This window comes from Pleurodeles waltl, chromosome 5 (genome assembly GCF_031143425.1).
Source record: "Pleurodeles waltl isolate 20211129_DDA chromosome 5, aPleWal1.hap1.20221129, whole genome shotgun sequence".
NCBI classification, from domain to species: Eukaryota; Metazoa; Chordata; class Amphibia; order Caudata; family Salamandridae; genus Pleurodeles; species Pleurodeles waltl.
This window is the reverse complement of record NC_090444.1, coordinates 1,373,290,370-1,373,362,458: the sequence shown is the minus strand read 5'-3', so window position 1 is coordinate 1,373,362,458 and position 72,089 is coordinate 1,373,290,370.

Here is a 72,089-nt window from a genome sequence, read left to right as displayed (position 1 = left end):
AACGAAGCACAGGACTCGTAGTGGGGACCCCAGATCTGAAATAGGGAGGGAAAAGCCAAAACTCAGTCATCATACACTGGGGCAAATAGACAGGCAGCAGAGATGCTGCAGAGTAGTTAACTTCTACTAAATTATCTTTGAAATGTTACCTGTGTCCTATTGGAAGTACTGTTCAATGATTCTGTCCCTGTTGTCTGTTTCAGCCCCGTCGTCTTCCTCCTCGTCACTCTCCTCAGGTTCCACCGCTGCCACAACACCACCGTCTCGACCATCCTCCTGCAGGAAAGGCACCTGGCGGCGCAAAGCCAGGTTGTGAAGCATGCAGCAGGCCACGATGATGTGACACACCTTCTTAGGTGAGTACATTAGGGATCCACCGGTCATATGCAGGCAGCGAAACCTGGCCTTTAGGAGGCCAAAGGTGCGTTCGATCACCCTCCTAGTACGCCCATGGGCCTCATTGTACCGTTCCTCTGCCCTGGTCCGGGGATTCCTTACTGGGGTCAGTAGCCACGACAGGTTGGGGTACCCAGAGTCCCCCACTAGCCATACACGGTGTCTCTGTAGCTGTTCCATCACGTAAGGGATGCTGCTATTCCTCAGGATGTAGGCGTCATGCACTGACCCTGGGAATTTGGCATTTACATGCGAGATGTACTGGTCAGCCAAACACACCACCTGGATGTTCATTGAATGGTAACTTTTTCTGTTCCTGTACACCTGCTCCCTGTCTCTTGGGGGAACCAAAGCCACATGGGTCCCATCAGTGGCACCAATTACGTTGGGAATATGTCCAAGGGCGTAGAAATCACCCTTCACTGTAGCCAGTTCGCCCACCTCAGGGAAAATGATGTAGTTCCTCACGGATTTCATCAGGGCAGACAACACTCTGGATAACACCTTCGAAAACATGGGCTGAGACATCCCAGAAGCAATTCCCACGGTTGTCTGAAATGACCCACTTGCCAAGAAATGGAGTACTGACATGACCTGCACCAGAGGGGGAATCCCTGTGGGTTGGCGGATGGGGGACATCAGGTCGGGCTCCAGCCGGGCACACAGTTCATGGATAGTGGCACGGTTAAGACGGTAGGTCAGGATAATGTGGCGTTCTTCCATTGTCGCCAGGTCCACCAGCGGTCGGTACACGGGAGGATTCATCCGTCTCCTCGCCCAACCCAGCGGACGGTGCCTAGGAAGGACAACATGGAGCACACAGTCAGGCAACCCACAGGTACGTACTCACAGCTAGCACAGTATACGATTCTCTATGCAGTGAATGGCGTGTATGAGTGGCTATGCAAGGCCTAGGCCTGTGTGACGCAGTTGAAATTGAGCCATGTGGGCCCTGGAAATGGCGGCTGCCTGACCTGTGAAGTGTGACAATGGGATGTGAGGTCAATGTGCTGGCGTGGCACACCGCGGCGGGCGGCGGGCCAAGACCGCGGCGCGAAGCCGCATTGGCTAACATTGAAGCCTATGGGTTTCAGGAGCCAATGGCGAAGGGCGCCGGCGGTGGCGGGACGCACCGCCGTGGTACGCACCGCCGCGGACGTGACCGCCATTTTCTATCTACTTATCCACTTGCGACTTGAACTTTCACAGGAGAGGACCTATACTGCAAGTGTTGCTGTGACCTCGGTCTGGAAGGGACAATGGCTGCTGCGACTGGGGAAAGGGCCCCTGCCTTCACTGGAGAGGAGTTGGAGAAACTTGTGGATGGGGTCCTCCCCCAGTATGCGCTACTCTACGGTCCTCCAGACCAACAAGTGAGTTTAATTCTATCTGGATTTGGGGCCACTGGCTGGCTTGGGGGCCTGGCGGGGATGGGGGGCATGTTGGGCATGGCGGGGGGCCTGGCGGGGGGCCTGGCGGGGATGGGGGCATGTTGGGGCTGGCGGGGGGCCTGGCGGGGATGGGGGGCATGTTGGGCATGGCGGGGGGCCTGGCGGGGGGCCTGGCGGGGATGGGGGGCATGTTGGGGCTGGCGGGGGGCCTGGCGGGGGGCCTGGCGGGGATGGGGGGCATGTTGGGCATGGCGGGGGGCCTGGCGGGGATGGGGGGCATGTTGGGGCTGGCGGGGGGCCTGGCGGGGGGCCTGGCGGGGATGGGGGGCATGTTGGGCCTGGCGGGGGGCCTGGCGGGGATGGGGGGCATGTTGGGGCTGGCGGGGGGCCTGGCGGGGGGCCTGGCGGGGATGGGGGGCATGTTGGGCCTGGCGGGGGGCCTGGCGGGGATGGGGGGCATGTTGGGGCTGGCGGGGGGCCTGGCGGGGGGCCTGGCGGGGATGGGGGGCATGTTGGGGCTGGCGGGGGGCCTGGCGGGGGGCCTGGCGGGGATGGGGGGCATGTTGGGCCTGGCGGGGGGCCTGGCGGGGATGGGGGGCATGTTGGGGCTGGCGGGGGGCCTGGCGGGGGGCCTGGCGGGGATGGGGGGCATGTTGGGCCTGGCGGGGGGCCTGGCGGGGATGGGGGGCATGTTGGGGCTGGCGGGGGGCCTGGCGGGGGGCCTGGCGGGGGGCCTGGCGGGGATGGGGGGCATGTTGGGGCTGGCGGGGGGCCTGGCGGGGATGGGGGGCGTTGGGCCACTGGAAAGGAAAATGCTGAGAAACTTGAACGTGGTATTTCTCCCTCCCTGTACGTGTCACATAGGTCCGCGCCCATGAGAAGATCGGGATTTGGCGTGCCATCGCCAAGGAAGTCCGGGCCCTGGGGGTCCACCATCGACGGGGCACCCACTGCCGCAAGAGGTGGGAGGACATCCGCCGCGGGACCAAGAAGACCGCCGAGTCTCTGCTGGGGATGGCCTCCCAACGTAGGCGGGGTGCCTGCCGTCAACTGAGCCCCCTGATGTTCCGGATCCTGGCGGTGGCCTACCCTGATTTGGATGGGCGCGTGAGGGCAGCACAGCAGACACAAGGGGGTGAGTACAAGCATTATCTACTCTGTTGTCGCGCAGTGGAGGTGTCTGGGTGGGGGAGGAGGGCTGGGGGTCCCCCTAGGCCAGGGCGATATCTGTAGGCTGGGCACCCCCGTAAGCCCCTGTGTCCCCAGCCACCACCCTCAGTAGTTTGTCAGTACAGCCATCCCTGGGCCGTGTCATCCATGGGTGCAGTTGTCAACTCTAGGCGTGTAGGCCATGTTCCACGGAATGCGTAGCGTACCCCAAGTGCGCAACTTAGTGCAGGGGCCATCTGTGTCTGTCATGTCCGCTAACTGTACCGGAGATCCATGTACTCAATATCCCTTTATTTCTCTCTCCCCCCCCCCTTTTTGTTTGTCTTTCTGTGCTTGTGTGCATCAGCATCATCAGGCGGAGGAGAAGTGGCATCGGGGCAGGAGGGAGCTGCATCTCACATGGCCCAGGAGGGCCATGCCACAGAGTCAGACTGGACCAGTGAGACGGAGGGCGAGGGGAGCTCCACGACGGGGACGACTGGAGCCTGCAGCGACACGGACACGTCCTCGGAAGGGGGCTCCCTTGCGGGGGTGGCACCATCCGTGCCCCCCGCCATTACAGGTACAGCCGCCACCCAGCGCACCATCTCCGCCCTCCCAGCAGCCCCTCCGCGTTCGCCCCGTGCCCGCTCTGCCAGGAAGCCGGGCATCTCCTTCGCCCCAGGCACCTCAGGCCCTGCCCCTGTTACCCCCGCTGCCCTCAGTGAGGAGGTCATTGACCTCCTCCGAACGCTCATTGTTGGGCAGACTACCCTTTTGAATGCCATCCAGGGGGTGGAGAGGGAGGTTCATCGCAGCAATGCGTACCTGGAGGGCATTCATTCGGGTCAGGCTGCCCATCAGCGATCGTTCCAGGCTCTGGCCTCAGCACTGACGGCAGCCATTGTCCCTGTCTCCTGCCTGCCTCTACTAACTCCCTCCTCCCAGTCTCCTGTTCCTCTGCCTGTCCCACCCACACCATCAGACCAGCCTGCACACACCTCAACACCCAAGAGAAGCTCATCCAAACATAAGCACCACAGATCACGCAGACATTCACACACGCAACATTCCGATGCAGACATGCCAACAGTCACTACCACCTCTGTGACCCCCACCTCCTCGTCTCCCTCCTCCCTCCCTGTGACGTCTACACTCACACCTCCATTCACCTCACCATCAGCCAGTGTTTCCATCACCAGCACACCCTCCACTCCAGTCCGCACACGTGCAGTCACCACCCCCACTGCCATTTACACGTCCCCTGTGTCCTCTCCCACTGTGTCTGTCACCCCCTCTTCCACACCACACAAACGCAGCCACCCACCCACCCAACAGCCATCCACCTCACGACAGCCTATCCCTCCTGCACCTGCACCCAAAGACAGCAAACGTGACTCACCTACAACCACATCCTCTCCCTCCACTCCCATTCCCACTGTACCTACCACTCTCCATTGTCCCAAGAAGCTCTTCCTCGCCACTACTAACTTCTTTCCTGACCCTGAGCCCCCCCCTCCTTCTCGTCGTGGTAAGAAGAGCACCTCAGCCACCACCAGCCCTGCAGCCCCCTTGACAAGGGTGCAGGGGTATTGGAGCCCGCCAGCCCGCATGTCTGGATCTTCGCCCAGCAGCAAGGGGACAGCCAGCCCACCCCCTGGGAAGAGGAGCAGAAGGCGGAAGGGGCGCCGCAGGAGCCCGCCTTCTACATCCCCCCCGGACACCACCCAGAGACAGTCACCAGCCACAGCTCCAAAGGGAGGAAAGGGCCACAGGCCGACGACTAAGGAGGGCAAGGGCAGCAAGTTGGAGAGGTCAGGCAGCAGGCCTGCTGCCCAGGAGGAGCCCACAACCCCCATAGCCGCTGCCCCGGGAGGAACCGGCACAGCTGCCCCGGGAGAGCCCACCACCCCCATAGCCGCTGCCCAGGGAGGACCCAGCCCAGCTGGCCAGGAGGGCCCCACCACCCACAGCCCAGGTGGGCAGTGAAGGAGCACCATCCCCGCTGCCCAGGAGGGCACCACCAGGCAATTAGCAGTTGGCCATAGACCGTCCGCCGTCTCAAGAACCGCTGAACTGGGCCCCGCCGTCTCAAGAACCGCTGAACTGGGCCCTTCAAGGCAAGAACCGCTGAACTGGGCCCTTCAAGGCAAGAACCGCTGAACTGGGCCCCGCCGTCTCCAGAACCGCTGAACTGGGCCCCGCCGTCTCAAGAACCGCTGAACTGGGCCCTTCAAGGCAAGAACCGCTGAACTGGGCCCTTCAAGGCAAGAACCGCTGAACTGGGCCCCGCCGTCTCCAGAACCGCTGAACTGGGCCCCGCCGTCTCAAGAACCGCTGAACTGGGCCCTTCAAGGCAAGAACCGCTGAACTGGGCCCTTCAAGGCAAGAACCGCTGAACTGGGCCCCGCCGTCTCAAGAACCGCTGAACTGGGCCCTTCAAGGCAAGAACCGCTGAACTGGGCCCTTCAAGGCAAGAACCGCTGAACTGGGCCCCGCCGTCTCCAGAACCGCTGAACTGGGCCCTTCAAGGCAAGAACCGCTGGCCCTTTGGCAGACGTGGCAGGGCAGGATCTATCTCGGGCAGGGCTGCAGGATGTCCTCTGGCCAACTTGCCTCCTCCAGTGGCAGTGGGGTCTGTTATGGACTGTTTGGACTGTGGCTTTGCTCTCCCCAGGATGGCCCAGTGGGCAGGCCACCCACTGTATGGACTGTTTGGACTGTGGCTTTGCTCTCCCCAGGATGGCCCAGTGGGCAGGCCACCCACTGTATGGACTGTGGCTTTGCTCTCCCCAGGATGGCCCAGTGGGCAGGCCACCCACTGTATGGACTGTATGGACTGTGGCTTTGCTCTCCCCAGGATGGCCCAGTGGGCAGGCCACCCACTGTATGGACTGTATGGACTGTGGCTTTGCTCTCCCCAGGATGGCCCAGTGGGCAGGCCACCCACTGTATGGACTGTTTGGACTGTGGCTTTGCTCTCCCCAGGATGGCCCAGTGGGCAGGCCACCCACTGTATGGACTGTGGCTTTGCTCTCCCCAGGATGGCCCAGTGGGCAGGCCACCCACTGTATGGACTGTGGCTTTGCTCTCCCCAGGATGGCCCAGTGGGCAGGCCACCCACTGTATGGACTGTTTGGACTGTGGCTTTGCTCTCCCCAGGATGGCCCAGTGGGCAGGCCACCCACTGTATGGACTGTGGCTTTGCTCTCCCCAGGATGGGCCAGTGGTGATGGTGTCCCCTCGTGGATCTGGCGTCGTGTACTCAAGTGGCTGAGGTGCCCCCCCTTCCCTTCCCCCTGAGGTGCCTGTCCTATTTTCTTTCTGATGCCCCTGCAGTGTTCTCTCCGTGGAGTTCTTGTCGTGGGACTGGGCCTTGCCCCTTTGCACAGGACCCCTGTGATCCACGGACAGTGGTTGGACTACATTTAGTAGCTGTATATATTTTGTACATAGTTTATTTCAATATATCTGCCCGTTTATGATCTCTTCTTTTGGTCTTTGCATTATTTCGGAGGGGGGTGGTTTGTGGGTTGTGACAGTGATCTGTGGGAATGCATTGATGTGTGTGTGGTAGTGGGTGTGGGTGGGTGGGTGTGTGCCGGTAATCTTTTCCCTCCCCTGTGTCGTAGGTGCAGTACTCACCGATGTCTTCCGCGCCGCCGGGCCTGCTCCTGGTATATGAGCAGGAATAGGAGTGCGGGGATGACCTGCAACTCTGGTTCCATGCTGCCGGAATCTCGCGTGGAGTGCGTAGAGGTGAGCGTTTTCCCGTTCGTAGTCTGTTTCCGCCGTGTTCTTATCGGCGGTGCTCCCGCCCCGGAAAAGGTGGCAGATTGGTGGGTCGTAATAGGGTGGGCGGTACTTTGTCTGCCGCCGGGCTGTTGGCGGGAACCGCCGCGCTGTTTGTTTGTACCGCTGTGGCGGTCGGAGTGTTAAGTTGGCGGGCTGTGTTGGCGGTTCCCGCCAGGGTCAGAATGCCATTTTTAATACCGCCGGTCTGTTCGCGGTCCGACCGCCGCCTCTCCGCCGACCGCCAAGGTCAGAATGAGGGCCTATGTTTTCATTATGGTTGTTATGTGTCACTGGGATCCTGCTGGTCAGGACCCCAGTGCTCATAGGTTTGTGGCCTATATGTATGTGTCACTGGGACCCTGTCACACAGGGCCCCAGTGCTCATAGGTGTGCATGTATATGTTCCCTGTGTGGTGCCTAACTGTCTCACTGAGGCTCTGCTAACCAGAACCTCAGTGGTTATGCTCTCTCATTACTTTCAAATTGTCACTAACAGGCTAGTGACCAATTTTACCAATTTACATTGGCTTACTGGAACACCCTTATAATTCCCTAGTATATGGTACTGAGGTACCCAGGGTATTGGGGCTCCAGGAGATCCCTATGGGCTGCAGCATTTCTTTTGCCACCCATAGGGAGCTCTGACAATTCTTACACAGGCCTGCCACTGCAGCCTGAGTGAAATAACGTCCACGTTATTTCACAGCCATTTTACACTGCACTTAAGTAACTTATAAGTCACCTATATGTCTAACCTTTACCTGGTAAAGGTTAGGTGCAAAGTTACTTAGTGTGAGGGCACCCTGGCACTAGCCAAGGTGCCCCCACATTGTTCAGAGCCAATTCACTGAACTTTGTGAGTGCGGGGACACCATTACACGCGTGCACTACATATAGGTCACTACCTATATGTAGCTTCACCATGGTAACTCCGAATATGGCCATGTAACATGTCTATGATCATGGAATTGCCCCCTCTATGCCATCCTGGCATTGTTGGTACAATTCCATGATCCCAGTGGTCTGTAGCACAGACCCTGGTACTGCCAGACTGCCCTTCCTGGGGTTTCACTGCAGCTGCTGCTGCTGCCAACCCCTCAGACAGGCAGCTGCCCTCCTGGGGTCCAGCCAGGCCTGGCCCAGGATGGCAGAACAAAGAACTTCCTCTGAGAGAGGGTATGACACCCTCTCCCTTTGGAAAATGGTGTGAAGGCAGGGGAGGAGTAGCCTCCCCCAGCCTCTGGAAATGCTTTGTTGGGCACAGATGTGCCCAATTCTGCATAAGCCAGTCTACACCGGTTCAGGGACCCCTTAGCCCCTGCTCTGGCGCGAAACTGGACAAAGGAAAGGGGAGTGACCACTCCCTTGACCTGCACCTCCCCTGGGAGGTGTCCAGAGCTCCTCCAGTGTGCTCCAGACCTCTGCCATCTTGGAAACAGAGGTGCTGCTGGCACACTGGACTGCTCTGAGTGGCCAGTGCCACCAGGTGACGTCAGAGACTCCTGCTGATAGGCTCCTTCAGGTGTTAGTAGCCTTTCCTCTCTCCTAGGTAGCCAAACCCTCTTTTCTGGCTATTTAGGGTCTCTGTCTCTGGGGAAACTTTAGATAACGAATGCATGAGCTCAGCCGAGTTCCTCTGCATCTCCCTCTTCACCTTCTGATAAGGAATCGACCGCTGACCGCGCTGGAAGCCTGCAAACCTGCAACATAGTAGCAAAGACGACTACTGCAACTCTGTAACGCTGATCCTGCCGCCTTCTCGACTGTTTTCCTGCTTGTGCATGCTGTGGGGGTAGTCTGCCTCCTCTCTGCACCAGAAGCTCCGAAGAAATCTCCCGTGGGTCGACGGAATCTTCCCCCTGCAACCGCAGGCACCAAAAAGCTGCATTACCGGTCCCTTGGGTCTCCTCTCAGCACGACGAGCGAGGTCCCTCGAATCCAGCGACATAGTCCAAGTGACCCCCACAGTCCAGTGACTCTTCAGCCCAAGTTTGGTGGAGGTAAGTCCTTGCCTCACCTCGCTGGGCTGCATTGCTGGGAACCGCGACTTTGCAAGCTTCTCCGGCCCCTGTGCACTTCCGGCGGAAATCCTTTGTGCACAGCCACGCCTGGGTCCACGGCACTCTAACCTGCATTGCACGACTTTCTAAGTTGGTCTCCGGCGACGTGGGACTCCTTTGTGCAACTTCGGCGAGCACTGTTTCACGCATCCTCGTAGTGCCTGTTTCTGGCACTTCTCCGGGTGCTACCTGCTTCAGTGAGGGCTCTTTGTCTTGCTCGATGTCCCCTCTCTCTGCAGGTCCAATTTGCGACCTCCTGGTCCCTCCTGGGCCCCAGCAGCGTCCAAAAACGCCAAACGCACGATTTGCGTGTAGCAAGGCTTGTTGGCGTCCATCCGGCGGGAAAACACTTCTGCACGACTCTCCAAGGCGTGGGGGATCCATCCTCCAAAGGGGAAGTCTCTAGCCCTTGTCGTTCCTGCAGTATTCACAGTTCTTCAGCCTAGTAAGAGCTTCTTTGCACCAACCGCTGGCATTTCTTGGGCATCTGCCCATCTCCGAGCTGCTTGTGACTTTTGGACTTGGTCCCCTTGTTCCACAGGTACCCTCAGTCAGGAATCCATCGTTGTTGCATTGCTGATTTGTGTTTTCCTTGCATTTTCCCTCTAACACGACTATTTTGTCCTTAGGGGAACTTTGGTGCACTTTGCACTCACTTTTCAGGGTCTTGGGGAGGGTTATTTTGCTAACTCTCACTATTTTCTAATAGTCCCAGCGACCCTCTACAAGGTCACATAGGTTTGGGGTCCATTCGTGGTTCGCATTCCACTTCTGGAGTATATGGTTTGTGTTGCCCCTATCCCTATGTTTCCCCATTGCATCCTATTGTAACTATACATTGTTTGCACTGTTTTCTAAGACTATACTGCATATTTTAGCTATTGTGTATATATATCTTGTGTATATTTCCTATCCTCTCACTGAGGGTACACTCTAAGATACTTTGGCATATTGTCATAAAAATAAAGTACCTTTATTTTTAGTATAACTGTGTATTGTGTTTTCTTATGATATTGTGCATATGACACTAAGTGGTACTGTAGTAGCTTCACACGTTTCCTAGTTCAGCCTAAGCTGCTCTGCTAAGCTACCATTATCTATCAGCCTAAGCTGCTAGACACACTATACACTAATAAGGGATAACTGGGCCTGGTGCAAGGTGCAAGTACCCCTTGGTACTCACTACAAGCCAGTCCAGCCTCCTACACTGATTACATCAACCACATCAATGTTTGCTTATTTTACAGGTCAGTGTCTGACACATCTCTTCCTTCCGTGGTTTGGGGGTCTGTACCTATCAATATGTTAATTTACTCAGTATGAGTCAATTGTTTGTAATTTCCAATAATGCAGACATTTTGACAGCCTATGTGCTGAACACTAATACAATTTTTTGTTTGACCAGACACTTGTATGTTTGTGTTTGTGTGGGAGGGTTGTAATCCTCAGCTGGACAGTGTATAAATGCAACATATCCCATCTTGAACAAGTACCTTGGATCATCACTGTATGGTTCGTATTCTCTGACGTAGATACAAGGCTAAATATGAAATCAAAATCGGCAGGCAACGATTCAGTGTGGGGTAATTTTATGTGCAACTATGACTAACAGAAAATGTAAGTAACACGAGTCAACAAAAATTCAAATGTGAGGGGTCAGTCATGGTGAATTAAATCATTGGAGTAGATATGAAAACATTGGAGTAGATGCCACACCATTGGGAGTCCAAACTCCAGAGTACTCCTCCCATTGGAAATGATAGGTGCTTCAGGATCCATCCAGAGTGAATGTGTAACATACAAAGGGGGTCATTAAGGAAGAGGGTTATTACTGGCAGTGGTGGGTGTCTTGCCATCTACACTTCCTGGATGCTTTGCTGGATGTCCCTACTTGCATGGGGAGAGGGTCTGCTTTTAAGGAGGCAGGGGTGTCTGGGGCTTTTTGTTCCTCAGGCAGGGCCTCCCTTCCAGTGTCTAGCATCGATGTTGATGACCCTATTGTTGATGATCCAAAGGAAGGGTTAGACTGGTTTTGAAAAGCCCTGTTCGGGGTGGTGTGTATGTCCCTCAACACTCCAATTAGGGAGGCCATGTTGGTATTGTGGGCCTCCACCTGTTTCTCCATGTCTCCATGCATGTACCTCAGTAGCTGCTTGATTTCCCAGAGTTTGGTCAACACCTGGCCCATCATGCATTGGGACTCCTGATAGACCCCCAAGATGTGGCTGATGGTGCCCTGGGCCAGAGCAGCCCCAGTGGCCTCAACCCGCTGGCCCACAGCATCCCTCCCACACACCCTACCTCTAAGGCCCTGTGCCCTTTCCACAGGGTGTCCTCTTCAACTTGTTCCTGGACCCTCACTGCCCGAAATGTTGTCCAAATCTCTCCCTCCTCCCTCCGATGACGCCAACACAGCAGTGCGCAATCTCATCCCATGGATCGCCGAATGCGCTGACACTTTAGCCCCCATCCGGCTGACATCGGGCAAATGCGTGCCTAAGAAAGCCAGCTTGTTCACCACCAAACTCCAAGAATCAAAGCGTACCCCCAGATGTTTAGAGAAAAAATTGAGGAACAGCCAAACCAGCAAAGACCTCGCCTCCTTCAGAGCCGAAACATCAAGAACGCAAGGAAGGATGCCCTCCGAGATCGCATTAACTCCTCCACACACAACTCTAAGGAACTCTTCTCAGTCATCAACTTGTTCACAAATCCCCCTAGAAGCGGCCAGCATCTCCTGTCATAGGACCTCTGCGACAAACTCGCCACCTTTTTCCACTACAAGATCCAGGACATCTACAACAGCTTCCTCCCGGAAAATCCTGGCACCGGAACTTGCGACTGACCCCACCCCGAGAACCCACCCAGACCATCCATAGCTGGTCCACGCTCACCACGGAGGAAACAATCAGCATCATGAACAGCACCCATTTCTGAGCCCCCACAAACCCCTGCTCACACCACATACACATCAGAGCCAGCACATCTATCGCCCCTGAGCTCCGAAACACAATGAACTGCTCCACCAACACTGGCACCTTCCCCAAAACTGGAAACATGCCGAAATACACCCTCTCCTGAAGAAACCTTTGGCTGACCCATCAGAAGGAAAGAATTTCTGGCCCATCTTGCTGCTACCCTACCCCGCCAAAGTACTGGAGAAAGCAATCAACGCACAATTATGTAATTTCATCCCTCACATTCATAAAACCACCGCCGGATGACGATCCTTCACCTACACCGCAGCAAAGAGCTGGAACAACCTCCCCCTACACCTTAGACAAAGCCCGTCGCTCACCATTTTCAGGAAGAACCACAATATGTAGCTCTTCAGATGAGGCTCCTCCCCCCCAGTGCCTTGCGCCCCTCATGGGTGATAAGATGCGCTTTACAAAAACTGATTGATTGATTGATTGACTGTATGAGACCCCGCTCAGCATATACTCATTACATATACATGATACATAGGATCTTGGTGGCTCGTAGATGGGTAGCAGATCAGGAGTTGGATATGACAACATGTGCAATATATTGTAGGCTATGTCAGTCGATTTCCAGCTGTTCTGGTTCAGGTAGCGTCATGTCTTCTCCTCCTCTGTGCTAATGTCTACCACTCAACCATCTGTATTATCTGCATAGGTCTTAAACTGCTCAAGTACAGAGACCCAAGTAGCAATATCATCCTGAGCATTTTCATCATACCTAGACATCCTGATATGTTGTTCTTTAGCCACCACCCATTCAAGGACATTATTTACCCACAGGCTACCTTACGTTGCCCTAGTACCCATCCAACGAATTCCCATCCACCTTTTTGCCAACAGAAGGATAGGCTGCATAAACTTGTATCACATTTTCCTGCCTCTTGGTTGGGCTACCGTGCCCAACAAACATGCCTGTGGTGTGAGTGGGATCTGTAGCCCCGAAGCCCCCTCAATCTGTGGAACCACCTCAGCCCAAAACGCTCCCACCACGTTGTAGGAGGCTTGCCTGGCATATAGTGGGTACCTGATGGTACTTACACCTTGTACCAGGTCCAGTTATCCCTTATTAGTAGATTAGTAGTGTTCTAGCAGCTTAGGCTGATAGGGGTAGCTACAGCAGAGCAGCTTAGGCTGAACTAGGAGACATGCAAAGCTCCTACTATACCACTTATATCATATAGCACTTTATCATAAGAATCACAATACTCAGTGTTACTAAAAATAAAGGTACTTTATTTTAGTGACAATGTGCCAAAAGTATCTCAGAGGATATACTCCCTTAGGAGGTAAGTAAAATACACAAAATATACACACAAACCAAAATCAGGTAACTAAACAATTAGAAAAGTAGTGCAGACACTGTAGAATACAATAGGATGCAGTAGGTCTGAGGGCAACACAAACAATATACTAAGAAAGTGGAATGCGAACCGCTTAGGGACCCCAGGCCTAGTGTAGTGTGTAGAGGGTCGCTAGGAGTGTAAAAAAACACTAAGGGTTCCAAGATACCTCACCTCAAGACCCTGAAAAGTAGGAGTAAAGTGATCCTGCTTCCCCAGAAACACACTAAAGTTGTGATAGGGGATTCTGCTAAGACCACGACGGACTGCAAAGCACTGAAGATGTATTCCTGGACCTGAGGACCTGTAAAAGAAGGGGACCAAGTCCAAGAGTCACGAAAGTGTCCAGGGGGGCAGGAGCCCACTAAACCCCGGATGAAGGTGCAAAATGGCTGCCTCTGGGTGGAAGAAGCTGAAGATTCTGCAACAACGGAAGGTGCCAGGGACTTCTCCTTTGCACAGAAGATGTCTCACGGAATGCTGGAGGATGCAGAGTTGTTTCTTTGGAGAAAGACCGCAACCAAGCCTTGCTAGCTGCAAAGGTCACGGTTGAAGAAAAAGGGTGCTGCCCAGGCCCAGGAAGGACCAGGAGGTTGCCACTTGGAAGAGGAGACAGATGGGGCCCTCAGCAACACAGAGAGCACACACACAAGAAGGCAGCACCCGCAGATCACTTGAATACAGGTTCAAGGAAACTGAGCACAGTGGTCATCTCAACACTACAAAAGAGGGTCCCACGAAGCCGGTGGTCAACTCAGCAAGTTGAGCAATGCAAGACTGATTGCTGCGGACCTGGGCTGTGCTGTGCACAAAGGATTCCTTGTAAAAGTGCACAGAAGCGCTAGCAGCTGCAGTTCACGCAGTACACAGGATTACTGTCTGGCGAGGGGAGGCAAGGACTTACCTCTGCCAAATTTGGACAGATGGACTACTGGACTGTTGGGGTCACTTGGATCCAGCACCTGTGTTCCAGGGACCACGCTCGTCACGATGAGAGGGGACCCAGAGGACCGGTGAAGCTGAAGTTTGGTGCCTGTGTTAGCAGGGGGAAGATTCTGTCAACCCACAGGAGATTTCTTCTTGGCTTCCAGTGCAGTGTGAAGGCAGACAGCCCCCAGAGCATGCACCACCAGAAAACAGTCGAGAAAGCTGGCAGGATTAGGCGCTACAATGTCGCTGGTAATCTTCTTACTACTTTGTTGCAGTTTTGCAGGCATCCTGGAGCAGTCAGCAGTCGATCCTTGGCAGAAGCGGAAGAGGGAGATGCAGACGAACTCTGGTGAATTCTTGCATTCGTTATCTGAGGACCACAGAAGAGACCCTAAATAGCCCTCAGAGGCCACGTAGAGAGGTAAGCACCTATCAGGAGGGGTCTCTGACGTCACCTGCTGGCACTGGCCACTCAGAGGCCTCCATTGTGCCCTCACACCTCTGGATTCAAGATGGCAGAGGTCTGGGACACACTGGAGGAGCTCTGGGCACCACCCATGGGGTGGTGATGGATGGGAGTGGTCACTCCCCTTTTCTTTGTCCAGTTTCACACCAGAGCAGGGGCTGGGGGTTCCCTGAACCGGTGTAGACTGGCTTATGCAAGGAGGGCACCATCTGTACCCTTCAAAGCATTTCCAGAGGCCTGGAGCGGCTACTCCTCTCAGGCCCCTAACAAATATTTCCAAAAGGAGACGGTGTAACACTCAGAGGAAATCCTTTGTTCTGCCTTCCTGAGACTTGGCTGGCGAGACCCCAGGAGGGCAGAAGCCCGTCTGTGGGGTGGCAGCAGCGGTAGCTGCAGTGAAAACCCCAGAGAGCTGGTTTTGCAGTACCAGGGGTCCATGCTCGAGCCCCAGGGATGCATGGGATTGGCACCTCAATACCAGATTTGGCATGGGGGTACAATTCCATGATCTTAGATGTTACATGTTACATGGCCATATTCGGAGTTACCATTGTGAAGCTACATATAGGTATTGACCTATATATAGCGCACGCGTGTAATGGTGTCCCTGCACTCACAAAGTCCGGGGAAATTGCCCTGAACTATGTGGGGGCACCTTGGCTAGTGCCAGGGTGCTCTCACACTTAGTAACTTTGCACCTAACCTTCACCAAGTGAGGGTTAAACATATAGGTGACTTATAAGTTACTTAAGTGCAGTGTAAAATGGCTGTGAAATTATGTAATATTGGTCTGAGCTCCCTATGGGTGGCAGAGGAAATTCTGCAGCCCATACGGAGCTCCTGGAACCCCAATCTCCTGGGTACCTAGGTACCATATACTAGGGAATTATAAGGGTGTTGCAGTGTGCCAATTAGAATCGGAGAAAATGGTCACTAGCCTGCAGTGACAATTTTAAAGGCAGAGAGAGCATGAGCACTGAGGTTCTAGTTAGCAGAGCCTTGGTGACACAGTTAGTCACTACAGAGGGACACACATTCAGGCCACAAACTATGAGCACTGGGGTCCTGGCTAGCAGGATCCCAGTGAGACAGGCAAAAGAAAACTGACATACAAGTAAAAATGGGGGTAACATGCCAGGCAAGATGGTACTTTCCTACACCTGTGACACTGCCAAGCTAAATGTAAGACGGTGGTCCTGTCTTCACTGCACCTGGGACACTTTTTTGTGGGTCAAAGAAATAAGAACAACATATAGAGCACAAATACTGACACCCACAAAAATAAATACAGAAAGGGAACAATGCACCCCTCTTCCCGCCACCCTGTCCCCAATCATCTTACAGCCAATACACTGCAATAAAGGAATGAAGGGGGAGAGCAGCAACATTCAATTCAAAGGTACTAAATTGACACCCTTTGTGTCTCCTGGCAATGGGCAGCCAATGTACTGGGCTGTGCTGAGATTCTTCCTGCATGGACCCTGGTGAATAGAACTTAAGCCAAATGCCTCATACCTTATAGAATATTTGGGGGCAACATCTGCTAGCATATGAAACTTTCTCTGCTGCCATGTAAATATCCATACCCCGACTCCACTCATGTACAGTCGGAGTGTCCCTCACCCCCCAAGACCGAGTTATATACCTCTTTGCCACTACCAGGCCTAGGCCACAGAACAGCAACTTGGCCTGCGAAAGGTCCACATTATTAGGCATCTCCAAATGAATGAACTTTGAGTGCAGTATAGTAGACTCCTCCTGGATCTTGCTACCCAATATTCAAGAATCGTCGGGCACCCCCAAAGTCTATGAATGAAAGACCCATCCTCATCCTTATCCCACGAGGAGTTAGAGAACATCCCTCTTCCAAAATTATGTAGCCTTTGTCTGTTGTAATATACTCTGTGGAAAATCTTGAATTGAATCACTTGTAGCTGTGACTTTATCTCCACCTCTCTTGGGTGCATCAAGCCTGCCTCCCAATCTGTGTAGTCCTGGTCTCCAACATCTCGCTCCCACTTCTCTCAGGCATATTGTTATTTAATGTCTTATATGTGAGGGAGAACACCCCTTTTCCCAGTTCTTCTGTTAGCAATTGCCTTTTCAGTGGTGTATACTCTAGTATGCCTTCCCCGGGTAGAGCCTCAGCACACCAAGGGGGTGATTCTGACCCTGGCGGTCGGTGATAAAGCGGCGGCCAACCCGCCAACAGGCTGGCGGTCCGAAAAATGGTATTCTGACCCTGGCGGGAACCGCCAACAGAGACCGCCACTTTAACACTCCGACCGCCACGGCGGGACAAACAAACAGCGCGGCGGTCACCGCCAACAGGCAGGCGGCAGACAATGTACCGCCCACCCTATCACAACTCACCAATCCGGCACCTTTTCCGGGGCGGGAGCACCGCCGATAAAAACACGGCGGAAACAGACTACGAACGGGAAAACGCTCACCTCTACGCACTCCACGAGGACGGAGGACAGCATGGAACCCGAATTGAACATCATACCTGCACTCGTCTACCTGCTCATCTACCACGAGTACGAACTCCGCCGCAGACGTCAACGGTGAGTACTGCACCTACGACACACGGAAGGGGGGAAGAAGGAAAGGTTACGGGCACACACATATGCGACCCCCACCACCCCCCCAAGATGTACACACCAATGCAGAGCAACAAGTCACAGTGACACCACCCAAACACCCGTAAAAAATACAATCACATAACCAAATTGAGAATAAATATTTATGAACAAAATAGTCTCAGAAAAGTATTTTTCAACCATCAAAACTTTCTTCTGATAAACAAATTATTTACACAGCAGTGGATAACTGAAGCAAGTAGTCCTGCACATCTTAGGAATCCATCATGTCCGTGGGCCAAAGTGTAGCGAAACAAGGGCAAAGCCCACACAGGAGACCTGAGTCCTTTGGAGAGACCACTGCAGGGGCATCTGGTGACAAAACCACAGGCACCTCAGGGGGAAGGGAAGGGGGGGGCACCACAGCCACATGAGTCCACGACGCCAGATCCACGAAGGGCCCACCATGCCCACTGTGCCATCCTGGGGAGTGCAAAGCCACAGTCTCTCAAGTCTCTCCAGTGGGTGTGTTGCCCACTGTGCCATCCTGGGGAGTGCAAAGCCACAGTCTCGCAAAGTCTCTACAGTGGGTGGATTGCCCACTGTGCCATCCTGGGGAGTGCAAAGCCACAGTCTCTCAAGTCTCTACAGTGGGTGGATTGCCCACTGTGCCATCCTGGGGAGTGCAAAGCCACAGTCTCGCAAAGTCTCTACAGTGGGTGGATTGCCCACTGTGCCATCCTGGGGTGTGCAAAGCCACAGTCCATCAGGTGGATAAATGTCCCCACTGGACAAGGAGGATGCATGGTGGGCACAGTGAACCCTGAACAGTGCCTGACAGGAAGGGCCAAGCGGAGCGGTGCTTGAGACGGCGGTGCCCAGCGGAGCGGTGCGTGACAGGAAGGGCCCAGCGGAGCGGTGCTTGAGACGGCGGTGCCCAGCGGAGCGGTGCTTGACAGGAAGGGCCCAGCGGAGCGGTGCTTGAGACGGCGGTGCCCAGCGGAGCGGTGCTTGACAGGAAGGGCCCAGCGGAGCGGTGCTTGAGACGGCGGTGCCCAGCAGAGCGGTGCTTGACAGGAAGGGCCCAGCGGAGCGGTGCTTGAGACGGCGGTGCCCAGCGGAGCGGTGCTTGACAGGAAGGGCCCAGCGGAGCGGTGCTTGACAGGAAGGGCCCAGCGGAGCGGTGCTTGAGACGGCGGTGCCCAGCGGAGCGGTGCTTGACAGGAAGGGCCCAGCGGAGCGGTGCTTGACAGGAAGGGCCCAGCGGAGCGGTGCTTGACAGGAAGGGCCCAGCGGAGCGGTGCTTGTGATGAAGGGCCCAGCGGAGCGGTGCTTGAGACGGCGGTGCCCAGCGGAGCGGTGCTTGAGACGGCGGGGCCCTGTTCAGCGGTGCTTGTCTTCACGGCGGGGCCCTGTTCAGCGGTGCTTGTCTTCACGGCGGGGCCCTCTTCAGCGGTGCTTGTCTTCACGGCGGGGCCCTCTTCAGCGGTGCTCTTCTGCACGGCAGGGCCCTCTTCAGCGGTGCTCTTCTGCACGGCGGGGCCCTGTTCAGCGGTGCTTGTCTTCACGGCGGGGCCCTCTTCAGCGGTGCTCTTCTGCACGGCGGGGCCCTCTTCAGCGGTGCTCTTCTGCACGGCGGGGCCCTGTTCAGCGGTGCTTGTCTTCACGGCGGGGCCCTGTTCAGCGGTGCACATCTGCACGGCGGGGCCCTCTTCAGCGGTGCTTGTCTTCACGGCGGGGCCCTGTTCAGCGGTGCTTGTCTTCACGGCGGGGCCCTCTTCAGCGGTGCTCTTCCAGTCAGTGTAGGGAGTCAGACCTGGCCTGGACAACCTGCTCACTCGCCCTCCGAACGTGCAGTGTCAGGCCCCTTCGGAGACGGAGTCCTGGGCCCTTTGGTGTCGTCCCTTGCAGCCGGGATGGGGCGTGTGGGGCCCTCCTGCTCCGCGCTCCTGCTGGCTGGCCTCTCCGCCCTGCTGCCCTTCCGCTCCTTAGATGGGGCTCTCGGGCCCTTGCCTCCCCTGGCTGTTGTGGCAGGTGAAGTGGCCGGAGTCACCTCCTTGGGGGCATCCGTCTCAGTCCGCTCACGGCGGCCCTTCACTTTCCGGGTCCTCTTGCCTGGGGGGGGGGCTGCCAGTCCCCTTGCTGCTCAGTGAAGTGTCACTGCCGCCAAAGGGTGGACTCCATATTCCATGCACCACTTGTACCTTGGAAGCTGGGCTGGTGGTGGCTGACGTACCTTTGGGACTTTTCCCAGATGGAGGGGGTGGGTCAGGGGAGGGAAAGAGGTCAACATTTGAGAGGTAATATTTCTTTGGACCAGGGTAAAGGGTAGGAGTAGTGGAGATAGAAGTGGAGGAAGAGGATGTGGTTGTAGGAGAGTCAGGTGTGCTGTCCTTGGGTGCAGGTGACTGAGACGTAGGCTGTCGTGAGGTGGTTGGCTGTTGTTTGGGTGTCTGCCTGCGTTTATGTGTCTTGGAAGAGGGGGTGACAGACACAGTGGGAGAGGACACAGGGGACGTGTACATGGCAGTGGGGGTGGTGACTGCACGTGTGAGGACTGTAGTGGAGGGTGTGCTGGTGATGGAAGAACTGGCTGATGTTGGTGTGCATGCAGGTGTGAGTGTAGACGTCACAGGGAGGGAGGAGGGAGACGAGGAGGAGGGGGACACAGAGGTGGTAGTGACTGTTGGTATGTCTGCAACTGGGTGTTGCTTGGGTGAATGCTTGTGTGTTCTGTGGTGCTTATGTTTGGATGAGCTGGCCTTGGGTGTTGAGGTGTGTGCAGGCTGGTCAGATGGTGTGGATGGGATAGGCTGAGGAACAGGAGACAGAGAAAGGCTGGAGGCAGTTAGAAGAGGGAGACTGGAGACAGGGACAATGGCTGCCGTCAGTGCTGAGGCCAGAGAAGTGAACGCTCGTTGATGGGCAGCCTGACCCGAATGAATGCCCTCCAGGTAGGCATTGCTCTGTTGCACCTCCCTTTGCACCCCCTGGATGGCATTCAAAAGGGTAGTCTGCCCAACAATGAGCGTCCTCACGAGGTCAATGAGCTCCGCACTGAGGGCAGCAGGGGTAACAGAGGCAGGGGCTGAGGTGCCTGGGGCGAAGGAGATGCGCGCCTTCCTGGGCGAACGGGCACGGAGCGAAGACTGAGGGGCTGCTGGGAGGGCGGTGCTGGTGCTCTGGGTGGCGGCTGTACCTGTTGTTGCGGGGGGCACAGATGTTGCCGCCCCCGCTAGGGAGCTCCCAAACGAGGACGTGTCCGTGTCGCTGGTGTCTCCACCGGCCCCCGTTGTGGTGCTCCCCTCGCCCTCCGGATCACTGGTGCCCTCGGTGTCTGTGTCAGTGCCCACCGGGGCCTGGTGACCTGCAGCTCCCTCGTGCTCCGACGCCAATTCTCCTCCGCCTGATGATGCTAATGCACAAGAAACAAAGAATAAGGGTGGGGGGAGAAATAAAACAAAGTTGAGTGCATGCCTTGTCAATAGCCTTGGCGGAGAGGACAGACACAGGTGCCTCATGCACTAAGCCGCGAACTTGGGGTACACTATTCTGTACTTCTGACTAGGCCAACAGGTCTAGGGACAACAGACGCGCTCATGGGTGATGTTGGACCATGGATAGCTGCACTTGGCACCCTACAGAGGTGGTGGGCGGGGGCACAGGGCCATGTCTAAGGGAGGGGACTACACTACAGAAAGCGCCCTGGCCTACTGTCATCCACAGCCCTCCTCCCCCACCCAGACGCCTCCACTGCGCGTATAGATAGGAGAATGTGCTGATACTCACCCCCTTGTGTCTGCTGTGATGTCCTCAAGCGCCCATCCAAATCAGGGTAGGCCACCACCAGGATCCGGGACATCAGGGGGGTCAGGGTACGACTGGCACCCCTCCTAGGTCGGGAGGCCATCCCCAGCAGTGACTCGGCGGTCTTTCGGGTTCCGCGGCGGATGTCCTCCCACCTCTTCCGACAGTGGGTGCCCCGTCTGGTGTAGACCCCCAGGGCCCGGACTTCCTTGGCGATGGCACGCCAAATATCGATTTTCTGATGGGCGCTCACCTGTTTGACATGTACAGGGTGGGTAAGAGAAAACGTCAAATTTCTGCATGTTTGGAGTACATGCCCCCCCTCCCCACCCTTGCCATGTGGCCCATACTCTCATCAGTCGTGCGTTGCATTCCTCATTTTCTCCCCACCCCACCAACTGACAGCCACCCCACTCCACACAGGCATTACCCATTCAATGTGCACTCAGTGTACTCACCTGTTGGTCTGGAGGACCGTAGAGTAGCGCATACTGGGGGAGGACCCCGTCCACAAGTTTCTCCAACTCTTCAGACGTGAAGGCAGGGGCCCTTTCCCCAGTCGCAGCAGCCATTGTCACTTCCAGACCGAGTTCACAGCAGCACTTGCAGTATAGGTCCTCTCCTGTGGATGATCAGGTCTCGAGTGATTAAGCAGATAGAAAATGGCGGTCACGCCCGCGGCGGTGCGTACCGCGGCGGTGCGTACCGCGACTGCCGGCGCACATCGTCATTGGCTCCTGAATCCCATAGGGTTCAATGTTAACCAATGCAACTTCGTACAGCGATCTTCGACCGCCTACCGCCACGGTGTGCCACGCCAGCGCATTGACCTCACATCCCATTGTCCCAGTTTAGAGGTCAGGCAGCCGCCATTTCAAGGGCCCACATGGCTTAAATTCTACTGCGTCACACAGGCCTAGGCCTTGCATTTGCACACATACAAACATAGCAGTCAATACATTTTCGTGTACTGTGCAAGCTGTGTTGTACGTACCTGTGAGTTGATTGACTCAGTGCTCCATGTTGTCCTTCCTAGGCACCGTCCGCAGGGACTTGCGAGGAGAAGGAGGAATCCTCCCGTGTACCGGCCGCTGGTTGACCTGTCGACAATGGAAGAACGCCATATAATACTCCGATACCGACTTGACCGAGCCACTATACATGAACTGTGTGCCCAGCTGGAGCCAGACCTGATGTCACCCATCCGCCAACCCACAGGAATTCCCCCTCTAGTGCAGGTTCTATCAGTCCTCCATTTTTTTGCAAGTGGCTCATTCCAGACAACAGTGGCCATGTCATCTGGAATGTCTCAGCCTATGTTTTCAAAGATTCTGTCCAGAGTGTTGTCTGCCCTGATGAAACTCATGAGGAGCTACATCATATTCCCAGAAGAGGCTGATTTGGCCACAGTGAAGGGTGATTTCTATGCCCTTGGACATATCCCCAACATCATTGGTGCCATTGATGGGACCCATGTGGCATTAGTACCCCCAAATGACGATGAACAGGTGTACAGAAATAGGAAAAATTACCATTCTATGAATGTGCAGGTTGTCTGTTTGGCAGACCAGTACATCTCCCATGTGAATGCCATGTTCCCTGGGTCAGTGCATGACGCGTATGTTATGCGTAATAGCAGCGTCCCCTATGTGATGGAACAGCTACAGAGACAGCGTGTGTGGCTAATAGGTGACTCTGGTTACCCCAACCTGCCGTGGCTATTGACCCCAGTGAGGAATCCCAGGACCAGGGCAGAGGAACGGTACAATGAGGCCCATGGGCGTACTAGGAGGGTCATAGAAAGGACCTTCGGCCTCCTGAAGGCCAGGTTTAGGTGCCTGCATATGACAGGTGGATCCCTAATGTACTCACCAAAGAAGGTGTGCCACATCATCGTGGCCTGCTGTATGCTTCACAACCTGGCTTTGCGACGCCAGGTGCCTTTCCTGCAGGAGGATGGTCCAGATGGTGGTGTCGTAGAAGCCGTGGAGCCTGTGAAGAGTGAAGAGGAGGAAGACGACGGTGAGGAAACAGACAACAGGGAAGCTGTCATACAACAGTATTTTCAGTAGCACACAGGTAAGGTTCAGCCACGCCATTTCCCATTTACTTAGAGCCTCATGCATCTCAACTTTATGTATTTCCCCCTAGCTCTTTTAAATAACATTTCTTTTTTCCTTCCCTTCTCAGTGCTTAATGACTCATAGCCCGACTTCTGCTTGGTTTGGCCATGTACTACAGCGTATTGACATTGGTATGTTGTCATCACTAACTGACATCACATATTGTGAACTGTTATGGGTTGTACGATTTTTTGAGAATACAGCATGACTCCAAACGGTTTTCTGTGCAATAATTGTTTTATTTTGTGTGCTTAGATAATGGTACATTATATGAAAACGGTGATGGGTGGGGGTGGAGTGATGTCCATGGCAGAGTCCAGTTCTCAGTCTGACAGGTCTATTGTCCATATGCCTGTGGAAGGATGGAGCAGGGGCTGTTTGAGTTTGGACAGGGTGGCAAGGTGGGACAGTGGGATGACTTCTGGGGGTATCTCATGCTGGCGGTGGTCTTGGCATGCTACTCTGTTTTTTTTTTGGGTCTTAGGCTCCTCTTGCGGGGTGGTTGTTCTTCAGCAGGAGGTGGGGTTCTTGTGGCCTGTCGTGTGTGGGCCTCCTGTCCACTAGCGCCGGCGGAGGTGGTAGGCTGTTCCTGGCTAGTGACAGGGGCCCTGTGTGGTGCCACATGGTCCCGCAACGTGTTTTCTATCCTGTTGAGGGCCTGGACCATGCTCCCCATGGCGGTAGCGATGGTGGTGAGTTGGTTGCTGAACCCCATGTAGCGTTCTTCCTGCTGTGCCTGTATCTCGGTGAACCTGGCCAGTACCGTCGCCATCGTCTCTTGGGAGTGGTGGTATGCTCCCATGATGGTAGTGAGGGCCTCTTGGAGAGTGGGTTCCCTGGGCCTCTCCTCCCCCCCCTGTCGCACGGCAGCCCTCCGAGTTGCCCTGTTTGCCTGGGCCTCTGTCCCCTGGACGGTGTGCCCACTCCCACTGCCCCCAGGTCCCTGTTGTTGTTGGGGTGTTGGGTTAGCCTGGGTGCCCTGTAGTGGCAGACACACCGCTGCTTGACCTGTCCTAGAGACAGAGGCATGGGCCCGCTGGGTGGGAGCTGTGCTGTTGTTCCCAGGGGGGTTTGGGTCTGCTGTGGCCTGTGTCTGTGTTTGGGGAACCCACTGCCCAGAGGTCCCCGATGGTCCGGGCTGGTCATCAGTTCCAGGTCGACCGAGCTGCTGTCCTCACTGGGGGCCTGTTCCGGGGGTGAGATGGACATTTGAGGACCCTCCTGACCGGTGTGTTGGCGTTCGGGTCCTGCATGGGGTGAGAGAGTATGGTTATTGTTTCTGTGTGTGAAATAGCGTGCGATTTATGGGTGCCCTTGTCCGCCAGTGCAGGCATTCCCTTGTGGGTGGTGTTGTGAGGGTGGTTTGTGGGGGGGATGGGTATGTGCAGTGGTCATGCTTAGGTAATGGGTGTCCAATGTTTGTGGTGGCATGCAAGGGTTGGTGAGGGGTTGGGTGGGTTGTGCTAGGGAAACATTCTCAGGGATGATGTGTGATGGTGGGTTGGGGGTGAGGGTGGGGGTGTGGGTTGGCATGCTGGTGGGGTGGGGGGGATGAAGTATATGAGATAGGACTTACCTGAGTCCATTCCTCCGGGTACTCCAGCGAGGCCTTCAGGATGCAGGATGTTTAATACTTCTTGCTCCCATGCTGTGAATTCTGGTGGGGTGGGTGGGGGTCCTCCGCCAGTCTTCTGCACCGCGATGTTGTGTTGCGACACCATCGAGCGCACCTTCCCCCGTAGGTCGTTCCATCATTTGCGGATGTCGTCCCTATTTCTGGGGTGCTGTCCCACCGCATTGACCCTGTCCACGATCCGCTGCCATAGCTCCGCCTTCCTTGCTATGGTGGTGTGCTGAACCTGTGAGCCGAAGAGCTGGGGTTCCACTCTTATGATTTCCTCCACCATCACCCTGAGTTCTTGGTCCGTAAAGCGTGGGTGTCTTTGTGGTGCCATGGGGTGGTGTGGATGAGGTGTGGGGTGGTGTATGTGGTGATGAGTGTGTTGGTGTGTGGTGCTTTGTGCTACTATGTGGTGTGTGTGATGTTGTAGTGTGCCTCTGTGTGTCTGACTCTCTATTCTCTGATGTGTCTCTCTCTCCTTCGTCTCTGATTTTTGGTTGTAGGGGTTTGTGGGTGATGTGGGTGTGTGTTTTATAGTTGATTGGATGTGTGGGAGTGTTGTTTGTATGTGTATCAGGTGTGTGTATCTCAAATTGTCCAATGTGGTAGTGTTTTGTAAAGGTGTGTGTATTTTGACCTCGGCGGTGTGTACCGCCAATAGACTACCGCGTTTGAAAGACCGCCGCGTGGATTTGTGGATCGTAATGGCATGGGCGTATTTCTGTTGGCGTGGAGGTGGAGGTTTAGTCATCTCCAGTTTATCGCTGGCCGCTGATGTGGCGGACTGCAATGGAGGTCGGATTTTTGGAGGTTTGGCAGTTGTGGGTCCGCGGCGGTATTGTGGCGGTCTTCTGACCGGCGGTAAGCGGCTTTTACCGCCGAGGTCAGAATGACCCCCCAAGTATGCTGTATCTGTGTATATTGCAGAAATTGGTTGGAATGCATTCTATACTCGTGTTGGAGCAAGGAAAATGGCATGAGGTCACCATTTTCTAACAAGTACCCCACCTTAGAGAGACCTATCAGGTCCCAAGGTCCAACCCCCTGTAGTTTTCCCATCTCCATGAGCCAGGTTCCTTCCCACAAGGGTGTTTCTCTTGTGATTTTACGTGTCCAATTCAAACAGTTTGGGGGCCTATTTCAGACTGCTATGGCCACTTGAGTGCAGGGAGTAGTCTCTGCAGTAATCTCTGCATCTCCCTTCCTCCATTAAGGTAATGCATGTATAACCACATCCTCCACGTGGCCTGTTCAAATCTAAAGGGTAGAATGATCATAAGGGGCAAATATTCAATCATTGATGTTGATTAAATGGCCCTCCCAATAATAAGCCTCTAAATACGGGAGCGCTATCCCTCTATTGTAGGGATTACACTGCAGTGTCTTCAGGCAATTCTGGAGAGACCCCCATTTCACAGACAATGCACATCCCCTTCTAGCCTAGGGAACACTTCTGGAAGGACTTGGTAATAGATGTTCTGTAGAACATATAACAACTTGGGGAGCAATATAATTTTAAAGATGGCTGCTCGCCCCACCATGGTAAGGGGCAGCCCTCTCCATCAATCTGTATCATCCTGAAAGTCCTTGATGACCATTCCTAAGTTCCTGCAGAAGCAAAGCTCCCTTCCTGGCATTCCAAAGATCCCTAAGTACTTAAAGCCGTCCTCTGCCAATGACACATTTTGAGGGAGTAGGGAAATATCCATCTGCCCCTGAGGAGAATAGACTACCAACTTACCCCAGTTAATTCTGTAACCAGCGTGAGACCCATATTCCTTGAATTATTTGAAAATCAGCAGGGGAGTCGTGATTGGACCAGTAATGTAGAGCAAGATGTCATCTGCATAAAGCGAAATCTTTTTCTTCAGCATTCTCTACTTCAGATATTTTGAATCCATGTATGGAGGAATGGCCCTTTAACACACATGCAATAATTCTATGGTGAGAGCAAATAATACGGGAGACACCGGGCACCCTTGCCTGGTTCCTTTGCCAATGGGGAAGTCCGAAGATATCGACCCATTTGCTTTTACTACTGCAGCTGGGGCCTGGTAAAGCACTGCTACGCATTAACGGCATTTGGGGCCAAACCCAAATTTCACTAACATCTGTTCAAATGCACTGCATCAAATACCGTCCAGTGCGAGAAAGATGTGCGTGGTCGACCTGTCCTGCACCTCTTTCAGCCAACTATGCTCCCACCTCAGGTTATATCACGTTGACCTGCCAGGCATAAAGCTTGACTGATCCCTTTGTACCTGGGCATAATAACCTGCGAAAGCCTGGAGGACAGTATAATAGCCAAAATCTTAACTTTAGTATTCAGTAATGAAATTGGGTGGTATGAATTACAACAATCCTTCGATTTGCTTCGTTTATGGATCACCACAATGGTAGCTCCCTATAGATCAGGCGGAAATGCTCCCTGAGCACAGACCTCCTGAAACATATTTAGCAGATTGGGCCCCAGTTACCCAGCATAACATTGATAAAAGTCTGCCGGGATCCCATTGGACCCGGGGGATTTACTGGTCTTCAGTTTTGCTATTGCGGACTAAACTTCAGGCAACATAATGTCAGCCTCCAGTGCATCCCTCGCCTCCACATCTAGTACCTGGGGGACAACCATCTCAAGATAGTGTGCTATCTGTAATGCAGCATGAAATGGTTGGGCCCTATAAATCAACCGGTAAGACTGGACAAAAGCCTCTGCAGTGCCCACATTAGAGATACATGTCTCCCCTTCCGGGACCACTACGTTCTGCACTCACCTAGACTTTAACTCCTTCCTTCCAAGCCAAAACTTTCTGCCTTTTCACTATAACTCATCCGATAATACTGGACAAAAGCTTCTGCAGTGCCCACATTAGAGTTACATGTCTCCCCTTCCGGGACCACTATCTTCTGCACTCGCCTAGACTCTAACTCCTTCCTTCCAATCCAAGACTTTCTGCCTTATCACCAGTTTCACGCAACCGATGCAGTGTGGAGATCATCTGCTTTTTAGCTCCCTCCTGCACTAAGCCCCGATATTCTTCTCTCAGGACTTCCAATCGCTGGAGCATGGGAAAGTGCTCTCTAACTTCCTAACTCCAGGAGCTGGCGTTTAAGGTTCTGCATATCAGCCACTGCTTTCCTTTCTTTTTAGGCTACCAAATCCTGGGCTCAATCATGGAGGACTGTCTTACACGCTTCCCACAACACCACCTTAAAAGCAACTGAGCCCTCATTTTCTTTAAAATACAGTTTGGGGTCAACATGGAGCCCCAAAGCAACATCCCACTACTACAAATGCCAGGCAGAGTTTCCAACCAGACCCCCAAGCCAGACCTCACTGTCCCAGTTTAACCTATAAAGAAAAATGATCTGAGAGCTCCAAGATAGGTATTCTGCTTCTCCAGCTGGGCCAGTCAGATAGCCCAACCTGGAAAAGAACCTGTGTGCCATGGAGAAATAGGAATATCTCCAATCAATGGGATGTCTATGGTGCCACAGGTCTGAAAAATCCATCATTGCAGCAAAGCGTGAGAGAGGGGAGTCCTATGGAACTGACCCTGATGCCCCCATCTGTCCAAATCCACTCCCATAATGTTATTGAATTCAGCCCCCACAATATGCAACGAAGAATTCACTTCCAGCTAAATCTCAGTAAGTGTAGTGAGCGTGGGAGTTTGCAAACTTGGGGGGGTGTAAACACTGAGCAGGGTGACAGCAGTCTGCTTCGTCACTCTGAAAGGGGGATTCTTCTTAATCAATATATGCCTGGGGGCCTGTGGTGTAATCGGCATGTGCCAGCGTAGTGTATGTCCTTCGCCCCAGGAAGCAGCAATGTGTCCCCTGGAGGTGAATTTCCTGTAGGAGGATAATATCTGGTTGTAGCCATTTAATATACGGGCCACTAGGCCCCTCTTCTCTTTATTACGCAACCCATTAACGTTCCAGGGCAAGATAAGTACTGTGTTGTGTAATGATTGATAGTGCACCATAGCCCTGTGTATGGTCTCAAATGTGTGTGCATTGCTGTCTATGATCATGTATCGCTGAACCCTCCCACCATAGACCACTAAAAGCCTTAACCACAAACTCAACCCCCAACACTCTTCCACACCCCCCACAGACCCCCACAAGTGTGAACCCACATAATGAAACTAGAAGTACTCATCCGGGGAGAATGAGAGTTATGTAGCCCACCTCTCAGGCCAAAAAACACAGTCCCACAAAATGGTCAAACACTACCCTGGCCCACCACCCCTATATGCAGGAGCCCACTGTTCAGTTCAGGAGAAATTCCTGCGCAGGCCCTGAACCAATTGTGGAAAGGATATGTAGGTGCATGTCCTACAGCACCCTGGCCCCAGTTCACAAAGCCATGCCAGTCATGGCGCTCCCATAGAAAAACCTGAAGCAGTGGCATCTAATAGATTAACCTCAGGATCACATTCCAAAATAGCCTTTGCTACAGGTAGAGGGTATGGGATGTCGGATCCAGTCTCCTGGTCCTCCCCCGAGGAACCACGGTGGGTTCCGTCCCCGGATCACTCCTCCTAATCTTCTTGGTTGTCTCAGTCAGGGCACCCTCTGAGTCTAGGAGACTGTCTGCTGCATCTGTGCTGGCTCACAGTGCTGTGGTGTCCTATCACCTCTCCACTACACCTTTCAGCCTCTCCTCCTGTTCTGTTGCTTCTCTTTTGGCCGTGCACCCTAGCCACTGTAGAAGCACAGGCTAGTCCTTTGGTCCCTCTGCCAGCTTGGGACGTTTCTTGCTCCATGCCCAAATGTCCTCCTGCATGTGGAAGAAGAACTACTTCGCCTGAAACCTAACCTTAAGCTTCCCTGGGGAGAGGAGCATATATTGCAGTGGGAGGGCCCGCAGTTTGACTTTCACAGAGTCAAAGGTGTGATGTTCCCGTTGGACCTCTCAAGTGTAGTCTGGGAAAACAAGGACTTTAGAATTCTCATGGCGTTCTTCCCCCAGACAGCGGACTTCATAAAGGATCGTGTCATGATCTTGATAGTTAAAAAAACATGCTATCACAGGTCTCGGGGGCCCTGTCGGGGTTCAATGAGCTTGCTCTATGACAAAGCATGAGGAAAACGTAGCATGGGTGAGAGACTGTTTTAGACAGATGTCTAACAAAAGGGTCATATTAGATCCCTCAACCCCTTTGAGGAACCCACAAATCTTAGGTTGTTTTTTCTGCATCCTCCAGCCTCCAGACCACATGCTTGGCAGTGGCACCAGCCTCGGTCCCTTCTTTCCAGAGCTCCTGTACCGTGTCTTCTAGCTCAGAGATTCTGGTTTCAGTTGCAGTAGCCCTTTCAGCCATGTTGCAGAGGTCCTGATGCAGGAGAGAGAACTCAGAGTGCACCTCCACCACCCTCCCTTCCAGGTCTTCCCAGGAGTACTGAATTGCTAGGAGCAAGGCGGCATTATCAGGCACTGCCTGCAACACTTCTTCTGCCTGAAGTGCCACCACCTTCATGTAATAGTCCATTTTTCCCTGCAAAGGGGTTTGGGGTTCTTGTCTTTGCCCATCGTTCAGGCCCAGGCGCGCCCTTCCAGCACTGTGTGAGTAAGTCCATTCAGATGGATCCTAACAACAGACTAGGGACAGAAGGACAACCCCCAGCAGCAATGTTCAATCCAATCAGTGACTTAAATGGGACAGCAACCCCTGCCGCCCTCCTCTAAGGCACCCATGGGGGCTGTAATTCTACCCCAAGAACTCTGGGAGGGAGCCTCGCACCAGACTGCTGGATCCAGCAGAATGGACAGCCACACCATGCACTCCAAAGCATTGTGCAGCACATGCCCCAATAAGGGCTCCACACAATACTGTCCTTGCCACAATGTCCACTTCAATTGACAACCTTATCAGTGGGAGGTGTGGGGATACAGCTCCTCTCAGCACTCCCAACAGCGTCAATAATGTACCTTCTGCTGCCACCGCCGGGCCCCTCAATGACAGCGGACCTGTGTAGCCATTTTATCCCTAATGCAGGTATTCTGGAGCTTGAACTGCAGCTCCCCCGGGTCAAAATGATCGTTTCTAAAAACAGACCTGGGTCTGATGGGTCCCCCCATTGCAACCCCATTGTGGGGAGAAGCTGCAGTCTGAAATGCAGGCTGCAGGGCAATGAAGTATTGGTCTTACCTGAAGGGACAAAAGTGAGGGGAGGGGGCACGGAGGGGTCACGTCACCGAGCTGCATAACCCCGTACCCCACTGCTGGCCAAACCTGGCAGAATAATTCTCCTGGGCCACCCAGTCCTCTCCCTGGAGTCTTGATCTCCGCTGGTGCGATGCCATTGGTGGATCCAGCCCCACCCGTTATCACTGCTGATTAAGCTGGTGGTCCACGGCAGATATGAGCCGCAGAAGTGGGGTGCAAACAGGACCAGCAGAGACACCCCAGCCCCGCGCACTGCCTCACCTGCACCCACGTCAGGTTCAGTTTGGTCTGCTGTTCTCTCCCACTAGGTGGGCAGAATCGCCAACACTTTTGTGGCTGCCATCTTGCCGGTGACTCGGCTGAATCGTCACTAGGGCGTCACTCAGGTCACTCTTGGAGGGCCAACTGCTTTGGCCCTTCTCTGCGGGACTCTCTCAGGATAGTGGAGCACCAATTTGGTGCTTCAAGCTCTACTGGAAAGACAGGATGCTGGATGGATATTAGCTGGGCCCCAGGAGCTCATGGGCAATACCGCTACTCAGCCATCTTGCTGGCCAGGCCTCAAACTGCACTTAGGACACTTTGACACTTTCGCACTTGGGACACTTTGGCACTTTTTGTGGATAGTTCTTACTGAGGGCATATGGGGTGATGTATGTGCGATGACGGTAATTGAAATAAATTAGTTTGAAACTGTTATTGCACGGTACCTTGCAGATCAGCATGCAGGCACTGCTTCAGTCTGCCTCAGCATAGCTAACTCCCTTTCCCACATGCCTCTGGGGTTGAGAAAGGTCCCCCCAATGGTCTTTTATAGAAGTGTGATCAAGTGTCCTCCCTCCCCCCCAATGGAGGATCCCACCAAATATCTATGATGGTGCTGGAGATGCTTGGAACATATGCCACACCTATAGTGCTGTGTTTTCCAGTTTCGCCTGATGCAAGAACTGACCTGCCCCCAATTGAAAAGTATCCCTTGCTTCCTGAAAGGAGATAAAAGTTTCAGCGGAGTAGAGGTCCCCAGCCAGTAGCCATTCACCTTCTCTCCACTGGTCCATAGACATGTCCTTGTCAATCATGTAAAACGGAGGGAGATCCCACAACTGTAGCTCTCTGTGAAAGGGCGCCGGACGGAGCACTTTGGTGACCATACCCTTTCCCATATTGCCGCCATCTGCCGTATCATCTAGGGAAGGGGAGGTAGCCTTACCCCTACTCATAAGCAGACGTGCCAGTGGCACACTGTTAGTAATACTCCGTAATAATCTCTTTTCCCATATTGCAGATGGGCTGCATAACGGTAATGCTGCATATCCGGTAGGACAGATTCCCCTCCGCTATATTTCTCTTTAGGACTGCCAAAGCCACTCTACTATGACGACCCACCCACACAAGGTACGTCAGCAAGCTATCCGGTCTTTAAAATATATTCTTGGCCCAATGGGTCACAAAGAGTTCTGCACTGTGTACAGACATCAGGAGAGGGAAACCATCTGAGTGATAGCCACCGTTCCCATAACCGAAAGGGGAAGTGTGTTCCAAAATGGCCCAGAACACTTTCAATATTATGATGGGTCTTCCTCTCCACAGGAATGGCCACCCAGACCCCCAAATACTGAAAGCGGTCTGTTTTCCACCTGAAACCTAGCTCTGGCAGATGTTCTTGTGATACTCCCACCAGTCCCCTGAGTAGAAACAGAAGGGTTTTATTGTGATTGACCCCCAAGCCAGAGACCTCTCTAAACTGGTCAAGCATTGCATCAGGTTCGGCACCTCCACACTGGGGTAGCAGATATACACTAGTGTGTCGTCCGCGTATAGTAAGATAAAATGAACCGTGTCCCTGACTGGTATTCCACAATTTATCATCCCCTGTCATAACAAAATAGTGAACAGCTCTAGAGCCAAAGCAAAGAAAAAGGGTGAAAGTAGGCTGCCCTTACCTATAGCCCAGGCATCAGATATCGTCCTTCCCACCCTGATGCGGGCCTTTGGTGCCGTATACAATATTCTCATCCGGTGACGAAACAAAGGCCCAAACCCCATACCTTCCAACATTGTCAGCAAATGAGGCCATTCCACTGTGTCGAAGGCATTCTCTAAGTCAATGGCTACTAATGCCATTTCCTGTTCCTTGTCAGCTACGTTGTGCAACTTGTGTGTCAGCCTGTGTATATTAAGGGCTGTGCTGCAGACCGGTATGAAGCGGCACTGAACATCATGTACTAGTTTCTAAATCACCCCACCCCCGGAGCTGGGTCACTAAAAGCTTACAGAGCACGTTGACATCTGAATTGATCATGGCGAGTGGTCAATATAAAGTGGGGTCAGCCACATCCCCCCACACGTTTAAGTAACAGGCAGATGATACCATCATGCATTGTGGGCAGGAAAGTCCCCATCATCCGTGCCTCCTGAAACACTTCCAGCAACCTCTCCATCCAGTGCACTGAGTAAGTCTGGTAAAATTCGACCTGGATACCATTGCATCCCAGTGCTTTGGCTTTGTTGAGATTTTGTAGGGCCTCTCTTAACTCTTTCAGCAATAACTCAGCTTCCAGCTCCTGCACACTCTCGATCGCAAATTTGGGAAGTGTCATCCAGTAAAGAAACTTGCCTACTTCCATCCCTTGCCTCGGCTGCCCTGGCTTTATATACCTTTTGGATATGAATCTGGAACGTTGCCAAGATGTCCCAACAGGCCATGACTAGGCCCCTGTTCCCAAATGTGCAATAAATATGGTATTTCCTGCGTCCTTCTTAGTAGCCACACCAATAGCTTCCCTGTAGGTGTTGTCTATATTGTGTTACTGTGTGCAAAAAAAAGGGAGCACACTGCTTCACACTCCAGCATAAAGTTGGCCCCAATGCATCTTGGTAAATGCAGTCAGATTCGTTCACATTAACAAAAGTAATCAAAGTCTTTCACCTTTGTAGGTGCAGCAAGTGCTTTGTATCTCTGGACACATGTTTCTGGGTTTCGCCCGTCATCAGCAGAGAGCAGCATATTTTGTGGGGTTGCTTGAAATGCCACCAAACGTCTTCTCAGGTTTATGTACCACTCTGGTGCGCAGGTGCCTCACCAAGGCTCGTCAGTCTGTTAGCTCAAGGGAGCCGTCATTCGACACAGTGCAAAAAAAAGGGAGCACACTGCCTCACACTCCAGCAAAAAGTTGGCCCCAATGCATCTTGGTAAATGCAGTCAGATTCGTTCACATTAACAAAAGTAATCAAAGTCTTTCACCTTTGTAGGTGCAGCAAGTGCTGTGCATCTCTGGACACATGTTTCTGGGTTTCGCCCGTCATCAGCAGAGAGCAGCATATTTTGTGGGGTTGCTTGAAATGCCACCAAACGTCTTCTCAGGTTTATGTACCACTCTGGTGCGCAGGTGCCTCACCAAGGCTCGTCAGCCCGTTAGCTCAAGGGAGCCGTCATTCGACACAGTGCAAAAAAAAGGGAGCACACTGCCTCACACTCCAGCAAAAAGTTGGCCCCAATGCATCTTGGTAAACGCAGTCAGATTCGTTTACATTAACAAAAGTAATCAAAGTCTTTCACCTTTGTAGATGCAGCAAGTGCTGTGTATCTCTGGACACATGTTTCTGGGTTTCGCCCGTCATCAGCAGAGAGCAGCATATTTTGTGGGGTTGCTGCTAACCAGGAACCCAGTGATTATGCTCTCGCTCCTCTAAATGTTGTCACTGCATACTGGTAATCCAGTATTTCACCCGAAATTGGCATACTGGTCACCCCTTATAAGTCCCTAGTATATGGTACCTAGGTACCCAGGGCATTGGAGTTCCAGGGGATCCCTATGGGCTGCAGCAACCCATAGGGAGCCCATGCAAAAGCTTCTACAGGACTGCCATTGCAGCCTGTGTGAAATGGTGCGTGCACCCTTTCACTGCAATTTACACTCCACCAGGTCACTTATAAGTCACCCATATGTCAGGCCTTCCGACCCTGAATGCTGGGTGCAGAGTACCTGTGTGTGAGGGCACCCCTATACTAGCAGAGGTGCCCCCACGACCTCCAGGACCACTTTTCCAGACTTCGTGAGTGTGGGGACGCCATTTTATGCCTACACTGGACATATGTCACTACCTATGTACAGCTTCACAATGGTAACTAAGAATATGGCCATGTTTGGTATCAAACATGTTTGAATCATACCCCAAGGCTTTTGCAAGCATTCGTTGTATGATTCCATGCACACTGGGGGCTCCTTAGAGGACCTCAGTACTGCCATTAGAGCCTTCTGAGGTTTTCCAGCAGCCCCAGCTGCTACCTCACAGACAGGTTTTTTCCCTCCTGCTGCTTGAGCAGCTCAAGCCCAGGAAGGCAGAACAAAGCATTTCCTTTGGCAGAGGGGTGTTACACCCTCTCCCTTTGGGCATAGTTGTTACAGGCATGGTACGGGTAGCCTCCCAGAGCCTCTGGACATGCTTTGAAGGGCACAGATGGTGCCCTCCTTGCATACTCCAGTCTACACCGGTTCAGGAAACCCCAATACCTGCTCTGCAACTGGACTAAGGAAAGGGGAGAGACCACTGCCCTGTCCATAGCCACCCCAGGGGTGGTGCTCAGAGCTCCTCCAGATTGTCCCTGGGTTTTGCCATCTTGGATTGCAAGTTGGCAGGGCACTCTGGGAGCACCAGAGTGGCCATTGGCAGCAGGTAATGTCAGAGCCCTCCCCTGATAGGTGCTTACCTGTTTAGCTGACCAATCCTCCTTTCAGGGCTATTTAGGGTCTCTCTCTTGGGTGGTTCTTCAGATTCAGATTGCAAGACTCGAGTAGGAATCCTCTGCATCCATTACTTCACTTTCTTTCCAAAGAAACTGCATCTGGACCCTCCAGGAACTCTACAAATTGCAACAAAGAAGCAAAGATGACTTCGGCAACATTGTGGCCCTCATTCTGACCTTGGCGGTCGGCGGAGAGGCGGCGGTCGGACCGCGAACAGACCGGCGGTAAAAAAAATGGCATTCTGACCGCGGCGGTCACCGCCGCGATCGACCGCCACTTCCCCACTCCGACCGCCACGGCGGTCATGACCGACGGGCTGGAGTCTGCGCACTCCGGCCCGGCGGTCGACCCAAGACCGCCAACGGTATCATGACCCTGCTTACCGCCGCGGTTTCTGGCGGTCGGGAACCGCCATGCGAACCATGGCGGTAGGCACTATCTGGGCCAGGGAATTCCTTCCCTGGCACTGATAGGGGTCTCCCCCACCCCCCACTGCCCCCCCGAGTCCTCCCCCCACACCCTCCACCCCCCTGCTACCCCCCAGAGGTGGTACGAACCCCCTCCCCACCCCCACCCCGACATGCACATACACGCACCCCGACATGCACACACCCCCAACATGCACATATACACACCCCCTACACACACACATACACAACGGGGACACATACCCGCACACATACATGCCGACATGCGCACCCGCCGAACTACACACATTGCCCATAGGCACAGCAGCACCCCCCGCCCGCATGCACGCACTCACACACCCCCTCTACACACTCACACGCACACCCCCATGCACGCACACATCACACAACACCCCCCCACCCCCTCCCCTCACGGACGAACAACTTACCTTGTGCGTTGGTCCTCCGGGAGGCGACAGGAGCCATGGGGAGGTGACCGCCAACAGAAGACCGCCAACAGAAGACCGCCACACAGAAATGTGGGTCGTAATTCTGTGGGCGGTGTTCTGCTGGCGTGGCGGTGGAGGTTGACCAGTCTCCACTTTCCCGCCGACCGCCAGTGTGGCTGCTGGCGGTTTTCCGGCGGAACGCTCCCAGCGGTCGGAATGCGCACAGCGGCATACCGCCGCGGTCGGCGGTCTTCACCGCGGCGGTAACTCGGCGGTCTTGCGAAAAGACCGCCAAGGTCAGAATGACCCCCTGTATCTTCAACTCCTGCCAGCAACTGCAACTGTTTCCAGGCTGTGCATCCTCTGAGGACTGCCTGTCTTCAGCCTGCACCAGAAGAACAAAGGAATCTCCCTTGAAGTGAAGGAGTCACTTCCCTGCTTCAGCAGGCACCCCTCTGCAGCGATGACCAGTGGCTTGGGTCCCCTCTCCTGAAGAAGTGCATGAATCCAGCAACATGGGTGGTGGACTGAAGTGGTCCTGACGGTTCAGACGTCCAGGTGTCCAACTTTGGTGGAGGTAAGAGCTTGACTCCCCACGCAAGACAGTCCCCCCATGCACTGCTTGTTTTGCAATTGCCAAGGCTTGTTGGCATCCTTTCATGAAGTTCTTCGTGCACCGTGCAGCTCCGGCACCCAGCACTCCTTCTTGAGATGGACAGCTTCCTGCATGGTTCTCCGGCGGCGTGGGATCCCTTTGTCTAGTGCTGCGTGGGCCTCCTTTTACAACTTCTTTGTCCCCATGCTATAGGACTCCTGTATGCACTGCCTGGTCTCCCGAAGGCTCTCTGAGTTGCTGAGAGCCCCCTCTGTCTCTCCCTCCTGGACAGAGGCCACCAGGTCCCTCCTGGTCCTGGGCAGTGCCATTTTCCGCTAACCGCAAGCTTTGCGTGTACCAAGGCTCGTTGGCGGAATCAAGCGACGCAAACCAGACTGCATTCATCCATCCGGCGTGGGACATCTTCTGCACAACCAGGAACCCGCATCTGTCTTCTTGGGTGCAATTCTGACTGTTGTTCCTCACCGGTGGTTCTTCTTTTGTACCTTCATCCGGGTTAGCAGGGGCTCCTGTTCTCCCTGGACTTTTCAGTGCTTCTTGGACTTGGTCCCCTTCTTCCACAGGTCTTCAGGTCCAGTAGACCATCGTTGGTGTCTTGCAGTCTCTTCTGGTTCTTGCAATATCTTCTTTCTTGTGTTCTTGTGTGTTCTAGGAAAGTTAGTGTGATTTACTCTGCTTTCCTGGGCTCTGGGGTGGGTTCTGTTACTTACCTTTGGTGTTTTCTAATACTCCCAGTGCCCCTCTACACACTACACTTGCCCAGGTGGGAACCCGCCTTCCGCATCCCACTTTCTTAATATATGGTTTGTGTTCCCCCTAGGCCCATTTCTAACTATTGTGATTTTCACTATTTGCACTGTTTTCTAACAGTTTTTACAGCTATTTCTGCATGCTAGTGTATTTAATTTGTGTATTACTTACCTCCTAAGGGAGTATAGTCTCTATGTTATTTTTGGCATTTGTGTCACCAAAATAAAGTAGCTTTATTTTTGTAACACTGAATACTTTCATTTATGTGTGTGAGTACTGTGTGACTACAGTGGTATTGCATGAGCTTTGCATTTCTCCTAGTTAGGCCTTCGCTGCTCATCCACACTACCCCAAGAGAGCCTGGCTTCTAGACACTGTCTACATTTCACTAATAAGGGATATCTGGACCTGGTATAAGGAGTAAGTACCTTAGGTACCCACTAAAAACCAGGAGGCCAGCCTCCTGCACATGCTGGTATGGCTGGGGCCAAGTCAGTTGTCATCTGGAGTCTTCTCTGCTGGTGCAGCTCTTCAGTTCTTTTTCTTGTTAGGTCACTGGAATCTGAAGAACAAGGTTCATGGGTGTCCCTAAATGCTAGATTTAGGGGCGTTGCAGGGGCCAGAGGGCAGTAGCCAATGGCTACTGTCACTGAGGGTGACTACACCCTTCTTATGCCCCCTCCATTTGGGGTAGGGGCACATTCCTAACCCTATTGGCTAATATTCTTCAAGGGAAGATGGTGGATTCTGCCAGGAGTTGTTCACTTCAGCTCTGGGCACCCTAGGGGTTGTCCCAGCTGGTATGGGCACACCTCCTGGTGTTTACAAATTTTCCAGCCGAACCTGTCACCAAAAGTGGGGCTTGGTCTGGGGGCGGGCATCTCCATTAGCTGGAGTGCCCTGGGGCAGTGTAACACGAGGCAGGAGCCTTTGAGGCTCACCGCCAAGTGTTGAGGTTCCTGAAGGGGGAGGTCCCTGATGCCAGTGAGCACAAAGGCTGTCACCCCATGGGGTCAGAAACCTGTATGTTATTGGCAGGCTGGCATAGACCAGTCAACCTTACACAAAAGGGTTGGGTGAAATACAGGGGGCATCTCTAAAATGCCCTCTGTGTGCCTTTTTCAATAAATCCAACATTGGCATTAGTGTGGGTTTATGGAGTGGAGAGGTTTGATACCAAACTTCCCAGTCTTCAGCGAAGCCATCATGGAGCTGTGGAGTTCGTAATGACAAACTACCAGCCCATTAACTCAATATGGCCACACTGCACTTACAATGTCTAAGAATGGACTAAGACGCTGTGGAGGCATATTGCTCATGCAGCTATGCCCCCACCTTTGGTATAAGGCACCCTGACTTAGGGCTGTAAGAAATGCTAGAGGAGTGTCTTGCCTATGTCTCAGGCAGTGGTTTGTGGGCATGGCACCCAGAGAGGGGTGCCATGTCGACTTTACCTTTTTCTCCCCACCAACACACATCATCTGCAATGGCAGTGTGCATGTGTTTGGTGAGGGGTCACTCAGGGTGGCACAATACATGGTGCAGCCCTCAAAGACCCTCCCTGCCCACTGGTACCTTGTACAAGGAACTTAGCTGTGTGCCAGTAGTGTGCCAATTGTGGAAGCAATGGTAAAGTTTAGGGAAAGAACACAGGTGCTGGGGCCTGCTTAGCAGGATCACAGCACACACTCACACTAGCTAGCATCAGATAGTAGGCAAAATTACATGTGTGTGGGGGGGAACCGTGCCAAAAAGGGCATTTTCCTATAGGCGCCACCCAGGCATGCAGATGTCAGTTACTTTTTTCACTACTTTTCATGCCAGGAGCTCAGAACCAGGAAATGAACTGATGATTGTGTGTCCAAACTGGGGCTCCTGAGAGGGGTCATCCTAACCCTAGTAGATGAGTCCACAGAGTTGGGAGGTATGGGTGGGTGTAAGGAATCTGCAGCTAGATAGAGTCTCTACCTGATAATGTGTACCCAAAAGTAAGTAACTTGTTCAACTGTTAGAGACTTCTAGCTGTAGATTCCTTATCTTCAAATAGATCCCCAAGCCATACCATCCTGGGGGTGGGCTGGGGACAAATTTTTCTACCCTAGGAAGTCCTGCAGAACCAAACGGGCAAAATGTCCGTCTCTGCGGACCTGACTGTCTAGGTAGTAATGGTTTGCAAACTTGTGTGGTGATGCCCACGTTGCTGCCTTACATATGTCCATGACTGGAATATCTCGTGCCAACACCATGTTCGCAGCTTTACCCCTGGTGGGATGGCCCTCAGGAGGCTGCTTTTTGGCCAGTGTATAGCAGATTTATATACAGAGAACAACCCAGCGTGATATGGTTAATTTCTGTACTGCCTGACCTTGGAGAAACGCCACATCATCCAGTTATATCTGCCAACAGTAGTGGACTTATGCTGTCAGTTGGAGCCAGATCTGATGCCCTACAACAGTAATCCAACCTGCATACCACCCATTGTAGAAGTCATGCCAGTATTGCACTTCCTGGCCACAGGGTCCTTCCAACATACAGTATCCCTATCTGACGGTATGTCCCAGCCTATGTTCAGTCTTGTGTTGAAGTATTTCCTCTCAGCAATGTTGAAACACATTGACAGCTATATCAGGTTCCCCGGATGTGAGGATTTAGCCAATGTGAAAGCTGTCTTTTATGGTTTTGCATACCCCAACATATGGTGGGGGGCATGTTGGCTTTGTGCCACTGCAGGCCACCGAACAAGTCTATCGCAACAGAAAGAACTTCCATTCCATCAATGTGGAAGTTTTCTGTTTGGCGGATATCTACATCTCAAATGTGTGTGCTTGCTATGCTGGATCAGCCCATGATCTCTTCCTTCCGTGGTCTGGGGGTCTGTATCTAGCAATATGTTCATTTACTCAGTATGAGTCAATTGTTTGTGATTTCCAATAGAGCAGACGTTTTGACAGCCTATGTGCTGAACACTAATACATTTTTTAGTTTGACCAGATACTTGTATGTTTGTGTTTGTGTGGGAGGGTTGCAATCCTAGTCTGGACAATGTATACATGCAACATATCCCATCTTGACCAAGTACCTTGGATCATCACTGTATGATTCATATTATCTGACATAGATACATGGCTAAATATGAAATCAAAATCGGCAGACAATGATTGAGTGTTGGGTAATTTTATTGTGTAGCTATGACTAACAGAAAGTGTATGCGACATGAGTAAAAAAAAATTCAAACATGAGGGGTCAGTCATGGTGAATTAAATCATTGGAGTAGATATGAAAACATTGGATTAGGTGCCACACCATTGGGAGTCCAAACTCCAGAGTACTCCTCCCATTGGAAATGATAGGTGGTTCAGGATCAATCCAGAGTGAATGTGTAACATACAAAGGAGGTCCTCAAGGAAGAGGGCTACTATTGGCAGTGGTGCGTATCTTGCCATCCACTCTTCTTGGATTCTTTGCTGGATGTCCCTACTTCCATGGGAGTGAGGGTCTGCTGCTACAGAGTCAGGGGTCTGTGGCTTTTTTCCCTCTGGCACAGCCTCCCTTCCAGTGGCTGGCATCGATGTTGATGGGCCCATTGTTGGTGATCTAAAGGAAGGGTTAGACTGGTTTTGAAAATTCCTGTTCAGGGTGGTGTGCATGTCCCTCAACACTCCTATTAGGGAAGCCATGTTGGTATTGTGGGCCTCCATCTGTTTCTGCACATCACTATGCATGTACCTCAGTAGCTGCTTGATTTCCCCGAGCTTGGTCAACACCTGGCCCATCATGCATTGGGGCTCCTGATAGACCCCCAAGATGTGGCTGATGGTGTCCTGGCCCAGAGCAGCCCCAGTGGCCTCACCCCGCTGGCCCACAGCATCCCTCCAACGCACCCTACTTCTAAGGCTCGGTGCCCTTGCCACAACGTGACCTCTTCAACTTGTTCCTGGACCCTCATTGTCCCAAATGTTGTGATGCAACTCAGGGTCCAGGACTGGGGGGCACAAGATGGTGGACAGTGTGCTAGGGACACAGGTTGGGCGGCGAATGGATGCTTGGGATGTTGAAGCAACAGGGCTGGGAGGTGATGTTGTGGGCACAGTGAGAATCACTGTTGCTGTCTTACCAGGTTGCCCAGATGGGCCAGAACCATCCTCCACGCCCAGTCATCCAGGAGTGTTGTTATCATTGAGGGCTTCATCCAGGGGGGTAGTGGTAGTCTGTTCCGTGGCCTCTGTGTGCCCAGCGGCAGATCCACCTCTTGATGTAAAACGTACAGTTACTAGTTGTATTGTGACACCTATCTTCAGTGGTTTAGTGTTACAGTAAGCAGAGACCTTGGACAAAATTAGGTTGTAGTTAATCCAATTGTGGCAAGTAACCATGGTATTGGGTGAATTGTCATGCCATATGTGAAGCATGCCAACCCAATTTAACTCAAGCAGCTGCGGAGATGTGCAGATCAGTTGCACTTTGGAGGAGGTCCTGAAAATGACATCTTGCCACCAGTTCAGCCAACACAGTGGAGATTTAAGACATGGTTTTGACCATTTTGAGGCCTAGTTGAGTGGGATGGAGGCAGACCCAAGATTTTGTTGTATATTGTACTGGAGTCATCATGTGCACAGTGCTGTGTCAATGTGTCTACTCCTAATCTGGTGATACGTCTTGGGGCCTTATAAATACTTGTTGTACACATTGAGTAATGTGGCATTCCTGCCCTCAATAATTTCTTCTTGGCATAGCAAATTAAGATGGAGCTAGGTAAACAGACACATCTCCGATTTGAGCATTATCTGTGCTTGATCACTCCTAGGTGAGTACACTTCATTTGTAAGTTGACAAACAGGGGTTTTTGGAAAAGGGAATTCTGTGCTGGTGTTTGGAGTTACAGAAACAGGTTCTGCTGGGATTTGCAGTCAGATCACTCTCTCTACTCCCCAATACTTGATAAATGTTCTCCCCCTAGGTGAGTAAAATTAATTTGTGCGTTGACAAATGGGTATATGGGGAAGTGACTTCTGGGCTGGTGTTTGGAGTTACAGAAACAGGGCCTGCTGTGAGTTGCACTCAGGTCACTCCCTCTACTACTCACACTTGACAAATGTTCTCCCCCCAGGTGGGTAAACTTCATTTGTGAGTTCACTTAGAGATGTATTGGGGCAAATGACTGCTGGGCTCATTGTTAGAGGTACAGAAACAGGGCCTGCTGGGATTTGCATCCAGGTCACTTTCGCTACTCCCCACTACTTGACAAATGTTCTCCCCCAGGTGATTGAACTTCATTTGTGAGTTGAAAAATATTGATAAATGGGCAAGTGACCACTGGACTGTGTTTGGAGGTACAGAAACAGGGCCTGCTGGGAGTTGCAGTTAGGACACACTCTTTACTACACACACTTGACAAATGTTCTCCCCCCAGGTGAGTAAACTTAATTTGTGAGTTCACTGACAGATATACTGGGGCAAGTGACCACTGGGCTGGTGGTTGGAGTTACAGAAACAGGGCCTGTTGGGATTTGCAGTCAGGTCACTCTATCTACTCCCCAATACTTGACAAATGTTCTCCCCCCAGGTGAGTAAACTTAATTTGTGACTTGACAAACGGGTGTATGGGTAAGTGACCTCTGGGCGGGCTGGTGGTTGGAGTTACAGAAACAGGGCCTGCTGGCAGTGCCGACAGGTCACTTTCTACTCCCCAGCACTTGACAACAGTTGTGTATTACATATCTATAGGCAGGCAGCATTTATGTTTGAGCATACATTTTCATTTTAGAACATACCATGGATTCTGGAATGTGTTTTTGGTATTTCGAGGTTTCTATGCCCCATTTGGACACATGGAATGTGTTTGTACATATGGCATATGTTGGGCTTTGGTAACTGTGATGTTGTGTCCAATGATACACATTGACAGTGTTTAAACTCAGATACCTTGGGTGTTGCATGTCGGTGGGGTACATGAACAAGACATTGGCAAAATATGAGCTGTGAGCATGCATGACATTGCATTTTTGTGACATTTGTTGCGTTGTAACTTACTAGGCTCCACTTCCCCAGGTATTCCTGTCAAGCCCTCAGGATGCAGGATGGCCAAGAGCTTCTCCTCCCAATGAAAAATTATTAATGGGGCATTGGGAGGGCCACCGCCAGTCTTCCTGGCCCGCAGCTGGTGCCTGGAGACTGGGAAACGGACCTTGCCCCTGAGGCCGTTCAGCCTCTTCCTAATGCCCTCCTTTGTGTGCAGGGTGGTGCCTACAGCATTCACTCTGTCAATCATCAATTTTCTTACTGAGGGTAGTATGCTGGAAAGAAGAAAGCGTGACAGGGACTTACTCAACAGGGGAACTGCAATACAGTGTGAATGGACAAAAGTATGTGCAGGGTGTTTTATTGGCTGGTGAAAAAAGGGGTGCCTAATCTATGTACTTTACAAAAAAGGTGCTCAGGCTTCGTTGTCTACCAGTGGAAATGCAAAGGATTGTGGTCTGTGAAGGGCTATCTTTTATAGTGTGCTTTGCAGGTGCGTCCACTTGGCCAATGTGTGTCAGGTGCATCCTTTTTTAATTCATCCAATGTGCAGTTGTCTGTTACTTTGCTGACCGTGAACCTCAGAGGTGGAACGCCATTGGCTGACCACCATGAGGGGACCGCCACAGTGACTGTGTGATTATAATATGCTCGGTGGTTGGCCGCTGCACTGATGGTGCTGAAGGTCGGACCATCTATATCCAGGCCACCGCACAGCTGGCGGTCTGCCTTTTTTGCTTGGCGGTCAGCGGTACAGCCTGTATAACTCATAATACTGCAGTCTGGGAGAACGACAGCGTGGCAGTTTTTTCAGGACCGCCCTCATGTCTGTCTGACGGTCCAACCACCAAGCTTATAATCAGGCCCTTAATCATTCCTATCTCTTCAGAGGTGCTATATACAACGTTTAATAACCCAAATCCTTAAAAAAATATAAGGTGGAAGTTAATTTATGACACTGCTCACGCCTGGTGGGATTTTCAGTGTTATCTGGATTTTCCCTTGTTTACTCTTTAACTCATATTTGTTTAAAACGCCAATTTACTTTGCTGCAGATTCCTAAGAATTCTTTCATTCATAAAAGATGTTTTAGATATGGCTGTTAATATAAGTGTCTTTCAGGATTTAAACGAGGACTGAGTAAAGAAGTAACCATATTTGCATATCAAAACTGCCCTCGGCCAGAAATAAATTATAGATCTGTTATGGAAACCATAACATACCTTCAAACATTGTAACATTCAGAATACTCAGTGAATGTGATTTCCCAGTTATATGTTAAATTACTATGAGGCTACAGTCAGCTTTGATCTACATTGAGAAGAAGATCTGAGGAAAAGTTGGGGGAAAGAACATATTGATACCACTGCAATTTCTTGAGGTGAAATAATTTCCCTAAATCATTACATATAACTTGTAGTGAAGCATAAAATACTTTTTCCAACTAATACAACAGTCTTAAATGACGCCTTAAAGAAACTAATGGATTATTCAGCCAGAGTAAAAGCCAATGTCCATGTTGTGGGATATAAAATGCTGATCTTATATGCATTTGTTTTGCTACCCAATATTTACTAATGCCTAGGCAGAAATCAAGCAACTGACTATTGACAAATTCAATAGAATCTTATATGTGGTGGATGAAGTACCATTATTTGGGTTGAATGAAGACTGTCAAAATTATTTACTTATTTATCACATGTGTATTATGCTAACAAGCACAGAATTTACAGTAACCATTTCTAGACAATGGAAACCTGCAGCCCCTCCCAGTGCTGGGCTTTGTTTCAATGAAGTCAAACTGGTGGTGGGGAGATAGTCATTAGCAAAACCACTTAATAACTTGGGGCTATCACTGTATGGCAAAACATAGGGGTAGAATGCATTAATGATCACGGGTGGATCATTAATAGACTTACCCACATAGTGTACTGTACTAAAATACTAATGCAATTTAAATAAGTAATTTGATTTTAAATGTATCCCAACTTGAAGGGCAGCCAGCGAGACAGGTTTTTATTTTCCCAACTTTGGAGTTGTTTATATTATTTTTTTAACAGCTTTAATTTTCAAATTTGTTGCATCATAGGTGCAAGAAACTTTGACAAGGTGAAATTGAAAAAAAAGAAAAATAAATGTAGTCCACTGTGTCACCATCACCATCACAAGAAGCCCGGATCACCATTGAGACCATCTCCACTCCAGACTGGACCGACCACTGTTGCATACACTTCAGAATCACCGCACCCAGCAGCCGCACCTGCACCCCCAGGACTCCCCACAGGAAATGGAAAGAAATCACCAACAAGCAACTCACCTCATCTCTCGCCAAATCTCTCCCTCCTCCCTCTAATAATGCCAACACAGCAGTGCGCAATCTCAACGCATGGATCACGAATGCTCCGACACTCTAGCCCCCATCTGGCTGACATCGGCCAAATGCGTGCCTAAGAAAGCCAGATGGTTTACCACCAAACTCCAAGAATCAAAGCATAACCCCAGATGTTTAGAGAAAAAATTTAGGGACAGCTAAACAAGCAAGGAGCTCCCCTCCTTCAGAGCCAAAACACCAAGAAAGCAAGGAAGGATGCACTCCGGGATCACATCAACTCCTCCACACACAACTCTAAGGAACTCTTCTCAGTCATCAACAAGTTCACAAATCCCCCCTCCGAAGCCACCAGCATCCCCCGTCATAGGACCTCTGCGACAAACTCACCTTCTTATTCCACCACAAGATCCAGAACATCTACAACAGCTTCCTCCCTGAAAATCCTGGCACCGGAACCTGCGACTGAACTCCCCCCCCTCAGAACCCACCCAGACTCTCCACAGCTGGTCCACGCTCACCATGGAGGAAACAATTAGCATCATGAACAGCACCCACTTCTGAGCCCCCACAAACCTCTGCCCACACCACATACACATCAGAGCCAGCACATCCATCACCCCATAGCTCCGAAACACAATGAACTTCTCCATCAACACTGGCACCTTCCCTGAAGACTGGAAACATGCCAAAATACGCCCTCTCCTGAAGAAACCTTTGGCTGACCCATCAGAACAAAATAATTTCTGGCCCATCTTGCTGCTACCCTACCCTGCCAAAGTACTGGAGAAAGCAATCAACGCACAACTATGGAATTTCATCGAGGCCAGTAACTCCCTGGACAGCTCCCAGTCTGGTTTCCGCAGCAACCACAGCACAGAGACAGCCCTGAAGGCAGCCACAGATGACATCCGATTACTCCTAGACCATGGCGACACTGTAGCGCTCATACTCCTCGACCTCTCAGCAGCCTTCAACGCAGTCTCCCACAACACTCTATGCACCAGACTCAACGACATAAGAATCTGCGGAAGAGCCCTGGAATGGATCCACTTCTTCCTCTCTGGGAGGACTCAGAGGGCAGACTCATGCCCTACACATCCAGTCCCACAGGAGTCAACTGCGGAGTCCCCCAAGAATCCTCACAGAGTCCTACACTGTTCAACGTATACATGGCCCCTCTCACAGCCATTCTCAGAAACCACGGCATGAAGATCGTTTCATATGCTGATGACACACATCTCATCATTTCCCTCAGTGAAGACCCGGACACGGAAAAAAGGAACTTTCACTCAGGAATGGAAGCCGTCGCCACCTGGATGACAGAAAGCTGCCTATAAGCCCAACTTCTACAAGACTGAGCTCATCATCTTCGGAAACGCCACCTCAGCTTGGGACGACTCCTGGTGGCCCACATCTCTCAGTGCCCCTGTGTAATGACCAGGCACACCCGCAACCTAGGCATCATACTCGACTCCTTCCTATCCATGACCCGCCAGGTACACTCAGTCACCTCCTCCTGCTGGCCCACACCGCAAACTTCGGAAGATCTTCAGATGGATCACAGCAGACTGCCGCAGGACAGTCACCCACGCCTTAGTCACAAGCAAGCTCGACTACGGCAATGCCCACTACGCCGGCACCTTGACAAGAAACATCAAAAAATACAACTCCTCCAGAACACCACTGCAAAACTCATCCTAGACCTCCCATGCCAAGAACATATCTCCCAACACTTGGGAGATATGAGAGCTCTGAGCTAGGTATTCTGCTTGTTCAATAGTGCCCACCTCTCCCGCTGGGCCAGTAAAATAGCCCAACCTGGAAAAGACCCTATTTGCCACAGAGAAATAGGAATATCGCCAATCAGTGGAATATCTGCGGTGCCACAGGTCTGAAAAATCCATCATAGCAGCAAAGTGTGAGAGAGGGGAGTCCTATGGAACTGACCCCGATGCCCCCATCTGTCCAAATCCACTCCCATAATGTCATCTGATAAAGAAACTTGTCTACTTCCTTCCCTTGCCTCTGCTGCCCTGGCTTTATATACCTTTTGGATGTGAATCTGGAAGGTTGCCAAGATGTCCCAACAGGCCATGACTAGGTGCCACCTGGTCCCCAGTGTGCAATACATATGGGATTTCCTGCTTCCTTCTTAGTATCCACACCAGTAGCTTCCCCGACTTGTCCCCTTCCCTGTGTAGGTGTTGTCTATATTGTGTTAGGGTGTATTTGTCTAACTTGTCCCAGCGGTCATGTAGCTTCTGTTGTGTCGCAGTAACCACCTCCTTCACTGTCAGTGTATCAGTCTCATCTCATTGTTGTTCTGCCAATTGTTCCTCATATTGTGCCACGTCTATCTCTAACTGCTCCTGTATTCGGTATGTAGTTCCTGTACATGCGACCCTCATGAATGCCTTCCTCGACTCCTACTTGTTTTCCCTACTAATCGTTGTGCCCCAGTTATGTTCCACATATGTTGTCAATGTGTCAGCCAAGGACTCCCTACATGTGACGTCCATGAGGACGTCTGGGTAGAGATGTGATTATCTCCCCCCACTAGCCTCTCGCCACAAGCACCAGCACAGGACTGGAGCATGGTACGATAAATATTTACCTAGGTGCGCCACCTCCCTCAACATGTCAGTGGGAAACCCCCTTACCAGGATACGATCAAGGTGACTAAATGTGTGGTCTGCCAATGAGTGAGAGGTGTATTCTTAATTTTGGGGGTAGAGAACTCTCCAGCTATGGAGGAGGCCGAGATTACACATAACCTCTGAGAGTGAACCAGCCATCAATGGTTTGGTGCAGAGTCGAGGTGGACAGCAATTATTCTCCCTATCTACCACACAGTTGGAGTCTCCTGGCCGAACTATTGAGGAGTCATTGCTGTCCTGAATCATACATATCCTGAATCTGCAGGAAGAAGCTGCGATCGTCCGTGTTGGGCGCATAAATGTTCAGGATAGCGGAATATTAAAAATTAGTATTGAGGAAGCAGGTCTATTTCCTAGATTAATTTGAAGATTCTATAAAAAGAAAAAGAAATTTATATTTTCTCATAACAGACAATTTGAATGTATTAAAATTAAGTTGTATTCTTGTCCCTAATCTTTTTAATCTATATTTATGATATCTTTTGATGATCTATGCTTAGTCCACTGTTTTCCTCTGAGACTGGGCCCAGAGTTAATGCCTCATTACGTGTTTGGCAGTCTCAGGACCGTTTTGTTGGCGGTCGTACCCCTAATAGGCTGGCAGAGAAGACTGTCAAATTATGACCATGGCAGTATTCCCTACAGAATACAGCCAAAGCACCGCTGGTACTACCACTGCGGTCTGGCCGTCACGGACAACGGTCACTATCTGCAGGCCGGTGGAGACCATGTTTCCGACGGACAGATTACAAGGTTAAATGGTGCCAAGATTTCTGCTGTGGTCGCACCACCAGGGAAACCCAGGCGGAAACCAGCTACATAAAAAGGAGACACTCCCCTTCTGGAAGCCATACTTGTCTGAAGCCGCCATGTAACCAGAACTACACGTCTTCCCGCTGCTCCTGCTCGCCCAATGTCTCTGGAATCTGCGATGATGACAGCAACCGTAAGTACACACTCCTACCTGGTACTGTTGTAGATTGGCAGTTTTTGTACACTCACACAACAGACATTCAGTAAAGGGGTGCGAGGGAGACACACACATGTAACTGCACACTCACATACAGTCACACACACACTTGCACATAGACAGCAAACATGCCACGGCCATCAAACACACACACACACACACACCTTCACCTGTCACTAACACACACAGACACCCAATGAAACACTGCACAGGCCCACATTCACACAGTACCACACAACAACACAACAAGTCACAAACACAACACATGACAAAAATCTCCAGTCACTTGCCTACAAGGGACACTACCCTAGGACACATCACCCACACATCACAGCATAACACCAACAGGCAAAATATTACATACAAATACCCAATCACATGACTTACCGATCGACTTACCAAGAACACTGTATCTAACATTTCATGTACATAACACATGCAGTCAAACCACATAAAGCCACACTGCACACCAACAAACACATCTCAACACAGACAACACACAATACCAACACAATAAAACATCTTGGGCACAGTACAAACAACTGTCCATCACACAACAGATACCATACCACTCTAATACAAAAGCACTGCACACAACCTCACATGCTGCGTAAACAACACACATAGCCCAAGCAGAACACACACACATACCGACACACAACTAATGTCAGCCAGGAACAACTCCATACTAGGGAAAGAAATGCATGACAAAGATGTAACCAGGAAACTAACAACTGGTTGGTTTAAATTATTATTTGAAGCATGAAATTGGAAAAACAAAGGCCATAGGCCAGTCCGTCAATAAAAGTCTTAATGCACACAGTGCACATATGTGTGCCCGAACTTGACTCCTGACTGCCATGTAACCTCCACAGGTAGGGGCATCTATGGGGCAGGTAGGCACCTCAGGGGTTATCTGTGGGGGGGCAGAGAGGGGGTTTGGGTTTAGATCTTTGAGGGGGGCCTTTGGGAACTGGCTTGGGAAGGGTTAGTCTGGGCTTGGACTTATGTTTAGGGGAGGGTTGGGTTTTAGGTGGAGGGGTAGACTTCTTGGCAGGGGGCGGGGCATGGGAAACTGGAGGGGGGCAGGGGAGGACTTGGAGGTGGAAGGACGGACTTGGGGAGGGACACAGTACCTTTAGGGGTATCACAGGGTGGGAGGGGACTAAGGAAAAGGGCAAACTCTGAAAGGAAAGCTTTCTTAGACACACGGGGATGGTCAGAGCAAAGGAGTTTGGGTGTGGAGGGAGAGGGAGTAGATGTAAGATGTATTGTTTTGGATGACATGGGTCCGCCACCACCGTGCATGTTTGTGCGAGTGGGTGGTGAGTATCTGTTTGGTGGGTGGGTGAGTGAGGGCGTTTATGTGTCTTGGGAGGAGGGAGGTGGAGGTGCTGAGGGATGCCGTGGTCGGTGGGTGAGTGTCTGTTGGGGTGGTGACTGCAGGTAAGCATGTCTGTGGCTGTGGTGTCTGTGGGTGTGATGACTGAGGTGGATGTCTGAGGGTCTGCTGTGGTGCTGTCTGTGGATAGAATTGGTGTAGGGGCTGGATCTGTGAAAATTGGTGTGGTGTGTGCAGGTGTGTCAGGTGTGCTATCTGTGATGCTGGGGGTGTCAAGGCAGGTTGTGACTGTTGCTGTGTGTGCAGGTGTATGTTGCTTGTGTGCATGCCGGTGGTGTGTCAAGTGGTGCTTACGTTTGTCAGAGCTACCCTTGGATGTTGAGGTTGATGCATGCTTGTCTGTCTGTATGCTTTGGCTGGGAAGAGGGGTTTGGGATTTGGAAGAGGAAGGTGGAGGGGTGACGATAGACAAAGGGTGACTGGCTGCTGTCAGTGTGGAGGCCAGAACCTGAAAGGATCTCTGTAGCTATGCCAGTGCACATTGAATGCCCTCCAGGAACGCATTTCTGATGGATCTGAGCTGCCAGTCCCTAGATGGCATTCACGATGGTCGACTGACCCAAAGAGATTGACCTCAAGAGGTCAATAGCCTCCTCACTGAGGGCAGCAGGGTTGACAGAGGCAGTGGTGGCTGCGGCAAAGGAGAAACCCAGCCTCTTGGGTGAGCAGGCATGTCCAAGAAGGTGGCAGTAGTAAGGGGGGTGGTGGACAGAGATGGTCCTGGGGTGGTCCCAGATGGGTCCGCCACCACCAGGGAGTGTCCACTGGAGGAGGGTTCCAAAGATGAAGACGTGGGTCCCTCGGTGTTGGTGGTATTAGCACGCTGGGTCCTGTGGCCAACAGCTTCCCCACTCAGCTGTGTCCAGTCTCCTTCGACTGCGAATGGCTGATACAGAGAAACAGAAATACATTCTTAACATACACATACTTTACACAATACACAAAATTAACAACACATCTATGTCTAAAAGCCCCAGTTAGGAACCATTTAGAGCCTACATCATGTCACAACTACATACTTCCAACAATCCAATATGACAACAATATCACCACAACATAAGTCAACCATCTGGCTACTACATCACCATCCCATCAAAACAGCTGTATGACACACTATTCATGCACAGGATGAATTGACTACATCAGAAGTCTCTCCCTGAACAGACTATCACTGTGTGTCAGCAAATCACCCTTAGAAAATGCTATTAACTGACAACAAAATATCATCCTTTACCCTAATCCACATGCCCAGTCCATCACCAGTAGTCATGTTACATGAAGGTACACTCATCTCACTTCTAATACAACACCGCATATAGCTTTGCAGTCACATACCTAACATGTGGCACTGTCCATAACATTCACATCAAATACCTCAGATGAAATCAGTACATGTGGCATACCCAAATTGTGATCCTCATAAAATAACATAGCATGTCATACAAACATCTATCAAAAGTACCTTAAAAAGGGTGTGAAAGAGTAAGGCAACACATTCATTTTACTCACTGACACAGAGACCAAAATTACATGTCCAGCAATAGGGACCTACTTAGCACACAGGGTACACCCACAGATAACCACAGGGATCATACCAACACCTTCAATACAATGGACACTAATCATTTGCATAAAAGCCACATACTATTCCACTACTCATACTGAGTATAAATGTCAAAATGAATACATCAAAATACCTACATCACTAACACATGTCCAGACTTGTGTAACCTAACACCTTAGGACTGAAGTAACACTGCCATAATCAACTACTAATGTAACCATGATTGACACATACACCTAGAGTCCAGTAAATTGACTGACAACATATCCTATTGCATCCAACATGTGTTTGTCAAATGGAACCCCAGCTACACTATTAAGTGAGGCAAAAATGAGCTGATCAATTACAAAATCTGTCTCAACTGCCGCAGATTAGCAAAGGTATGTCTGGCACAGTAGAGGCCTCAACATAACATTAGGCATGAAGAAACAACTGACACATCATGTAGGCACAAAACAGTGACAGTATGTTGTACCCATATAGATATGGTACTGCCCTATGTGGAATGGACAAAATACGTGGTCTAAGGGATCAGTAGGATAGCCACTTACCTTCTCAACACCATATACATGGTACAAAAAGTTTGAAAACACATGTCAATTATATGTCTAGTACTGTTAATGCTTTATTACCACCATGCTTTTCACGATGTAGGATGTCCACCCTGATCAAGCATCACAATTTCCAATGTATAGTTCAGACATAACAATGGGGATGTCTCCTTACACCTCAGAAGGAGTGTAGTAAGTATGCCATGTCACATTCTTGTATGGGACGACAGCCTCTTAAGAAGTTCCCAATGATATCAGGACACCGGATAACTTGGCCCTGTTACTCACCTATCAGATCCTATATTGCTCATAGATCCGTCGGAATAGGACTGGTCAAAGACCAAAGACCTGAACAACTTACTAATTGGGTATATGGACTGTGGAACAGTAGGTGGGAAGGTTGACACTGCAGGTTACACATATGTATAGCAGTGTAGAGGTACACATATGACACTGTCACATGTGCATCACCACATGCTGTTATACTATGTGATTGACATTGGTGAGTAACATGTCCCTATACACAATACTATGTCCACATCTGTGTATCAAAGTTGGCATCTGTAGTACTATGTCTCCCTAGGACATTACCTGTGCCACTTACCACATTGTCACAGCTGAGATACTTAGACATCATACACCTAACTGGCATTGGCATAACCCCTTGTGGCTGCTGCGAATCAACACAGGGAGGGCCTGGCTGTTTGGTAAGTCAGATTTGATGTGTGTTTGCAAAGTTTATCTCCTGCTATCATCATTGTGCACATCCCCAATATATGTGTGAGTATTTCTACCTATTTGCTTACAGGTGACTCTGGCTATCCTAACCTTTGGTTGTTGACACCAGTGAGGTACCCAGCCATGCCAGGGGAAGTCCGCTACAATGAGACCCACGGAAAGACAAGGTGTATTGTGGAATGTACTTTTGGGCTCCTGAAGGCAAGATTTCTCTGCTTGGACAGATCAGGAGGAGCACTCCTCTACTCACCCAATAAGGTATGTCAAATGATTGTTGCCTGCTGCATGCTCCACAATCTTGCCCTACGACGTCAGATACCATTCCCACCAGATATGGGGGAGCCAGCAGAACCTGTGGGTGGAAATGCAGATTTGCCAAGTGATGATAAGCCAGATGAGGATGAATCAGGATACTCCAGGGCTGATCTCATCAATCAGTACTTCAACTGACTCAAGGTATGTGATGCATTCTTGATACAGGTATGTGATGCATTCTTGATACAGTGATTTAAATTAGTAACCCAGGGTTGGTGGGTATCATGTCACCTCCTTTTTACCATCAGCTATGAGATATTAGGTAGCTCCAGTGCCTATGAGTGAGTTGTGCATGCAGACCGTAATTTGGTATTATGGACAGAATAAAGTGGTCTCCAGTGTCATGAATTGTTAATGCACATGCAAAGTCACTTTTGTGAACATGACTTGCCTGAATTGAGGAATGTTTTCTCTATGTCCTATCTCTTATCAATTTCAATCAAAGATTTGCTGAGTTCCCATTTGGCACCTCATCCTTGGCAAGTCACAAACAATGTCAAAGGCAGATGGGAATTGCAGGCTTACATTAGAAGTGGAGATGGCTGAAACCAGGTAATGAATGTGGAGTGTAAGTAACATGGCCAGACTGTCAGGATACTGGGGTGGAATTGTGGAGTGCAACTAACGTGGCCAGACTGTCAGGATCCCCGGGTGGAATTGTGTTTACCCATCGAGATAACCTGAAGGATACTGGAAGTGGTCAAATGGTGTAATATGTGTGTCCATGTCTGTCTGACACATGTGAACATGTAGAACCATAGCCTCTACCGTCACAATACATTTTGTTGTATCTAACCTACCTTGGACCTAGCTGTCAGTGTGTTCCTACTTTGCAGACCAATCTGCATGTCTCTGTAGACTGACATACGTGAGTGGCAAGTCTACAGCTATGTGACCAATATAGGTGAAAGATCCCTGGACTTGGGACATCAGTACTGATATCTCTCTGTACCATTGGGTATGTATATTAGGACTTATAAGTAAATTGGATCTGCCAATTGGGTATAAACCGACTGAACCATGTTTTAGGGGAGTGAATACAAGCACTATAATACTAGTTAGCAGTGGTAAAGTGCGCAGAGTCCTAAGGCCAAAATAAATAAATAAGTTCAGCAAGATGGTTGAAGAAAAGCAAAACTGTTGGCACAAGACCACCATAAGGCTGTCAGGTCTAGCACTTGATATATGAGTGGTAATGATTTTATGTATGAAAGTGAATAAAGATCAGTTTTGTAAAAAAAATTGCCATTTCCTGCAAGAAACCTGTATACAGGATTTTATGATTTGTATGCATTTCTTCCCAGAGAAGATAACAAATGGGTTTATAACCATCAGGATTAAATTGTTGCAGTTTCAAATATTCAAAGTGGGCTGATTCATCAAAGAGAATGCTCATAGCCATCTTATCAATTTCCAAACAACAGATTGAGGTGAACCCCATTTTCTAGGAAATAATTTATTTTTTAAATCAGAGGACTCAATAAGACCAATTTCAGATTGACAGCTCTACCATAAATAGTAGGACAGTACTGAGGACTGAAATAAACTTGCACGTAAATACTTTACATGCATGTAAATAAGTGACTGCACTACACAAGGCATGAGTTTTAATTTTTTCTTATATTGCCCACTGCTTTGTCACACTTGAGCTTGAATACCTATGTCTGAGAGACACATGAAATTCCAGCCAGCATTTTAACACCCAAATGGTCCTGTTATTTCACAGCCTCAAAGGGATTGTCATTTACTTCCAGAGGATGTTATAACATTGATTGCCCAATATCATGATTCTTATTTTGTTCTATTAATTTTCCAAAGTTTGTCTACTCTAATCTTGGATGGCAGTTAACATATGTTGAAGTCTGACTGTTGTTCTCTCCATTAGAATAAGATCATCTGTGTAGGCAAATGCACATTTTAAGGGCCTCATTACGAGTTTGGCAGTCTGATGGTAAGACCGCTGCGGTGGTGGCTGCCAAAAGACCACCATGTTGGCAGTAACCCGACTGCCATATTAAGAGTTACACTGAGAAGTCTGCCAAAAGACAGCCGAATTCCTGAAACCACCAGGACACTGGAGGAATAAAAAGAGATGGTCCCACTCCCAGCAACCATCCCAACATAAAACCGCCCATTAGATTACGATCCACAAATCACAACAACAATTCTTCCACAGTGAAAAACCATTGGCGGTGCTAACTGCGGTGACCTCAACTCACATCACAATGAACACTGCACCACATTGGATAGTTTGAATACTCCACACCAGATAAACATCCACACATCCAACACACCTACACACTGCACTATATAACCTACCTCTACCCCTACACAGCCCACAACCCTTTGCAACCGGAATGCCACACACAGCAAAAGACAAACTAAATCGTTCACAGAAATAGAAAAAACAACATTAGGCATCCACATACATTTCACTATCTATACATCACATACCTGCACAACATACACAACACAGATTTTACTACCACACGCAATCCACAACAATCGTCACCCACCCTCATCACAGCACCTACACCTCACCATTTACCTTTTACTGCAGCCTTTTTTCATTGAACACTACCGCACTGTCTTCACCACCACTACCATGTCCCCTCAAAAACACCCACTTTTCACGGATGAGGAGTTGAGGCTCATGGTGGATAAAATTGTCAGGGTAGAGCCACACCTCTTAGGAGCACAGTTCCAGCAAACATCAAGTGGCAGGAAAATGGAGTTGTGGCAAAGAATAGTCAACAAGGTCAATGCTGTAGGCAGTTATCCATGCACAAAGGAGGAAATCAAGAAGAGGTGGAATGACCTCAGGGAGAAGGTATGTTCCATGGCATTCAGGCACCAGCTGGCAGTACTGAAGACTGGTGGAGGGCCCCCACCTTCTCCTACTAGTTTCACATCTTAGGAGGAGAAGGTCTTGGACATACTGCATCCTGAGGGCCTGACAGGAATACCAGGGGGAGTGGAGTCTGGTAAGTCCCCACAAAATTCATGTCACCCAATTGTCATGTCCTGCATGCTCCCTCACCACCTTCACCGATCCCAATTCACATACCACCCACTACACCTCTGTCCATATGTTCCCGTCCCCCTCTCTGGAATGCCACATGTCCAATAAACTCACCTGGTTCCACAGCCCTTGGAAATGGCACGTGAAATACTGGCAACACTTAGCACTACAATTCCCAGAATGCTATATCCCACCATTGTGAAAATCAGAACAGTACACCAAATGTGAGATGTCATGTTTGTGAAACTAACTACCAATATAAGACATCTTGATTGTCCAAGTGTGAAACAGTGAATGGCAATGACAGCAATGTATTGGCCCACTCCCACTGTGATCACAAGCAAAACACAGCTATAGCTGAGTGCCGAATCACAATGCCCTTAGAATAAAGATTCCTAAGATTAAAATATACCCAACTGTGGTGGAAATCTAGATGTCAAAGTGGATGCACATGCAGTACATCCAGTTACAGGTAAATGTATATTGCTTATTCCCATACTGTGTCACTACTCTGACACTGTTGTGCATTGTACACCTCTTTTTTGTGCCATGTATCATGCCAGACACTTCCCTAGGCAACAAAGATGAATACCCATGTCAATAATCAATAATTTTATATTAACATTTATTTTAATGTTTATAGTGTTTTTTTGTAAATGTGTTTTTTGATTTTTCAATTATTGTCTACATTGATTAATATATTTCTCTTAGTTTTTTACCGTGTGACTGTGTGTGTGTATATATATATATATATATATATATATATATATATATATATATATATACACACACACTTACACACACACACATATATACATATGTAAGGTAAACAATCTTTTAATTCTGGCGAGCCATCCATCATGGCGCTTTTCAGCACCACTGTGTCTTGATCAAAAGATAATCTCAGGAGTGGCCATACAAAGCCTTCTTTACTGTTTATGCATCTTCAGGTTCAAAAGCATGGGCCCTCCTGAAATGATAATGTGATCAAGGCATGATGATGTGAAAACACTTCATGAAGGATGGCTCACCGGAATTAAAGATTGTTTGTCTTACTTTCAGATGGTGTTTGACTTGTGTTTACACTCCTAGATGTAGGAGTGTTTCCTTCTTTTAGAAGTAACGGTAACAGCTGAACAATGAGTCCCGACCCATGAGGAAGGGCGTTCAGTTGCACCACAAATCTTGTGAAGTGTTATACATTTTACCTCCCACTGACTGCAACATCAAAGATTGAGGATTAAGGTAATTAAGCTGGTTTTCAACATAAGACTGAGGTAATGCAGCTAGGGTTTGTAGGGGTATCAAGCCCCAGCACGCTGAAATTGGACAGACATAATAATGGATGGCGAAAATTGTCTTTAGGCGGAAAGCCTAAATTATTAGATTGAAGAATAAAATGGCTATAAGATTACATCAATGCTTTGGGGGTCATGCAGGATGTCACACCTTTGTACAATATGAAATTGGATTATTGAGGCAAGTTAAGGGTGTATATGTATGAGAGGATCATGAAGCATGAGAGATTTTATAATCAACAAACAATGGGAGATAAAGACAGAGTGGGCCCAATGGATTATGGTCATTGAAGTTTGATCTGAAAATCTGAAAACACTACAGTTTTCTCTTCTCTGGCTGGTAGATTTCTTCTGACAGCGGTGTGTTTTGGATACCGAGGCGGTAGCCTCATTACTCCATATGCATTTTGATTTGTGACTCTTTGTCTCAGTTGAAGTTGGTTCACGTGGTCAGTGCTGTGAATTATTCAATTTAATAACTTAAATACCTGTACTGGCCTTATGTTGCTGAACAAAAGTGATGCAGTAATCAACAGGCAGTGAAGTATGCTGCTCTAAAAAAGCAATTTCTTGATGTTCTTTTATTTTCATTGATTTTGAAGTCCACTCAAAGTCTTTCTTTACTATTTATGCATCTTCAGGTTCAAAAGCATGGCCACTCGGACCGCCAGGGAACAGCCAGCTCTGCCAGGATCTTGCATTCTGGCGATCTGGCGGAGATCCTAATCTGCCAGGGCAGCGTTGCAAACAGCTCTGCCCTGGGGGTTACGACCTTGTTTTCAGCCAGCCTTTTCATGCCGGTAACACTGCCATGAAAAGGCTGGTGAAGAATAGGTGCAGGGGGCCCTGCACTGCCCATGCACTTGTAATGGGGAGTTCAGGAGTCCCCCAGCCCAGTGCCATCGCAATGTCCACTGCCTGAAACCGAAGTTTCCACCCGCCAGCCTAGCAGGAAACTCTTAAGGGGTCCGGCAGGGAGGTGGCCTGTGTGATGACAACCTCCTCATTGGAAGTACAGTGGATGGTGAAACCTGTCTGCCAAACTCCTAATGAGGCCCTAAATGTTTAGGCCAGGCCCCGGGGGATGTAATCCTCAGGGCTGAGTGTAGGAGGCTGGCCTGGTTTGTAGTGGGTACCTTGGGTACTTACACCTTATACCAGGTCCAGTTATCCCTTAATAGTGAAGTAGTAGTGTTCTAGCAGCTTAGGCTGATAGAGGTAGCTATAGCAGAGCAGCTTAGGCTGAACTAGGAGACATGCAAAGCTCATGCAATACCACTTATAGCTACATAGTACTTATACAAGTAAAGACAATACTCAGTGTTACGAAAAATAAAGGTAGTTTATTTGGGTGACACAGTACCAAAAATATCTTAGAGGCAATACTCCATCTGAAGGTAAGTATTATACACAATATATACACTAGACACCAAAATAAGGTAAGTAATTAGACATAGGATAGTGCAAACAATAGGAAATACTGTAGAATGCTATGGGGGAAAATAGATCTAGGGGCAACACAAACCACATACTAAGAAAGTGGAATGCGAATCACGAATTCCCCCCTAGACAAGTGTAGTGTGTGCAGAATCGTTTGGAGAGTAAGAATACAGTAGAGGTAAGTAAATTACCCCACCCTAGAGCCCAGAAAAGCAGGAGTAAAGTACTGCAAGTTTCCTTAGGACACCATAAACCTTGTGATATGGATTATTGCAGTGACAACCAAGTCTGCAAACAACAACTGCTGGATTCCTGGACCTGAAGACCTGCGAAAGAAGGGAACCAAGTCCAGAAGTCAAAAGAAGTTCCAGGAAGGACAGGAGCCCCTGCCAACCCAGAAGAGGGTGCAAAATAAGAGTCCCCGGTTGGACGAAGACTGCAGGAATGCACCCTAGGGAGATGCCGGCGGGTTCTTGCATGATGCAAAGGATGTCCCACAATGTGAAGTTGGATGCAGATGTGATTTCGTGTTGGAAGTTGCCAACAAGCCTTGGTTACGACAAAGTTGCATGTTATGTCAAAATGGTGCTGGCTGGACCCAGGAGGGACCTGGGGGCCTCAACTTTGTGTGAGGATGATGAGGGGGCTCTCAGCACTTTGGAGAGCCCTCAGGATGCCAGGCAGCTCCCACGGGAGTCCCAGGACACATGGACAAAGGAGGTGCAAACCGTGGTTGGTGCAGCGCTACTAAGAAGTGTCCCATGCTGCCGGAGGTCAACTCAGCAAGTTGAGAGTCGCAGGATAGAGTGCTGGGGACCTGGGCCAGGCTGTGCACGAATGAAGCTTGCAAATAGTGCACAGCAGCCTCAGGAGGTGGAGAAGACACAGTGCACAGGGGTACTGTCGCTCTCAGGGAAGGCAAAGCCTACCTCCTCCAAATTGCATCAGCAGGACCTCAGGACAGTCTGTGCCTGCATGCGCAGGGGAGTGACTCCATCACCCCACAGGAGATTTCTCCAGTCCTACTGGTGCAGGATGAAGACAGGGAGTACTCAGAACGTGCACACCATGGAAACTGTTGCAGTTGCTGGCTGGAGCTGAAGTTGCAAAAGAAAAGTATCCCTGGTGGATACTTTGTTTCTGTTACAGCGGTTCCTGGAGCAGGTTGCGGTTTATCCGAGGTCAGAGGATGAAGTAGTAGTTGCAGAGGATTCCTGATGGAAACTTGGAAGTAGAATCTGAAGAGAACCCACAGGAGAGACCCTAAATAGCCCTGAGAGGGGGATTGGCTTCCTTATCTGGTAAGGGCCTATCAGGAGGGGTCTCTGACGTCACCTGCTGGCACTAGCCACTCAGATCCTTCCAGAGTGCCCCCACACGTTGAAAAGCAAGATGGCTGAAATATGGGACACACTGGAGGAGTTCTGTCCACCACCCCTAGGGTGGTGATGGACAGGGGAGTAGTCACTCTCCTTTCATTTGTCCAGTTTTGTGGCAGAGCAGGGGACAAGGGGTCCCTGAACCGGTGTAGACTGGCTTCTGCAAGGAGGGCACCATCTGTGCCCTTCAAAGCATTTCCAGAGGCTGAGGGAGGCTACCCTCCCCAGCCTGTAACACCTATTTCCAAAGGGAGAGGGTGTTACACCCTGCTCTCAGAGGAAATGCTTTGTTCTGCCTTCCTGGGACTGAGCTGCACAGACCCCAGGAGGGCACAACCCTGTCTGTGAGGTGGCAGCAGCTGTAGCTGCAGTGCAAGCCTCAGAGAGCTGATTTGGCAGTACTGGGGTACATAGTGGAGCCCCCGGGATGCATGGAATTGGCTACCTAATACCAGAATTGGAATGAGGGGACAATTCCATGATCTTAGACACCTTACATGGCCATATTTGGAGTTACCATCGTGAAGCTACATATAGGTATTTGACCTTTATGTAGTGCACACGTGTAATGGCATCCCGCACTAACAAAGTCCCGGGAAATGGCCCTGAACTATGTGGGGGCACCTTTGCTAGTGCAGGGATGCCCTCACACTTATAACTTTGCACCTAACCTTCAGCAAGTGAAAGTTATACATATAGGTGACTTATAAGTTACTTAAGTGCAGTGAAAATGGCTGTGAAAAAGAGTGTGCACTTTTTTACGCAGGTTGCAATGGAAGGCACGTGGAAGGGTTTCTCTGGGCTTCTTATGGGTGGCAGAAGAAATGCTGCAGCCCATAAGGATCTCCTGGAACCCCAATGCCCTAGGTACCTTGGTACCATATACTAGGGACTTATAAGGGGGTCCAGTGTGCCAATTGCAATTGGTAAATGAAGTCACTTGCCTATAGTGACAAACTTAAAAGCAGAGAGAGCATAAGCACTGAGGTTATGTTTAGCAGAGCCTCAGTGACACAGTCAAGCACTATACAGACACACACATTAGGCCAAAAACTATGAGCTCTGGGGTCCTGACCAGCAGGATCCCAGTGAGACAGGCAAAAACATACCAACATACAAGTAAAAATGAGGGTAACATGCCAAGGAAGATGGTACTTTTCTACACTGCGATTGGCCAGAGGGGCGGATAGCACGCAGCCCTCTCCCCCCCAAAAAAATTAAACATTTACGCTGGAACCCAGGGGATGAGGTCCCTGGAGCCGATATCCGCATGAGAAGGAGGGAGCCATGCAGGGTTGTGTTGTTATAGGGGTTGCCTGAAGGGACTCTCCACAGACCAGGCCCTGTGGCCAACTCCAGCCCGAAGGCCTTACGTGATAGTGGCTGGATTAACGTATAGTAATGAAAAGTACTATATGTTTAAAAAAACATAGAAATTCCCTGAAGCAAAGCAAAGGTTACAGGGACGTTATAGTTAGGAAATAGAATATTAAAAAACATAGAAATTCACTTAAAAAAACAAAGGTAACAGGGACGTTATAGTTAGGCTCACATTTTAAACATATCAAACCATAACAATTCATCAGTTAGAGTTAACTGAAGTTACTATAACTCTTGCCCTCTCCATCCACTGCTAATTACCTTTGTAAATTACAGCACTCATGACATCTTTGATAAGATCATTGATAATGTCACTGTAACATGTCTCTGTACCATCTGCAATAAAATTATCGATCAGATAACTATGCATGGTGGGGGCACGATTCATAGTTACCTTAAGGTATGTGTTATAGTTACCTGATATAACTCTGACTGGTGAATTTCTACGGTTTGATAAGTTTAAAATGTGAGCATAGTCTAACTATAACATCCCTGTACCTTTGTTTTTTTAGGCGAATATATATATATATATACATATATATATATATATATATATATACATACATATATGTATGTATATATATATGTATGAAACCTACTGAACTGACAGGCACCAGAGGGTAGTTATAGTTAGGACCTAGTTTCCATAGGAAAAGCGCTTTTTGGCTTGCCTATACCTTTGGCACCCTTTGACATATCTTCATTTTCCAGAAGAGTCTTGTTGGGTTTTGCTGTGCATAGGAAGTTTTGGGGTGATCCCTAAAGCAGGGGCTGAGAAAAAGAGAGGGGGGGGGGTCAAAAAAGTGAGTTTCCCATGTTAATTCCCACAGGGATTTTGAACATAACTACAGCCCAAACCTCTGGACAGAATTACACCAAATTTGGCAGAAAGGTAGCTCTTGGTCCAGAAAGCACGCTTTTTTGTTTAATGTAAATCCGTCCAGTAGTTTTCAAGATATTAAAGGAAGGATAAGTGTGTATATTTGGACAGAGCCTAAGCACAGCTCTCAATGGTGAGATCTGGTTGGATTTCAGCACTTCAACCGGGAAGTTCTTACAGCCATCTTGGGACCAATATACATGATAGCACTCCATTGCAATGCATTGTAGTGCATGGCAGGTTTAAAAAAAAAAAAAAAAAAAAATAATAATAATATATATATATATATATATATATATATATATATATATATATATATATTTATTGTTTTTGATTCAAACAAGAAATAACAAGCAATACAGTGTTTGCAATGTTGGGTACACCAATGCATTGTGGGTTTGTTCGTAGGTGTTTATCACTTATTGCACATTACGACTGGACATCAGGAGCAGCTCGTGTGGCTGGGACTGGATAGGGCAGGGGGTGCGGGGGCAGAGGGGGTGCAGAGGTTGAGGGAACAAAATAATTAAAAAATAATAATAAAAAACAAACAACTTACCTGCTTTGCTCCCGTGCCACGCTGCTCTCTCGTCTCTGCTGCAGGCACAGGCTCCCAGCCTGCCCTCTGCCAATCCTGACGCTGCTTAAAGCAGCATCAGGATTGGCTGCGGAGCACCCTGGATGGGTGATCCCAGGCAAACTGGGTGCCTGTGCAGGGCTGGAGAGAGCCCTGTACGCACGAGACGGCCGGCCAAACACACATGTGCTCTGAGGGGAGTGCACTGAGCACTTCCCTCAGCTCGTCACCACCAATTTGTAGTTGAGCTGGCGGGGGGGTGCGCTCCTCCACCCAAGCTGCCAAGGGCCTCTCCCCACTCATCTTCATCTAGGTGTCCAAAGTCTGTCACCCATGCCTCCCTCAACTTGCTCAATCGGTCTGGGTAAATGTTGGTCAGTTTTCTGTAAATCAGTGAGATTCCTTCTCTGGTTAGTGGTTCCACTAGGACCCTATCTTCCAGTGGTGATGCGTGTGTTAGTTGGTCCCCTTCCTGGAGGTGTCTTCTCAGAGTGTGCCCCAATTGCAGTTATCGGTAATATTCAAAGTCTGCCATTGCGTATTCCTCTCTGAGTGCATCAAAGCTGATGTAAACCTGTCCCCTTGAACACATCTCCCAAGCTCTCTATGCCTATCATCTCCCATTTCTGAAAGCCCTGAAGGCCTCTCCGCATGGACATCACTTTGCCACAATGGGGCAAGGTCAGTGAGCTTCCCATCTCACTCCAAATAGCTGCTTCTTTCCATGCCCGGATCACAACCCTAGTGTGGTGCAGCAGAGTTCATTCATATATGGTGTCGTGCAGTAGAGCTTTGGGCCCTCCCCTCCCCATCATGCTCCTGTCCATCCTGAAGCCCCTGGTCCTGTTGGTCTGCGAATACCCATTCGTTAGCCACGATAAGGTGGGTTGCCCGGTAATATTTCCAGACATCTGGTATTGCTAGTCCCCCGTCGTACACCTGCCTTTGCAATTTGGCCAGGGTGATCCTGGGTACGCCCCTACCCCACAGCAGCCTACGCACCTCCGAGTTTATTGTGCTGAAGATTTGTTGCGGAATATAATAAGGGAGTATTCTGCATCACGTATAGCAGCCGTGGCAGACTCATCATTTTATAGAGGGCTGCCCTGCCCATCCGGTCCAACAAGAGGCCATGCCAATGTGTTACATCTCCTTTGAATCTTTCTAATCGGGGAGCTAAATTTCTATTCCTCACTACCGCGGCTTTGCAGTCCTAGGCAAGGCTGGGACTCTCCCCTGAGAGGGGGAACACAACTGATTTTGACCAGTTTATAGTGTAGCCAGAATGTTCTCCGAAGATCTTAAAGATTTGCATCAGCCGACCCATCATAAGGGAGGGCCTTGAGACATATAGAAGTATGTCATCGCATAAAGGGATATGTGCTCCTCCCAGCCATCTGGGACCTGTATCCCTCCTGACCAGCGGATCCAGGCCGCCAGCGGTTCCAGAGCCAGAGCAAATAGTAGAGGAGATAGGTGACACCCCTGACGGGTACCCCTCCCGAGCTTAAACTCCCTAGGCACCACTCCGTTGACCCTCACACATGCCATGGGAGAAGTACACAGTAATTTGGCCCATGCACAAAACTATGGTCCGAAGCCCAGTGTCACCAGGACAGCAAACATAAAGTTCCATTCTAGTGAACTGAATTCCATCTTGGCGTCTAACGCCATTAAGCCGCCTGTTCCGACCGGGGATCGGCCATCAGATGTAGTATCCCAAACAGGCGCCGGATGTTAAGTCGCGTGGTTTGGTCTGGCATGAACCCGGACAGGTCTGGGTGTACCAGTTTCACGATGGTCCCGTGTACTCTGTTTGCCAAGACTTTTGCCAGTACTTTTGCATCCATATTTAACAAGGAGATGAGCCTATAGGAACTGCAGGCTGTCTGGGGTTTATCCTCCTTATGAATTACTATAATTGTCACTGCACTTTGGTCTGCTGGAAGGCACCCCTGTCCCTGGCATCCCTGAACATCTCTAACAGTGGGCCGGCAATTATATTAGTCATCCCTTTATACAGTTCGAATGGGATCCCATTCGGGCCCTGGGCCTTTCCTGACTGAAGGTTGCGTAAGGCGCAGGTCACCTCCTCTTCGGTCATATCTCCCTCCAAAGCGTCTCTATCAACATCCTGTAACACCTGCAGTTGTTTGTCCCGGAGGAGATCAGTTCAATCCTCCGTGGACATATTAGATCTGAAGGTGTATAAATCCTCATAGTAGTCTGCAAAGGTCTCTGCTATCTCTGCACCCAACGTCTGCAGTACATGCCCTGGATTTTCCCCCTTTAACACCCATGCACGCTCTCTAGCCCTCCTTTCCAGCCACACTAGCAATTTGCCTGCTTTGTGCCTGACCTCGTACAGTCGACAGTGGACTGCAGTTGCGTATTTCCTGGCATGATTTTCTTCAAGGGCCCGCAGCTCCTGCTGCCTCAGTTTGAGTTTGTCCTGGTCCTCTGGATCCCCGGAGGCCAGGACTGTTCCCTCTAACTCCATCACCTATCTCCATAGCTGTGCCCTGCAGCCGCGTTTCTTCCCTTTCCACCCCAGTTAATGCCTGCGCCTGTCCTCGGAGGACAGCCATAAAGGCTTCCCACAGCATACTTGCTGAGGGTACTGAGCCCTGATGTTCTTTAAAATAGAGAACTGCCCCTTCTCACAGTTTGTAGCTGGTTTCCTGCTCTTGCAACCCCAAGGCATCCAGGCAACCCGGTAGCGTGAAGTCTCGCACTGGACCCATCAATGTGACCTCCACCGGTGAGTGATAGGAGATTCCCCTTGCATTAATTACCGCATCGTGGAACCGGTGGGCCTGAGCACTCAGTATGAAGATGTAATCTAGTTGGGAGGAGGTCCCATGAGTTGCAGAAAAGTATGTGTATTTTCTCGTGTGTGGGCTGCCCTCCCTCCACAGATTAGCCAGACTTTCAGCCTCCAGACCCCATGACCTGTCTATCTCTGCATCCATGGTCGAGTTTAGGTCACCTCCCAATATCAGGGTTCCAGGGGGCAGCTCAAGGAGTAGGTCCCCTATCTCCGAGAGCGCCGCCTCCTGCAGGGGTGGGGGAAGATACACGGAGCACACTGAGTGTGGTTCACTACCATGTTCTCGACAATGCCGTATACCGTCCATTGCTATCATGCCTTACCTGGTGGGTGTATAGTGAGAGCTGCCGATTTCTTAACTAGTATGCCTACCCTCCTGGAGTCAGTGGTGTACCCGGAGTGAGTCCTGAGCATGTATCCAAATCTATTGAGTGCCTTATAGTGATTCTCTCGGAGATGTGTCTCCTGGAGCAGAACTATGGCCCTCATTACAACCCTGGCAGTCAGTCTTAAAGTGGCGGTAAAACCGCCAACAGGCCAGCGGTAAAAAAAATGGAATCATGACCATGACGGAAACTGCCAACATAGACAGCCACTTTAACACTCCGAACGCCATGGCGGTAGCAAGAAACACCGCGGTGGTCACCGCCAACAGACAGGCGGAAGACAATGTACCGTCCACACTATTACAAGGCACCAATCCGCCAGCTTTTCCGGGGTGGTACCAACGCCATCAAAAGCATGGTGGAAACTGAACAACGAAGGGGAACCACTCACCTCTCGACATTCCACGAAGAACAAGGACGCCATGGAGCCCGAATTGCAGATCCTACCCATGTTGGTGTATCTACTAATACACCATGAAGTAGAAAGAAGGCGGCAGCGACGACAGTGAGTACTGCACCTAGCACACAGGGGAGGGGAGGAGGGAAAAGAGAGTGACACACACACGTGGCACGCAACACCCCCACTCCCCACCCTCCCACAACAACATACACACACAAATATCCAACAACATCACAGGTACATCCTGTCACCCCCTGGAAGAACGCAAGGACAAAAGGAAATGAGGTTAACTAGTGTTATATTGGAACAATCAGATGGATCAAGAGAAAAGCAAATAATCAGTATACACAAATATTTACATCAAGTACAAAAGTCCGTACACTGTCCCTTGTAAATGTCCGTGGACCAGTGGTCCCAAAAAGCACGGGCGAAGCCCACACATGACACCTGCCTCAAAACGGAGAGAACACTGCAGGGGCATCAGGTCGGAAAAAAACAGGCACCTCAGGGGAAGGGGAGGGGGGCACCTCAGCTGGATGATGGTATGATGCCACTGGTCCTCGAGGGGGCTTCATGCCCACTGCTTGGTCCTGGGGAGTGCAAGGCCACAGTCTCTCAAGTGGGTGGGTTGCCCACATGCCCTGGAGGGGGCTTTGTGCCCAGTGTGCTTCATCCTGCCAAGGATTGGATGAGTGGATGCAGTTCTCCACTAGTTCTGGAGGGGGCCTTGTGCCCAGTCTGCTTCATCCTGCTTCCTCCTGCCAAGGATTGGGTGAGTAGATGCATTTCTCCACTGGTTCTGGAGGGGGCCTTGTGCCCAGTGTGCTTCATCCTGCCAAGGATTGGGTGAGTGGATGCAGTTCTCCACTGGTTCTGGAGGGGGCCTTGTGCCCAGTGTGCTTCATCCTGCCAAGGATTGGGTGAGTGGATGCAGTTCTCCACTGGTTCTGGAGGGGGCCTTGTGCCCAGCCTGCTTCATCCTGCCAAGGAGTGGGTGAGTGGATGCATCCAGTCTGCTTCATCCTGCCAAGGATTGGGTGAGCGGATGCATTTCTCCACTGGTTCTGGAGGGGGCCTTGTGCCCAGTCTGCTTCATCCTGCTAAGGATTGGGTGAGTGGATGCATTTCTCCACTGGTTCTGGAGGGGTCTTGTACCCAGTCTGCTTCATCCTACCAAGGATTGGGTGAGTGGATGCAGTTCTCCACTGGTTCTGGAGGGGGCCTTGTGCCCAGTGATGCTGCACCTGGGATGTGACAGTTCACATCCTCTCACCTGGGTGAGCCATGCGATGTACCTGGAACAGGTAGCATGATACTCCATGGAGGCAGAGCCACACTCCATCCTGCGGCGACTTAGGCTGGCAATTGCTGGTTCGTGTCAGTGCTGGAGGTGGTGCCTCAAGTGGCTTGTCCAGGGTCCAGGACGTCACCTGCAGGCTCGGACGCCTGCCCACTGGGGATGGTGCTGACGTCCGACAGAGTGGTATCGGCTGTGCATGTGGCGGTGCTGATGGAGGTGCAGGTGGCGGTGGCTGCTACGGAGATGCTGCCAGTGATAGCCGTGGTGCAAGTGTCTGTTCTGGTGGAGGGAGACACCATACCGTCTCCGGCAGCCTCCTTGGGGAGGATGCTGCAGCCTGACGTTGTGGCAGCAGCTGTGCAGGTGGTGGTCGGAGCAGTGGTGGTGACTATGGTGTAGGTCGCTGCCATCCCTGATGATATGGTGGTCACCAGCCCCTCACCAGGAGGCATCGTTGTAGGAGGCTGGCCTGGCTTATAGTGGGTCCCTGATGGTACTTACACCTTGTGCCAGGTCCAGTTATCCCTTATTAGTAGATTAGTAGTGTTCTAGCAGCTTAGGCTGATAGAGGTAGCTATAGCAGAGCAGCTTAGACTGAACTAGGAGACATGCAAAGCTCCTACTATACCACTTATATCATATAGCACTAAATCATAAGGATCACAATACTCAGAGTTACTGAAACTAAAGGTACTTTATTTTAGTGAGAATGTGTCAGAAATATCTCAGAGGATATACTTCCTTAGGAGGTAAGTAAAATACACAAAATGTGCACACAAACCAAAATCAGGTAAGTAAACAGTTAGAAAAGTAGTGCAAACACTGTGGAATACAATAGGATGCAATAGGCCTAGGGGCAACACAAACAATATACTAAGAAAGTGGAATGCGAACCACTTATGGACCCCAGGCCTGGTGTAGTGTGTAGAGGGTCACTGGGAGTGTTAGAAAACACTAAGGGTGTCCAGGGTACCCCACCCCAAGACCCTGAAAAGTAGGAGTAAAGTTACCCTACTTCCCCAGAAACACACTAAAGTCGGGATAGGAGATTCTGCGAAGACAACAACTGACTGCAAAGCACTGAAGATGGATTCCTGGACCTGAGGACCTGAAAAGGAAGGGGACCAAGTCCAAGAGTCACGAAAGTGTCCGGGGGGGCAGGAGCCCACTAAACCCTGGAAGAAGGTGCAAAATGTCTGTCTCTGGGTAGAAGAAGCTGGAGATTCTGCAACAACGGAAGATGCCAGGAACTTCTCCTTTGCATAGAAGATGTCCCACAGCGTGCTGGAGGATGCAGAGTTGTTTTCACGCAGAAAGACCGCAAACAAGCCTTGCTTGCTGCAAAGGTCGCAGTGAAGAAAATAGGGGCTGCCCAGGCCCGGGAGGGACCAGGAGGTCGCCCTTAGGAGGAGGAGACAGAGGGGGCATACAGCAGCACAGAGAGCCCACGCAGAAGCAGGCAGCACCTGCAGAATCACTTGAACAGGGGTTCAAGAAATCTGAGCACAGTGGTCGTCTCGACACAACAAAGGAGGGTCCCACGAAGCCGGTAGTCAGCTCAGCGAGTTGAGCAATGCAGGACGGAGTGCTGGGGACCCGGGCTGTGCTGTGCACAATGGATTCCTTGCAAAAGAGCACAGAAGCCCTAGCAGCTGCACATCACGCAGTACACAGGATTACTGTCTGGCATGGGGAGACAAGGACTTACCTCCACCAAATTTGGACAGATGGACCACTGGACTGTCGGGATCACTTGAATCCAGCTCCCGTGTTCCAGGGACCACGCTCATCAAGATGAGAGGGGACCCAGAGGACCAGTGATACAGAAGTTTGGTGCCTGCGTTAGCAGGGGGAAGATTCCGTCCAACCCACAAGAGATTTCTTCTTGGCTTCCAGTGCAGGGTGAAGGCAGACAGCCCCAGAGTTGCTGGTAGTCGTCTTTCTACTTTGGTGCGGTTTTGCAGGCATCCTGGAGCAGTCAGTGGTCGATCCTTGGCAGAAGTCGAAGAGGGAGATGCAGAGGAACCCTGCTGAGCTCTTTCATTCCTTATCTGATGAGAAACCCACAGGAGAGACCCTAAATAGCCCTCAGAGGAGGATTGGCCACCTAACCAGGTAAGTACCTATCAGGAGGGGTCTCTGACGTCACCTGCTGGCACTGGCCACTCAGAGGCCTCCATTTTGCCCTCACACTTCTGCATTCAAGATGGCAGAGGTCTGGGACACACTGGAGGAGTTCTGGGACCACCCCTGGGGTGGTGATGGACAAGGGAGTGGTCACTCTCCTTTCCTTTGTCCAGTTTCGTGCCAGAGCAGGGTCTGGGGGATCCCTGAACCAGTGTAGACTGGTTTATGCAAGGAGGGCACCACCTGTGCCCTTCAAAGCATTCCCAGAGGCCAGGAGAGGCTACTCCTCTCAGGCCCTTAACACCTATTTCCAAAGGGAGAGGGTGTAACACCCTCTCTCAGAGGAAATCCTTTGTTCTGCCTTCCTGGGACTGGGCCACCCAGACCCCACGAGGGCAGAAGCCGGTCTGTGGGTTGGCAGCAGTGGTAGATGCAGTGAAAACCCCAGAGAGCTAGTTTGGCATTGCCGGGGGTCCATGATGGAGCCCCGGGGATGCATGGGATTGGCACCCCAATACCAGATTTGGCATGGGGTGACAATTCCATGATCTTAGACATATTACATGGCCATATTCGGAGTTACCATTGTGAAGCTACATATAGGTATTGACCTATATGTAGTTCACACGTGTAATGGTGTCTCCGCACTCACAAAGTCCGGGGAATTGCCCTGAACTATGTGGGGATACCTTGGCTGGTGCCAGGGTGCCCTCACACTTAGTAACTTTGCACC